Source organism: Gymnodraco acuticeps, unplaced genomic scaffold, assembly GCF_902827175.1.
Source record: "Gymnodraco acuticeps unplaced genomic scaffold, fGymAcu1.1, whole genome shotgun sequence".
Taxonomy (NCBI): Eukaryota; Metazoa; Chordata; class Actinopteri; order Perciformes; family Bathydraconidae; genus Gymnodraco; species Gymnodraco acuticeps.
In genome coordinates, this window is record NW_022989975.1 from 67,210 (window position 1) to 128,157 (window position 60,948).

General features: G+C 41.0%; 3 protein-coding genes and 1 non-coding gene across 4 annotated transcripts; 1 reads left to right on the forward strand and 3 right to left on the reverse strand.

Annotated features, from left to right (window-relative positions):
• Positions 1-16,363: 16,363 nt before the first annotated feature.
• s1pr5a (sphingosine-1-phosphate receptor 5a) lies at positions 16,364-21,090 on the forward strand. Its single transcript, XM_034211243.1, has 2 exons — positions 16,364-16,471; positions 17,850-21,090. Exon 2 carries the CDS (start codon positions 18,063-18,065, stop codon positions 19,263-19,265), a length of 1,203 nt encoding a protein of 400 aa, XP_034067134.1. The 5' UTR covers positions 16,364-16,471; positions 17,850-18,062; the 3' UTR covers positions 19,266-21,090.
• Positions 21,091-25,849: 4,759 nt separating this feature from the next.
• On the reverse strand, positions 25,850-34,383 carry spc24 (SPC24 component of NDC80 kinetochore complex). Its single transcript, XM_034211236.1, has 6 exons — positions 34,186-34,383; positions 32,881-33,063; positions 30,920-31,064; positions 28,702-28,806; positions 26,498-26,574; positions 25,850-26,058 (listed from the first exon to the last, which is right to left on the reverse strand). The coding sequence occupies exons 2-6, from the start codon at positions 33,044-33,046 to the stop codon at positions 25,952-25,954; spliced, it is 600 nt and encodes a 199-aa protein (XP_034067127.1). The 5' UTR covers positions 33,047-33,063; positions 34,186-34,383; the 3' UTR covers positions 25,850-25,951.
• An 819-nt stretch (positions 34,384-35,202) lies between these two features.
• kri1 (KRI1 homolog) lies at positions 35,203-58,152 on the reverse strand. The gene is made up of 18 exons (XM_034211240.1): positions 57,942-58,152; positions 57,048-57,115; positions 56,858-56,960; positions 56,681-56,780; positions 55,357-55,414; positions 55,216-55,265; positions 53,512-53,614; positions 51,148-51,225; positions 49,853-49,965; positions 48,219-48,447; positions 47,222-47,392; positions 44,023-44,098; positions 42,841-42,947; positions 42,579-42,741; positions 38,959-39,089; positions 37,326-37,390; positions 37,147-37,242; positions 35,203-35,990 (listed from the first exon to the last, which is right to left on the reverse strand). The coding sequence occupies exons 1-18, from the start codon at positions 58,024-58,026 to the stop codon at positions 35,534-35,536; spliced, it is 2,253 nt and encodes a 750-aa protein (XP_034067131.1). The 5' UTR covers positions 58,027-58,152; the 3' UTR covers positions 35,203-35,533.
• Positions 37,478-37,575, reverse strand: LOC117543152. Its single transcript, XR_004568528.1, has one exon. It is a non-coding gene; the product is annotated as a Z30 small nucleolar RNA (small nucleolar RNA).
• Positions 58,153-60,948: the final 2,796 nt, after the last annotated feature.

Consider the following 60,948-nt stretch of genomic DNA (forward strand, 5'->3'; position numbering starts at 1 on the left):
TAAGATATAATCAAGTATGCTTAAGCACTTGTTGCACTATCTGTAATGTATTTAGTCTATTATGCAATTTGATAAGATGCCAAATACATTTTATTGTCTGTAAGTTGAATCTAAGTTGATACAGGTAGTTGCAACAGGTTATTATAATCATTAAGTGTGGCTTGCAATCTTGCACTAATGTACATTTCCCAAAGATATTGAAGTGACTGTTATTTTGTATATATTGATTGTTGTGCCTTTATTTATGTATTAATGTGTGCATATGTACAAGTGTGTCGGGAGGCTGTGGCTCAGTGGTATAGTGCGCTGAACTTACTGCGCTGAACTTTGTTCCCACTGCAGTCAGCATGTCGTTGTGTCCCTGGGCAAGGCACTTCACCCCAAATTGCTCCTGTGGGGATTGTCCACAGTACTGAATGTATGTAAGTAGCTTTGGATAAAAGCGCCTAACAAGTAGGGGCGCCGCCAGGGATTTTGGGCCCCATGAAAAGATACATTGGTTACTTTTTTCTTAATGTTCTAAAATTGTTTGGGCCCCTGTCAGTCACGGGCCCTTAGAATCGTCCTCACTTTTAACCCCCTTACGGCGCCCCTGCTAACAAGTGACATGTAATGTAATGTGTCTGTTGATTGTGTATATATAGGATATATATATTTATATTCTGGATTGTGGGAAACGTTATTTCGATCTCTCTGACTGTACACACAAACTGAAAGATTGACAATAAAGTTGCCTTTGATTTTGACTTATTCAAAAGGGCTTCTTCCCTCACTGCCTGGAAACCCAGACAAATACCAAGCATCAGTCCCGGAAACAGATTTTTCCCGAGCGCTGTCATCCCACAAAGGATCTGTTAATGACTCTCTTCCCGGTGTTAGATGCCCACGCTCCCTGTGTGGAAGTCAAGGGACTCTTCCGAGAATCTGCCCCCGAAAGAGAGAGCTGGTGGGTTGTTGGCCTTGTCAGTAATTGAAGAAACTCGGATAAATCTCACAGGGGCCGGTTACTAATTCTCATGACTCACCCCAACCATACGTCCCTCCCCCGCCCACACTCACCCTCCTTTCTCCCCCAATGTGGGAATGTTCTTTCTTCCATTCTGTCCTCCAAGATGAACTCATCCCCAAAACCGTTGCTGCATGAACAAAACATGCTTTCATAAAAACTCACATCTCACCCCGCTCAACAGCTAATGTGGAAAAATGGAAATGTATTAAAGCCTGTCACGGCCAATGAATTGTAAATGGCTGTCTCTGTGGAAACCCCAAAAGTAAACCTTTCAGGACTGAGGAAAAGTTTTTAAAAATGACCATCATACACAGACTTAACCCAATGTGGTTATGTAACCGACATGGGATCCGTAATGATGTGATTCTTTGACTTGAGTTCAAACATGAACTGGTGTTTTCTACTTCACTAAGGAACCTTATTAGGAAAGAATGCCTCTTTATCAAGGTTGACCTGGTGGCTTTTTGCGGGTTTATCAGCGAATGAAGGACGCAGAGAGGGTAAAAGGTGGAAGGTTGAATGTGGGAATGTGGAGACGGAGAACAAAACGTCTGAGAAATGGAAACGAAACAAAGCCTTCATGGTTTGAGAAGGAAAAGGTCTGTAATTGTCATTCTTTACACACTGCGATCGACTTAAGTGTTACTTTAAAGCTTGTTTTTCAAGCCTTTTTCTTTGAGGATGTGCATGACAAACAGACTCTAACATGAATAGTTGGACATTTTCAGAAATACGCTAATTTAGTTTCTGGATTTGAGTTAGGCGATTAGATTGATACCACTTTTATGTCTGTTAACCAAATATGGATTTACAGCCAGAAGATTATTAGCTTAGCTTAGCACAAATACCAGAAGGAGACATGAGGAACTCTGAACTCTCTGGTTAAAGGCTTTTAAGAAGCTACCACCAACAGTTAATAACTTAGCTTAGCAGAGCTTAGCTTAGCAAAACAACAAGGAGACATGAGAAACTCTGAACTCTCTGGTTAAAGGCTTTTAAGAAAATATCACCAACAACTTAGCTTAGCAAAACGACCGGTAACAGAAGAACACAGCTCACTTTTTCTGGTTAAAGGCTTTTAAGAAGCTACCACCAACAGTTAATAACTTAGCTTAGCTTAGCAAAACGACCATTAACAGTAGAAAACAGCTAGCTTGGTATTGGTTAAAGAGGTTTTAAGATGCTACCATCAACAGTTAATAGCTTAGCAGAGCTTAGCTTAGAAAAACAACAAGGAGACATGAGAAACTCTGAACTCTCTGGTTAAAGGCTTTTAAGAAAATACCACCAACAACTTAGCTTAGCAAAACGACCGGTAACAGAAGAAAACAGCTCGCTTTTCTGGTTAAAGGATTTTAAGAAGCTACCACCAGTGCTGGAATTGGGCCGGTACTCACCGGTACGCAGTACCGGCACTTCTGGTTCTGACCCATGGAGTACCGGCACTTCTTGCTCAGTACCGGCATGCTGGCGGTACTCCGGTACTCATGCACCGTGCCAGTACTCAACACTCTCCCGCCGTTCTTATTATACATCCATATATATATATATATATATACAGCCGCCCGGTACTCAGTAGATGCGTCATGAGGTGCCGAACGGACATTCTCATCGCTCTAACCGCTGGAGTTTCACAGCGGCTGTCAGCTGTTTACTCCTGTCATTCAAACAGAACGTGCTGGAGAGGGGGCGGGGCTTATCTTCTCCATGTAAATACTGTGGTGGAAACGACTATGTCAAAATTAACCTATTTGACCGTGATTTAATAGTAATACACGTTTCAAAATAATAATAATAATAATGCCGAAGTAACAACATACTGAAAACTGTTAGTAAAACCATGTTTTAATGCTTTACAATTTACATACCTAGATGCACGTGTGTTGTGTTTATGCAGTGCAACTCCCACCCAGTGGGTGGCTATGTAGAGTGATAGAACAGAGCAGGCACGCCCCCGAGAGAAGGAAAGCAAGTCACGTCACAAATGAGCATTTCTAAAATGTTAGCGTGGATTAATAAAAGTGCAAAAAGACAGCGGTTGTCGCCGGAAGAAACTTCAAATACAGAGAATGCTGTGCCTGTGTTGGAAATTGTGTCTGATGGGGAGCTTTCTTTGGTTGATCCTCCTGCTCCAAGTTCTAGTGCATTAGCATTAGCACTAGCTCCGCCGCCTCCTCCAGAGCCTCTAACGTTAGCTGCTGCTGGCGCAACTGCCACCACCAACACCGGGCAAAGCGATGCACCTGACTGCTGGACAACGGACCAGGTGCAATATTTTTGCAAGACCAATGCATGGCTCCTTCTTAAAGATAAGAAGCTAGGATGTCGGATATGCAGAGATGTCAAATCTTTGGGAATACACACTGGACAAGGACTGAAACTGTCAACTGAATGGGGTGAGTGTGCAGTGTCTCATTTCGGTGTTGACAAGGGCAAACAACAAGCTAGCCTGAGAAAAAAAAATCAAAGAACATAAAGAATCACAAGCCCATGTAAAAGCTGCTGACATCCTTACATCTGCTTCACGTGAAACTATTCAACCTCAAGTGCAGTCTATGCATAAATCTGAATTAGACACCACTATCAGAGTTTTTCGAACGGCATATAAAATTGGCAAACATAGCCGGCCATTCACAGACATGCCAATTGATTTGAATGTACAGAAACTGAATGGGCTGAACGTGGGCAGGGTTTTGCACTCCAATAAAACCTGTGGCGAAATCATCGACCACATAGCTCATGAGCTGAAGAAAAAAATGGCAAAAGACATTACAGAAAACCAAAGAAAACTCTGTGTTTTGGTCGATGAATCTACCACTATTAGTGGTAAAACGGTGCTTGTTGTGTGTCTACGCTCAGCATTAGCTGATGCTGAGCCCGAAACGTTTTTTTGGGAGCTGATCGAGTTGGATGGAACAACGGCTGATGACATCACAAAGGCGTTAATGGAGTGTCTTGGAAGAGATTTTAACGAGGACTTTTTAGGTCAGTGTTTTGTTTCTTTTGCATGTGATGGGGCTTCAGTCATGCTAGGGAAGAGAACAGGCGTTGCTACCCAGTTGTGTAGTAAATTCCCAAGCCTGTTTGTGTGGCACTGCTCCAATCATCGTCTAGAGCTGGCAGTTGGGGATGTGGTCAAGGAGGTCTCAGGGCTCAATCATTTCCAGATCTTTTTTGACAAACTCTATTCCTTGTTCCATGCCTCCCCCAAAAATCAGAGGCAGTTAGCGCAGTGTGCGCAAGCAGTCGGACAGCGTCTCCTGGTGATAGGGCGTGTTTTGTCCATCCGCTGGGTGGCTTCAAGTGAAAGGAGCGTCAGAGCAGTCTGGGAAAACTACCGAGTGCTTCATGATCACTTCACAAATGCTGCAAACGACACGAGCAGGGATTCCAGAGACAGAGCAAAGTACAAGGGCCTGGATGATGTGCTCACATCTGCAACGTTTGTCAGCAATCTGGGACTGATGTACGATGCGCTCACAGAGCTCAGCGACCTCTCTCGGCAACTCCAAAAAAGAGAGATGACACTGCCTACAGCAGATATGCTCTTAACTCGAGAAATACGAGTTTTTGAATCCATGGTCACCATGCCTGGCCCACACATGACTACAGTTCATACAGCTCTAGCTGAGAAGTCCTTCAAGGGTGTTGCCCTGCGTGAGAATGGCAGGCTTGTACAGATTCATGCAGGTCAGTTTTTCCGCAGTATGGTAGATAATCTGAGACACAGAATGACTTCCACAACCTCCTCTCATGTCAGCACAAGAGAAATCCCATTACATGGCCGGGAGGCCCGGGACAATCAGCTAATCCAGGACATGAAAGTTATCCATCCTGGAAGTTGGCCTGAAGAGGAGTTAGACGTACAGTATGGGGACGTAGAAGTGCTACGTTTGTGCGAAGTGCTGAAAGTGGACAGAAGAGAGACTGTTCAGGGCTTTCGCGAATACAAGGAAACCAGGGCATCCCGTACACCTGCTGTCATGGAGCCTCTACTGAAAGCAGTCCGAACCATCGCTGTCTCCACTAGTGAGTGTGAGCGGGCATTCAGCTGCATGAACGATATCCTTACTGCAAAAAGGAATGCTCTCTCTGTCAGCCGACTGTCCAGCCTGGTTTTCATTAAATGTAATGGACCATCACTAGGACAGTTCAATCCGGAACAGTATGTGAGGTCCTGGCTGGCAAAGGGAAGGAGAAGTGCTGATGAAAGAGCCTGTCCAGCTCCAGCCCCTGATACTGATGTCCCCAAGGCCTTCTGGAGCCTTTTCTAACAATGTGAAATATATTGCAAAGCAGCTCACCCAGTGAGAAGACTTTTGGCATAATGTGCCGATTTGTACAGATCCTGGAGATAGAAGGACTTCAGACCAACCAGGGAGTTATCTGATCAGCTTGGTGTTCAATGTAACTCTTTACCATGGCTCAGACTTTGTTAATTGCAGTTACAGTTTCTCATTTTAGATTGTGCAAATTTTGCATTTGTTTTTACATGTTCTTTGTTCATGCTCTTTATCATTTTTCTGAGTTTGAAAGTTAGATTGCATCATAGTTTACTTTATACATATTTGTATTCTTCAGTGGTGAAGTATATTGCAAAGCAGCTCAGCCATGCTGTGAGAAGACTTTTGGCACTTTTTCGTTTTTCGTTTTCTGAGTTGGAAAGTTAGATTGCATTCAAAATTTACAGAAATACTTAATTTTGTTAAAGCTTTTTATAAAAAATGCTTCTGACCAGAGCTTTGTTTCCTTGTCATTAATGTTGAACACCACCAGAGGGGCTCTCACCTGAAAGGTCTCTGCTTCATGTGTCTTCAGCAGAAGATCTAGACTTTGATTGCTATATTTTCAGTTAATATTGACCTTACTGAGCTTTAGCCATATCCGCTGCCTATCATAAAAAATGTTAAGTACAGTGAACCTTTCTAAAATATACAGTAGTAAAGAGACAAACCCACCAGCATTATAGTAGCCAAATTCTTGTTTGTGGGCTGTATATATAAAATTGACTTGAAAAAGTTGCTGATTTTAGAGTACTGGCACCTTTTTCATTCCAATTCAAGCACTGGCTACCACCAACATTTAGCATAGCTTAGCATAAAGAATAGAAACAGACTCCATTTGAAGAGCATGTTAACTTTGTCCACACTATATGGTCAATGCGCAGACCTGAAAACGTGCAAAGTAACTCTGCCTGTACAAGAAAATATCTGGCAAAAAGTGTAACTCAGTTTTAAGTACAAGATTTAAAGTGGTAATTGGTTAAGGGTTGGTTGGTGAACTCAGTGTAGTCCTGTTTTCAGTCTGTAAACGATGCTAATCAGCTGCTGGCTGTAGCATCATATTTAGCAAATACAGATTTTATAGTGGCACCAAGTTCCCACAATATCCAACCATTCCTTTGACGGACAGATGGTATTGATCTTTGCATGATTTCCAAACCATAAAAGTGTGTCCTTTAAAGAAAGTAAATATCCTGCAGGCCTAACAAAGAGTGACCACAAACAAAAACAAGTCTGTGTATCAGCCGTGAATGTGGCTAAAGCAATTATGTAAAAATTCTAATTATAGCAGGGGTGGTTTTTGACTAATGATGTACAGTACTTGGTGCCAAAAATGCTAAACGAGCTATCTTCCTTAATTAACAAACACAAAGCTGATTTCCTCTATCGACGAGCCAAGAGAGCTTGGTGGTCAACCTAAAACACCGCTCTGCAAAAATACCGGGATTTGATTTCAATGATGCCATCGTGGATTCTGACAAACACAGATGTAAGTGAGCTAAGAAGTAATCACGAACAAGCAGAAAAGAATGACTAAACAACCATTGATCTGCCGTATGGAAAGTGCTGGAGCCTGAGAGTGGGAACTGGAGAGAGGAAATGAGGATGTTTGTGTTTGCGTATAGACACAACTGACATCCACATATGCTGGGTTTAAAGACTAATCAAAATGGACCCAAATAGCCGCCTCTTCCTGTGTTTATTTGTACCAGAAAATCTCCACTGACTCCGGCCAACAAAGCTTTTTCCGCCTCATGACTCTTGTTTTGAAAAATATCGACTTCTGAGCAGATTCCTCTTTTCTTTGTTTGAATCTAGAGGGCATGAGTGAGTGTTTTACTGCAGAGGCTCTGGCTATTTGGCTTCGACACAAGCAACAACTTCAAGAGTGTTTTCGTTGTAAAAACATGAGGCCCGGATCAGAGCAGAAACATGTTAGCTCTGGCGAAAGACATTTTACGAACCACAGATCAAATACTTAGAGCATTTTGAATGTAGATTTCAAGATCTGAAGAAATACTCAGATCTTGGACTTGAGAAAAAGTATGAATTTTTATGTTAATGTAAATATTTTAATTTTCATATCTCATATTTAAAAAATGTTACCTTTTATGTTCATATAAATATCCATTTTTATTTTGTAAATGTGTTACTTTTCTAATAAGTAATATTGTTTTTACTTTTATTGCACAATTTTACTTAAGCTTTGTTTTTTATAATTTATATTATTGTTATTTCTTGGTTGTCTTTAATTGCAAAATGTCTAATCCTTATATTTATATAAATATGTTTATGTTTATTTTACCTTTTTTCATTGTAGAATGACATTTCAATTGTTATGGTTGAATACACTTTTGTAATCATTTAATAATAATAATAATAATAATAATAATAATAATAATAATACACTTTTATTTGTAAAGCACCTTTCATGCACAAAGCAGCCCAAAGTGCTTTACAGAAAACACAACAATCTTAAAATAATATTAAAATGAATACAGAAGAAGATAAAACATCTACGGTGATCCATTTAATGCAACGTACTTACATTTATATGTATTTATTATTCTTGTTCTTTTAAATATAAGTTATACTTAAAGGTCACCTATCATGCTATTTATAGGCAATAGCATAGGTCTCAGATATATAAAAATAAATATAAAAAACATGTCGATGAAGTGTTTTGCTCAAAATACCAAACAGGTCACCCATTCTAGCCATGCCTCATATCCCTCTATTTCACTTCCTGTTTCAAAAGTGCTGATTTGGGGATAAAGCTTAAAAAAGAAAAAAAAAGATTGATAATGCGGGACCCAGCAGCTACTGTCTAAACTAAATGCTGCCGTGATGAAACGCCATATCATGGATTATCAAGGATCTGAAACAGTTTGGAGCTCAAAGGCTTTCTCTCTTGCCGGTTATACCACAAGGTGAGTTCCTTTTTACTTCCTGCTTCTTCACACACATGCTCTCCAGTACAGGTTAGCTCTGAGTGTTAGCGATGCTAATGTAAACACCGACCATATTACGTCCATAACCGTCGGGCATTGTTTCTGATAGCAACGTTTCTGATTGGGCTGTGGGTCCACATTTCAGATATTACGTCATATCGGATGCAAATCTGGATCAGCTCCGTTGTTCCCCGTTTTTAGAGATTTGGGTACGGAGGAAAAGAGAGAGGGTTTTATTTGCTGACGCTGCGTGAGTTCCCCGACACACCGGGGACACATTGATGTATAAAATAAATCAGAAAGTGCATTTTGCATGATAGGTCCCCTTTAAGTTCTTACTATATATAATGTTTTAATTTATTTTATTATTATTTTATTCTAAATGGAGCAACAAAAACCCAAGTAGTTTCATTCTGATGAATTTTACAAGCGTTAAAAAACTGTCTCTGCTTGCATGAACACAATTAAATAAGTAATATTATATTTTAACTGTACTATGAATTATTTTATTGACCTGTACTTAAATTATGTTTTTTATTTCTTTGTGTGATAGAGATTATGCAATGTTTTAGTGTTTGTTGATTGTTATGTACCTGGAAATTAGCTCTCAAATCTGGCATAATTCATCTCTTCTCTTAAAGTATTTGTATGCATGGTCTTTGTTTAAATAAATACATAATAAGAAGAAATGGCCGAACCTGTTTGGTTTTGTTGTAATGATATAAATCTGAATGTTTTGACTTTGTGAATAACGGAGAGAAGTGGCATTCACACAAAGCATGAGGCAGGTACAGTCGTCCAGCGTGACAGAAATACCGCATGCAGTCTGGAAGCAATGGAAAAGAAACAGGTCCAACATTACCGTGTGTTCTTCCCATTTCCCCTTATTAGGAGCTCAGCCCGAGGAACAGCTTGAAACAGAAACAGAGCGTCAGGAAAGCAACAAAAGGCCGGCTATTTCTAGGATTCCCATAAATCTCTGAGAGCCACAACAGCACTGGACATCGGAGTTTCTGGGGTTTCTATTTTAAAAAGAAATGGGGTTTGGTGCAGCATTTTAGTTTCAACTACCGTGGATACACACTCTCTAACACAGAAACAAAATGCATGACCTTCACGGTTAAAACTCAACGCTTTGCAAACGACAAATAACTGGTGTAGATAATAATACTGGTGTATGTAGTGTCTCTACTTTAAAGAGTTCTCTCCTGCTGATGTTCAGGTGTATATCAGTATGAAGTGTCTCTACTTTAAAGAGTCCTCTCCTGCTGATGTTCAGGTGTATATCAGTATATAGTGTCTCTACTTTAAAGAGTCCTCTCCTGCTGATGTTCAGGTGTATATCAGTATGTAGTGTCTCTACTTTAAAGAGTCCTCTCCTGCTGATGTTCAGGTGTATTTCAGTATGTAGTGTCTCTACTTTAAAGAGTCCTCTCCTGCTGATGTTCAGGTGTATATCAGTATGTACCAGTGTCTCTACTTTAAAGAGTCCTCTCCTGCTGATGTTCAGGTGTATATCAGTATGTAGAGTCTCTACTTTAAAGAGTCCTCTGCTGCTGATGTTCAGGTGTATATCAGTATGTAGTGTCTCTACTTTAAAGAGTCCTCTCCTGCTGATGTTCAGGTGTATATCAGTATGTAGAGTCTCTACTTTAAAGAGTCCTCTCCTGCTGATGTTCAGGTGTATATCAGTATGTAGTGTCTCTACTTTAAAGAGTCCTCTCCTGCTGATGTTCAGGTGTATATCAGTATGTAGAGTCTCTACTTTAAAGAGTCCTCTCCTGCTGATGTTCAGGTGTATATCAGTATGTAGTGTCTCTACTTTAAAGAGTCCTCTCCTGCTGATGTTCAGGTGTATATCAGTATGTAGTGTCTCTTCTTTAAAGAGTCCTCTCCTGCTGATGTTCAGGTATATATCAGTATGTAGTGTCTCTACTTTAAAGAGTCCTCTCCTGCTGATGTTCAGGTGTATATCAGTATGTAGTGTCTCTACTTTAAAGAGTCCTCTCCTGCTGATGTTCAGGTATATATCAGTATGTAGTGGCTCTACTTTAAAGAGTCCTCTCCTGCTGATGTACCTGAGGCCCGTCTGAAGCAGAGTCCCACCTTAAAATGAGATTCTCACCTCTAGACACACAGCTCTCTGGTCATGTTATCTCACGGGAACAATAGACAGAAATCACACCTTTATAATTCAAACTATCACATGTTAATGCATTTTAGACTTTTAGAAATAGAGTCAGGGTCTGCTTTGAGTCAGTGGTGTAATGTCATTAAGTACATTTGCACTTATTACACGTATTTAAGTACAACGTCAAGGTAATTTAAGTGTTTTTTTATGCTGCTTTTATACATTTCAGAAGCCAGTGTTGTACTTTCTCCTCCACTGCATTTATCTGACAGCTTTTTACAGAATTATGAGCTAAATACAATGAGTACTTTAACTTTTAAGTATATGTTGATGCCTATACTTTTGTACTTTTACTTAGATTTGAATGCAGGACTTTTACTTGTAACAGAGTCTTTTTTAACTTCCGTATTACTCCTCTTACTAAAGTAATGAAGAGTTCTTTACAGTGTAGTATTAAGCCGATCTAAATACTTCAGGTTTATTTACTCCAGCATCTCATTAGTCACTGACAAACAGCAGTAAATCTGAAGCGGGCGATCCCGACAAAAGCAAGACTGACTCAACTTCCTTTCTGAAGGAGCACTAACGTCACGGGAAAATCACCAGAGCCAGGACAGACAGAAAGACCCCTACACACACACACACACACACACACACACACACACACACACACACACACACACACACACACACACACACACACACACACACACACACACACACACACACACACACACACACACACACACACACACACACACACACACACACACACACACACACACACACACACACACACACACACACACACACATACCATGTATACATCACTTCAGGGGACATTATATTGACTTACATGCATTTCCTGGAGACTTATCCTAACCTTAACCATAACCAACACATGCCTAACCCTTACCCTAACCCTTAACTGTACCCTTACCCTAACCCTTACCCTTAACTGTACCCTTACCCTAACCCTAACCAAGTCTTCACCCTAAACTTAATGATTCCCCTTATGGGGACCTCCAATTTGTCCCCATAAGGGAGGCGAGTCCCCACACGTGACTATGTAAACAGATTTAGGTCCCCACAAGTATACTGTAGTAATACTAGGCCACACACACTCACACACACACGCACACACACACACTCACACACACAGGCACACACACTCACACTCACACACACTCACACACACATGTACACACATACAGTAAGATGGCTGGGAGGGTCTCTGTGTGTTGTGGCCTGAGGGAGTGTGTGAGGAAACTAAAAGACAGAGGAGGGTCCTGCTGTCAGGTCTTTGTGTGTTAACTAACAGAGGCGTCCCACAGGGAGCCTGTCACAGCAGGGGGTCAACTGCCATGAGAGGAGAAGTGCAGTATGGGTATTTCTTGGGTGGGCTTCTGTGTTTCAAAAAATATATAAATCTTAAAAACTGTTTTTTCCACATTGTAAAATAAAAAACAGAAAGTAGAACTTGTTACATTTACTTAAGTAAAAGTAGAAATACATAGACCGTAAAAGTACAAAAGTATTGGCATCAACATACACTCAATAAACCAAAAGGAAAAGTACTTGCAGAGGTGGGAGAAGTACTCAGATCTGGTACTTGAGTAAAAGTAGAAGTACTCAGATTGTGTACTTCAGTAAAAGTAGAAGTACTCAGATATTGTACTTGAGTAAAAGTAGAAGTACTCAGATCTTGTTCTTGAGTAAAAGTAAAAGTACTCAGATCTTGTACTTGAGTAAAAGTAGAAGTACCAGAGTGTAGGAATACTCTGTTACAGTAAAAGTCCTGCATTCAAAATGTTCCTCAAGTGAAAGTAGAAAAGTATTCTCATCAAAATATAGTGAAAGTAGCGACAGTAAAAGTAGTCATTGTGCAGATTGGTCCATTTCAGAATAATATATATGATATGTTTTATAATGATTGATCATGAAAGTGTTATCAAAGCTGGTAAAGGAGCAGCTAGTTTGAATGGCTTTGTATACTGCAGGGTAGCTGGTGGATTTACTCCAGGTGGAACTAAAGTCTGATTTAACACTTGATTAGATTTCACATCATTCATCCACATCCGTAAAGTAACTAAAGGGATTAAATACATGTACAGTAGTGGAGTAATGAATTGTAGTGGGGTAGAAGTACAAAGCAGCATAGAATGGGACCTCAAAATCGTACTTACTTGAGTAAATCTACTTTACATCTCTGAGTACTTGTTATATAAAATTACAATTGGCTTCCAGTAGCGTTACATGGAAATACTACCTCAGTATAATACTTGAGTGAATGTACTTCAAAACATTCCTCTGCTGTTAGCAGGTGTGGTGAGAGGAGCTAAAATAGGATTTCAAAACAAGACTTCAGACCACCAGCGGAGCCTCTGAATGAAATGGCGTGTGGGCATTATCATTAGCTGCAGAGGAAATGAGTCAGATGTTAATTATGTGCGTGAGGGGTATTTGAACGTCACGTCTGTGTGTTAATTCCTCACGGTGACTTCATCCATGTTCTTTCTGAAGGATATCCCTCTCCTTTCGAGGCACAATGAGGCAGCTTCCTGTTTAAAGAAAGGCACTCTCTACCTGACGTAACTTCCCCCATGCTCTGCCAGGTTTCGGGCGATGTGACCTTGGTGGAAGTGCGCATTCGTTTGTGTTGGTTGTATTTTCCGTTTAATGGAAATTCCATGAGTACTATTGGTGCTATTTTGGCAGTTTCTTGAGAGTTATTAAATGTATCTTTAAGACATTAAAACCGAGGTATTTCAACATGAAATGAAATCAAAGATATAGAGCCAATTGCTGATAGACAATGGCCGGGTTATGGCTCATCGGAGTTGGTTTTATTGCCACATTTCTGGATTACCAATACATTTGAGAGGAACATTCCCTTAGAAAAGTACTAAACCACAACAATTGAAAAAATCAGGAGCTTTTTTGACTGTTTAGCTTGAAAAATGTAAGAAATTGTTGATTATCTAGACGAATTAATTTGGTTGTTTTTCTTTTTTTCTGCCAATTTTCTGGAAATGTGTGTAAGGCAAAAACTTGACGTTAGAAAAGCTGCAAATCCCCACAATTGAACAAATCTGCCACATGTTTGGTGGGTTAGCAAGAAAAATGACTCAAATGGTTTATTAATTAACATAAATGATCATGTAAAAGTAGTTATCTAAGGAGGATACACGAGGACGAAAACGGCTAAACGCATAGGATTAACGCAAACGCAATCGCAAAAAGCTTCAGTCCACACGCAATATTGGAGCCTGTACGTGGCGCTGTAACTTCCTCCACAAAAGCAGCAGAAGAAGCATGGTTGTCATGGTTGCCCTTCTGTTTATTCTCCGCGGTGGGGGCCGAGGGAACCGGGCAGAGTTTTTCGCCAGTCAACGTGTATCAAAGTTTAAATCTTCCGGACAAAATTATAAAAGTGCCGGTCAAAGGTCTTCTTTGTTATTTATTGAGCTTTAAAACAAATGAATAACGACTCTATATAATATAATAATAAAATACACGGAGCCTCTCTTTTTCCTCCCTCTCTTCGGACAGCGTCAGTCTCAGCAGCTGATCCAGTAATGAGTGACCCGGCCGACAGTAAAAATAAACATATTTATAACTAGTTTAGGTAGTTTGAGAGGTGTCTCCGTCCTGTCAGATTAGACTTCACTCGCGTTTATGTCCATATAGTGCCGTATTCGGTCGTCCTCGTGTGGCCGAACGGTCTATATGACACTAAACAGTAACGCAAACGACCGTTTTCGTCCTCGTGTGGCCGGGGCCTAAAGCTTGGCAGGTAGAGGAATTCTGGATTTGGTGATAAGGTCTTAGGCTGGGATCTCTCCAGCTGTGTTTGCTAATGAGAAGGTGAATGAAGTTAAACATTAATGAGATAAAAGGGGATTTAAACAATTAGTAATCTTAATTTGTTTAGCACTTTTCACAGCAAAGATACAAAGCACTAAGAGGAAGTCAGGCAGTAACTCAATCCAAGAGCTTTAGGTATTCAAAGCAGGATTTCCCTCACAGTAACATAACACATGTACTCAGATCAGATGTCTATAAAGTGTGGATTACTCGCAGCGTTACAAGGTTGTCAAACGACAACTCTTTAAAGTAGAGACACTACATACTGATATACATCTGAACATCAGCATGAGAGGACTCTTTAAAGTAGAGACACTACATACTGATATACACCTGAACATCAGCAGGAGAGGACTCTTTAAAGTAGAGACACTACATACTGATATACACCTGAACATCAGCAGGAGAGGACTATTTAAAGTAGAGACACTACATACTGATATACACCTGAACATCAGCAGGAGAGGACTCTTTAAAGTGGAGACACTACATACTGATATACACCTGAACATCAGCAGGAGAGGACTCTTTAAAGTAGAGACACTACATACTGATATACACCTGAACTTCAGCAGGAGAGGACTCTTTAAAGTAGAGGCACTACACACTGATATACACCTGAACATCAGCAGGAGAGGACTCTTTAAAGTAGAGACACTACATACTGATATACACCTGAACATCAGCAGGAGAGGACTCTTTAAAGTAGAGACACTACATACTGATATACACCTGAACATCAGCAGGAGAGGACTCTTTAAAGTAGAGACACTACATACTGATATACACCTGAACATCAGCAGGAGAGGACTCTTTAAAGTAGAGACACTACATACTGATATACACCTGAACATCAGCAGGAGAGGACTCTTTAAAGTAGAGACACTACATCTACACCTGAAAACGATCAGAATAGGGCCCCTTTAAGTTAAACATATCTGATTGGTTGTAATGCATTTGATAATCCAAAAGGCCCAACAGTTAACTAGTAATTGTAACGTGAACCTGCTCACCCTGATAACATTCCTCTGCCTGAGTATATCTCTCCATACAGTTTGCCCTCAGGTACAGAATCAGAGGTTATTCGTTGGAAGCATTTCCCTTCCTGATGCTCCTGACGTGTAATTAAGCTGCAGATCATCACAGCCGCTTGTCAGGTTTCTCAGATTCTCCCACAGTGCAGAACAGGGAAACGTCACATTCAGAAAAAAACTCCATACTGAAAAAACCACACGTTAATGTCAGCGTGGAAAAATAGCAGTTTCTGAGGCAGGTGCAGCTGGATCGGTTTGGCAGGCCAGAAACCCCAGAATTCAGAAAATGACATACTGGCAGAGTCTGTAATTATCTTTCTGCTCACACATTAAAAAATACAGTTTGTTGGGGCTTTCATGCCATTTATAGATATTCCCCTCCCTACTCTATGTTTGTAAGACATACAAACTCTGTGGAAGGAATCCTTTGGGCAGAAAAGTTAAATTACCCGGTCGTAAATTATTAAAATGACATTCTTGTCTCTGTCATTTATGAATTTAAAGCAATTCTTTTCACTTCAGAAGTTTAACAGCTGGACTCAAGATGTTTCCTACTTTACCAAAAAGTGAATTGTCATTATGTGCAAAAGGTGGAAGAAGTACTCAGACTTATACTTAAACTCAAAATGCATCAAAATCTTACTTTGTGCAAAAGCATTGGCATCAAAATAGTAAGTAAAAGTACTCATATGCAAATTCGCTCATTTCAGAGTGTATGAAATGACTGGTTTATGATTATAAATTAATTAAAGTGTTATCACAGCTGATAAAGGTGGTGCTAATTGTAATAACTTTATGAACTGCTGCTTGATATCTTAACCTAAATGTCAATATTGATTTAATCAGAATGAGTCAAAAGCTGTCAGATAAAGTAGTGGAGTAGTTTCTACTTTTACTTGAGTACTTTTACTTGAGTAATGGATCTATCTTCCACCTCTCTTCACATCTCACTTTCTACCTGTTCTGTTGCATAACAAACATAAACACATAATCTGTCATCGAGCTGTAATCCGTCCTGAGGGCAAATCAGAGAGTGAGGGGTCATGAAGGAGGAGGAGGAGAAGCGTTGAAGGCCAACCACACGGAGGACCAACCCACTGCATGTCGAGTCCTGCCTGCCTGCTCTGTTCCCACATCACACCAGAGCCGCTGCCTGACACAACTGCTGCTGCTACTGGATATTTACCACTCTACAGGTGCGTGGAAAACGGATTTAAAGTTTACTTTTCTGACCATTTGGACGGGTTTGTGCGTAAAGACGCGTAACATGGGTCCGTGACGTTGTTGGACGGGAGTGGTCTTTTTTTATTCTTTGGGTATCGATATTTCTTATGGTTATGACTATCGTTTTTTAAACTGTATGCATGACAACTAAAGTTGCCCGAGGCAGTGTCCTCTTTCTGTTGGTAAGTGGAAAAGTACATTCAAAGTTACGGTTGTTGGATAGGATGCGTAAAGACGCGAGAAATGGGTTCGCGTTGCTCTGAAATGCATTCAGTGTATGCAAGTGGTCATTCGTAACTATTACGTTATGTACTACTGGGTTTTTACGCATTTACAGGTGCGTGGGAAAGTAGCTTTACATGTTACGATTATTGGATAAGATGCGTAAAGTGGGTTCGTGCTGCTCTGAAATGTATAATGACTTACTGTTAGCAACTGGTCCTTTTGGAACAGTGTGCGTGTTTCCTAAATCCGTGTCCTCTCTGCTGCTTCTCCTGGATATTCACGCAGTAACAGGTGTGTGAAAAAGTGTTACAAAAGTTACGTTTTTAACATCCTGGATGTATAGGATGCGTGAAGATGCGTGGAATTTGAATGATGGTGACTTTACCGTAAGCAAATGGTCATTTTTTATTTCCTACCGTATCGATATTGCTGATGGTTTTGACAACACCAATCAAAGTCGCGTGAGCCCGTGTCCTCTCTCCGCTGCTACTACTGGGTATTACAAGTGATATTGTTTGGAATAGATGCGTAAAGATGAGTCAAATTGATCCGTGTTGCTCTGACATGTAACTTGTTTTTTAACTGTGTGCCCGAGTCCTCCCTCTTTGGTGCAACTTCTGGATATTAACGTTTTTACAGGCGTGGGGACTGGAGTGTTTTAAAAGTCACGTTTTTGCCATTTTTGTCGGATAAACTGCGTGAAGATGGATGTGTTGAAATGGATGTGTTGCTCTGAAAAACATTCAAAGTGACATGTAGTCAGTGACAACTGGCTGGTCCTTTTAACTCTTGTGGTATCTATCTCATGCGTTTTTTTATGATTCATATACATATGCTTCCAGTTCCTGTTTGAATGTGTATCCGTTGTTAAGCACCAGCTGGAAGCATTTATTAATCCTTTATTTTGTTTATAAAACTGTAATAATCCGTACAAGTAAAAGCATACAGGAAACTGACAGCTCAGCCATGAAAATAATCATTACTAAGTGTTATATTTTCTGTTTGTATTCTGACTCATGTTCATATTTTCTAAATTAATCCAATAATGAATTTCCTGTCATTATAAGGGATCGTGTTTATGTGTAGTCATCCTCACTGACTTTCCTCTCCTCTTGTTTACTGCAGGTTGGCTCTCATCGCCTCCTAGTGGCAGAAATTGAGACTTTGGGAGGAAAATTCTCAAAACCACAGGAAATCCTCTCTGACTGCATCAAAAGGAACACATTTCCTTCAAGCTTCTAATACCAGAGAAATATGCACAACCAGAGGACTTTATGACAGCTTTTCTGTGGATCTAACCTTCAGAAATCGTTCAAATCCTTGTGGAAATAACAAAAAATGGCGACAGAGTCTTTCCATGCCGCCTACGCTGCTGTAGCCCCGTCTGCCAACCCGATGTCGCCCTCCACTGGAAACCTGCTTCGGATGTTCCGCTCATATCAAAGTAACTCTGTCATCTTGAAGCACTACAACTTCACAGGGAAACTCGAGGGCAGATACAAGGAGGGACTCAAACCCGAGGCCATCGCTTTCCTGCTCGTCTGCGTGCTCATCGTCATAGAAAACGCCATCGTGCTTCTGGCCCTTTGGAAAAACAAGAAGTTCCACGTGCCCATGTACTACCTACTGGGCAGCCTGACCCTCTCCGACCTGCTGGCGGGCTTCACGTACATGGTGAACATTGTAACATCCGGCGCCAAGACTTTGAACATGACTCCGGTGCTTTGGTTCCTCAGAGAAGGCGGGGTTTTCATCATGTTGGCGGCGTCCGTCATCAGTCTGCTCGCCATCGCCATAGAGCGTCACGTGACGATGGTGCGAATGAAGCCGTATCAGGGCGACAAACAAGGTCGGATGTTCGCTCTGATCGGCGCCAGTTGGATGTTGTCCATTTTCCTCGGAGTGCTTCCCGTTCTGGGGTGGAACTGCATGGGTTTGTTGGACCAATGCTCCACGGTTCTCCCGCTCTACGCCAAAAGCTACATCCTGTTCTGCATCACCGTCTTCAGCGCCATCCTCATGTCCATCGTGGTGCTTTACGTGCGTATCTTCCGCATCGTGAAGTGCAACACGCAGCGTCTCGCCTCAGCACCGCAGCGAAAAGGCCTCTACCGAAAATCCCAGAAGTACATGGCGCTCCTGAAGACCGTCACCATCGTCTTGGGAGTCTTCATCATCTGTTGGCTGCCGCTCTTCATTCTCCTACTGTTGGACTTTTGCTGCCCGGCGAAAAGCTGCGATGTGCTCTTCAAGGCGGACTACTTTCTGGGTATCGCCATGTTAAACTCCCTGCTGAACCCCATCATCTACACGCTCACGAGCAAGGATATGAGGCGGGCGATTCTGAGGCTGCTGTGCCGACCTTGTCTGATGACGAAGGACGGGCAGTTGAAGAAGATCGGGATGCCCTTCCTGGAGTGCAGCACCAGTAAAACAGACGGCGTTTCCCATAGGCTGGAAGGACTGGAGACGACGGTGTCTTCTGGGAACTGTACGCCCTCGACTATCAAAGCGATTTACCCCAGGATGTCCAAAACATGACACACGGGACTCTTAGAGAAAGCACTCGGACTAAAACGTGGTCTCTAAATCTGAGCTGTGCTTCGTGTTGGACTGGAGTTTACATTTCCTGTTGCACTCTGCCGGAGTTTTTGGTATTAAAACCTCATGGACAGAATAAGCTCGATGCAACAGGAGTCCATATTGGGAGAAAGACAGTCGATATGCCTTAAGAGGAGGAGGCAAACTAGCATTACATTTATCTTTAAGACACTAAAAACACGGCCAGTATTAGTCAGAGCATCTTCCGTGTAGCCGTTTCCTTTCATCAGTGTTTGTTTTCCTCTTGAAAAGGAAATTAAAGGGCAGATGTTATAGATAAATACAGGGATTGTCATGATATCATCTCACAGTTGAAACATGAATTCATTTGGGTGGTTTGTTTGCACGTGATCTGGGAGCTGGGATTTGGGAGCTCGCCTTGACAACAGCAGCAAATCAACACTGAAAATGTAAACATGTGGAGCTTTTTTGGGCAGTTTTACTTAAAATGACTGAAATTGTTATTTATTAAATTAAGAAAACAGTTAATCAGTGAATCCTTTGAACAAATGCTCCAGAAAAGTAGTAATCTAATGTTGGCAGATAGAGAAATAATGCATTTGGTGGTTATATCTTTGGCCGTGATCTTCATTTTCCACTATAAATGAAGACGAATAGACAGCATGTCATCTCAATGGAGATGGGTGTTTCTTTTGGGCCAATTTTCTAAGAAATCCATGATATTTGAGCAAGATTTGGTTGAAAACTGGCCTTAAGAAAAGCAGAAAATCACAACAACAAAAACCACTACCATCTTTGTCCGTTTTAATTGAAAAATGACTAATTATAAATTGCAATTAATTCATCAATGACTCATTTCACAGCATTTATGTTGGTGGCTTTTCCTTTCCAATGTTTAAGGAAATCCCATCAAATGTGTCTTACATATGGATTTGAGGACAACAGCACATTCATTTTCATAATTAAACCACATTTTCTGGTAGATTTACTTGAAAAATGACTGAAATTATAAAAAAAACAAATCAATAAATCATGTCAAGTGAACTAAAGCTGTCGGGTAGAGAAACAAGTGATGTTTGGCTATGAATGACATCTCATGTGTGTTTGAATGAACACAGTGTGCAGTCGTTTCACATAAACCCATTTCATTGCGCTGATAAACCGAGGGTAAAGCTCAAAGTGTGCCCTATCTCGTCGCCCTGTGATACATTTAATGACATGTTGTTACAGGAGCATCCACACCCAGAAATCTGCAGCCAAACCCATGTAATGTCTGCCATGTGAGGCTTTTTGGTCATTCGCCCCGATGATCAGAGGCTCTTTTTTGCGCGGAGAGGCCCTGAACGCGTCATACTGTGCTTTGGAGGTCCCTTCAACACATGTAGTGACACGTGATGAATGACTCAAAGCAATAAAACCCGACAGCGGAGGTTTGTTGCCTTCTCGGGCTGCAAAATCCCATTTATGTGCTTAATTATGGAGAAAAGTTGCTCTACTTGTTGGAGAAAGTTCAATGTTTCTCGTGTTGAAATAGCAGATATCATCTGTTCCCAGAACAGGGGGTGGGCTTCTGGGGGGAATTCATTTTGTGGTTATAGTGACATAGAAAAATAAATGTCTTGCTTTGCCAACTGTGTTATTGTACATACATGTAAAGAGAAAATCTATTTACTTTGTTTTGTATACTTTGTAAATATCTATAGTCCTTTTTTTTTTGTATTGTGAAAAACCTGACTTAAATTATGATGTCACTTTTTATATGTGCACTGAATAAAAACATGTGAATGAAGTTTACCTGGAGGTGTGTGTGTGTGTGTTTATTTTAACTGGTAGAGTTTCTGTTTTCACACCAACACAACATGCTTCCTGTTTCTCACCGTGAGTCAAAACTAGAAAAGACGAATATACATGGGGAGGTGGGGGTCTTCGGATCAACAATATTGAATGTATGCAGGTTGGTTTCGGTAAACCTGTGAACCTGTAATGTCATTTAAATACAGCAAACAACGCATTTGTATTACTGAGGTAAACAAAAAAAGTTAATGTCCTCAGCAAAATGTATTTAAAGTATTAAATGTCCAAAAAATAAGAAATAATAATAATACAGAAAAAATATATATTGTAAATAATAATAAAAAATTGGCTAATTAAACTCATTTTGCAAAAATCTTAATTGCTAAAACTGACGGATAAATACGATGAAGTAGAAAGCTCAAGATGTCTCTTTAAATTGCAGTGTTTAAGTAAAAAGAAGCATAAAATAACAGCAAGTGAATCCTCAGTGATAAACGTGTCATTTATATTAGGATTAAACATTTCAAACACGATTATGATCCAGTGCAGATTAAATGATACAGATGAACAGAGCGAGGATCAGGCATGACTAACAGAGCCCCGCACCCCCGCTCACCACTTGTTAACCACTTGCTAAGAAGTGTGATGAAGCGGCAGAGACGAGATGCTGCTCTGTTTACCGTCAGGAAACCACACGCTGCGCCCAGTCATGATGAGAGCGAGGCGAGTGGCGCTATCTACCCTCCTCACCACCACGCCCTGCACCCTGTGGCATCGATTCCTCTAAACTGCTGACGAAATGTGCCACAGCTGAAATACAGATCATACTGACAATAACTTCGCCTTTCAGGGGACCCAAGGTCGCTTTACAGAAAAAACAAAACAAACAACAAATGAAGAAGAAGAATATCCTACTTTGTGTTAGCTGTGCTTTAGCCCTCTGTTACATGCAGTGGTGTGTGTGTGTGTGTGTGTGTGTGTGTGTGTGTGTGTGTGTGTGTGTGTGTATGTATGTGTGTGTGTGTGTGTGTCCTAGCATTACTATCCTTGTGGGGACCTAAATCTGTTTACATAGTCACGTGTGGGGACTCGCCTCCCTTATGGGGACAAATTGGAGGTCCCCATAAGGGGGATCATTAATTTTAGGGTGAAGACTTGGTTAGGTTTAGGCATGTGTTGGTTATGGTTAAGGTTAGGATAAGTCTCAAGGAAATGCATGTAAGTCAATGTAATGTCCCCTGAAGTGATGTATACGTGGTATGTGTGTGTGTGTGTGTGTGTGTGTGTGTGTGTGTTTGTGTATGTATGTATGTGTGTGTGTGTGTCTTTGTGTGTGTATGTATGTATGTGTGTGTGTGTCTTTGTGTATGTATGTATGTGTGTGTGTGTCTTTGTGTATGTATGTATGTGTGTGTTTGTGTATGTGTGTCTTTGTGTATGTGTGTATGTGTGTGTGTGTCTTTGTGTATGTATGTATGTGTGTGTGTGTCTTTGTGTATGTATGTATGTGTGTGTTTGTGTATGTGTGTCTTTGTGTATGTATGTATGTGTGTGTGTGTCTTTGTGTATGTGTGTATGTGTGTGTTTGTGTATGTGTGTCTTTGTGTATACAGACTTTTTGCACTACTTTTTATTTTGTATGTTATATGTTTCATTGTTGGAGGAGCTCAGGTCAGAAGAATGTCATTTCCTTTCTACACTGCAGCTTTGAGAATATGACGATAAAACCTTTGAGTCTTTTCCTGTGAGCTATCTGGACATCAGTCAATCAATGTTTATTTATAGCCCAATATCACAAATGTTACATTTGTCTCAGTGGACTTCACAGTGTGTACAGAATATCAGTATGACAATACGACACCCTCTGTCCTTAGACCCTCTGTCCTTAGACCCTCTGTCCTTAGACCCTCACATCGTAAAAGGAAACACTTCCAGAAAAGGGGAAAAAACACAGTTTAAAGGGAAAATGGGAGAAACCAGAGGTCTCAGGGGGAGATATCTAGTTTTGAGGAGTGTTTTTGTAAAGTGTCATTTTTAACGTTGCTTGTTATTGATTTCTTTTGTAGGAAAGTTATTCTAAGTTGTCCTCAGTTTGAGATGTAAATTGGCCAATCAGCGCTGCCCTTTTACCCCACTATCAGGGAACGCCCTCCAATAGCGTTTTCTTTGTTTTTGAACAGAAGGAGCTGAAACTCTCAGATGGAATCACTATGGGGGAATTCAGGTCCATCTTAAAGGACAGAGGACACCATTGGTAGATGTGAGTGCTCATATATCCTTAAATCCTTTTAAATGTTGCCAGTTTTTAATGATTTTTAATAGTTTGTTTTACTTCGCATATTGACTGGCTAATGTGACATTTTATTTGTGTTTTACAACTGTGTTTGTCTGCCTGTCATGTCTGTGTTTTATCTGTTGTACTTCGTACATGCTGCCCTTCTTGGTCAGGTCACTCTTGGAAAAGAGAATGTAATCTCAATGAGTCTTTTACCTGGTTAAATAAAGGATATATATTTGTCAGATAGTTCACAGATCTTTATCTTCACGGTCAACTTGTATATATTTCCCTCTTTTATCTGCTATTTTGAGATGTTTATATTGTATAATTGTGTATTTTCTACTATTTGTATTTCTAATTATGTGCAGTACTTTGTTTTACATGCTGCTGCAACGGAAGAGATATCCCAATGTGGGCTGAATAAAGTATTTCTTATACAATATGTGTTATAAAGGCTGATGAACAAGCTGCTTTACTTACCATCGGTTGTTACGTTGGGAGCATTTCGTTGTCCCCATTAAGTCCTTTTGGGAGAAGGAAGCCGTTAATAGAATATGTCAAAGCTTGAATTGAATAACAGGTGTTCAATGTTTCTGGACCACGAGATGATGAACTGTAGTTAGCATGAACGCTATCACTTTCTCGTGCACATAATTCAGTCATACTTGCTTTTCGATTTATTTCTGTATGTTCTTTAATATTTAAATTATATTTCACTGGGATAACTTGTAATTCTTGTAACAGGGTCTATGCAGGAATCCTGAAGTCAAATGTAAAACCTTTTTAGACCCTTTCCTACATTTTAAGACCTCATCTCCACTTGGAGTTTTAACCGGTTACCTTACACTTTACCTCACATTGACTATATACAGTATTGATTGTCCTTCCTCCTTCTCTTCCAACCATTTGGACGCAGACTTGCATTTCCCCATAACGATGTTGCTTAGCAACCGGCGTAAACGGACCTCCGCGCGCTATCAAGCAGTGAGCGCGCGATGTCCTGTTCAGATGACGTCAAATCCAACGGGATGCCATCAATAAACTACACAGAATCACACTACACACCTACGCCATGACTACATTCAGGCAGACTGTAGAATACAACCTCTTTGGACCATTTATATACTTATTGAAAACTACAAAATGTAATACCTTGGAAAATGATACTTTTTAATAGCCTTAATTTTCGCTAAATTGATTTATCAACTTTTAATACTTTTTAAGACCCCGCGGACACCCTGGTTAAATGCATCATTGTGATTCCTTATTTTATGTTTTATTAATAGCTTTTGTAAGGAGGTGCATTTGTAGATTCCTTTGCTGGAAACAATACAAACGCCTATTATTCCACCTTTTCTTAAGCTTTCATCAGCATTTCTCTCTCTTGTTCTGCAATTGGTACAAAGTATATCTAAAAAACATAAAACATAAAGCAGCTTCTCTTTGGAGAAATAAAGGCAAATGAATACCATACCAATAGTCCTCTAGCGCCCACTAGTGTTCAACTCATCCCCGTCTAACACTATAAAACATGATATATCCATGTCATGGCCATTCCTACTGTCTATTGTTGAGGTATACTAGAATAGATTTACACAAACTCACATTGGTTTCTCACAGCATCTCTGTATAGTATGTGTATTCACTCTGGCCTACACGCCTTGTTGGAGCTCCTGGTGTGGTTTCCTGGTTGCTGCGTGGGGTCTGCGAGACAGCGAGACACCGCGGAACTAAACACACACAGAGAAAAGAGAAGGCTGAGTGAGTGTGTGTGAGAGGAGCTCCACGGATTGGTCCATTTGGTCGTTGTTGTGACCAGGAAGAAAACATTTTTGAAAAAGAAAAATCTCCAACAAGACGTTCATAGTCTCACTTCTCTTATTTTTCATTTCCTCGCTCCTCGGGCTCGGTATCACCGGAAGTTGATTTGTCTGCGCCATCTTGAGTAGCGTCCCAGTGGCCTTATTTTTGCCGGAGGACCGAGGATCGATAATCGAGGAACTACCAGACCATCCTCCTGTGAAATCCTCAGACGCTCGCCCCGCCCCCTTGCTGTGTATCGCTCACTGATTGGACGATGCAGCGCATGCACTGACCTGGCTGCTGTCAGACGATCAGCTGTGCGGCGTCGTCACAAACGGACGTCGCTTCACGTGTCGCTCCGGAGGAAAGGACGTCCCATTGCTCTTAAAACTAATTTCCCTGCTTCTCGTGGTTTCCTTGCGTCTCTCCATGCTTCCCTGGTGGGAGGGACTAGTCGCAGGGAAACGACGCAAGTGAAGGACGCAAGGAATCCATTTAACCGAAGTGAGATGCAGCTAGAGACAGGTCTTCTCTGTGTTAGAGTTTTGCTCGCTACAGGGTGTACTTTGAGGGTTTTGACTCTGCAGACCGTTCACATGCAGAAAAACCCTCATAACACAAGGGGACGGGTGATAACTGGAAAAGCATGACATGGGACCTTTAAATACAATTAAAGAATAGCTACTGATTTGAAAGGAGTGAGATATTTAATGTTCATGAAACAGTGTAAACGTAGTAAAGAACATGAGAAAACAGACAACACAGATAAAGAGCACGCAGTTCCTCTCAGCTACCACTCGGTGCTGACGAAGCTCCACAGCTGGTCGCTCACATCACACGGAGATAACGAACACTTGTCCATGTTGATCGGAGTCGCCAGGTCGGGTCCGTAGTGAACTGCAAGAGGAGAAAACAAGAACGGTCACACAAAATGTCACTCGAGCTCCCTCCAATCACAAGAGCTCTTACGAAAATCCAATATTTAAAAATCTACGCAAATATACTGTGAACTTTGCTCTTTGACTTGATATTTCTCCTTAAATGCCACCATATGAATCCTGATGGCACACAGATGTTATTTTGGATTCATTACTAACCTGCAAGAGGAAAATATATGAACTCACTCAAAACAAAACCCTCAAAAGTGTCACATTCAAATCCCTGCCTTTCCCCCCCATTCACAATATCTCTTAAAGAAGGCAGTATTCAAAATGGCATACACAAATCAAGGTTTCAAGGCTTTTCAAAATGTACTACGAACTGTGTATAAATATACATCTTGATGGGGGCGTCACATCACCAGGGATTCATTAGGACAAGAGGAAGCGGACCGTACCTCCTTTTAAGACGTTGGGGGGCGTTTCGTACTCCCACTTGATCTTCGTTATCAGGTAGTACACCTGGGACACAAATCTGTAGAGGGACATGAAATGAAAATACTTTATGTAACTTATCGTGGAATTACTTTTGTGTATAAAATATCAGAAACTACGTCTAAATAAAGGCAAAGAGAAAGTCTTCAAACGTCTTGTTATGTTCCACCGACAAATGAATAAGAGCAGCACTGCGGATGTTCCACCAGTACATCTTTGTATGTGCAGTACGGCTTTAAAGTAACCCGTACTGTACATACAAGCTGCATTGTTTATATCTTAACAGTAACTACATCATTTTTTTGCTTTTACCCCTGAATCTCTAGCTAAACCTTTGTGCTGTGTTCCAAAGCTGTTACCGGTCGCGGGTCATGATTGATCTCAGTGCAAAACACTCCAAAATAATGACTATCATCCAATATAGTTTTAACTACATCATAACTAGGGATGGGTACCGAGCCCCGGTATTAAACGGGCCCCGGGCTGAATTATTAAAGACCGTGGTGCCGTTAAGCTCCGACGTTATCGGTCTTTTTATCGGTACAGGAGACAAGTAAAAATATATGTCATGTGTATTGTTGCTACACAAACATTATATTGCACACACACACACACACACACACACCACACACACACACACACACATCACCACACACACACACACACACACACACACACACACACACACACACACACACACACACACACACACACACACACACACACACACACACACACACACACACACACACACACACACACACACACACACACACACACACACCACAACACACACACACACACACACCAACACCCACACACACACCCCACACACACACACGAACACACACACCACACACTACCACACACACACAACACACACACACACCAACACACACACACACCACACAAACACACACACACACACACCACCACACACACACACACACACACACCACACACACACACACACACACACACACAACACACACACACACACCACACACTACACACACCACGATGGCGGAGAGAACGCGCTCCGAGGGTGGTTCGGTGGTTAAACTTTCCCGTCTCGATGCCTCGTTACCTTAAAGTGGAATAAGCAGTTTAGCCATTGAGGGCGTGCTGTTGGTTAACACGAGCAATGTGTCTAAACACTTAATAAAAGTGCTCCACATGCAGACGGAGGAATGCACCGGGTTCCACTGTCTTTCTAGCAGCTCTGTAGCCCCATCCACGAGGAACGTTTCCACGTCAGGTGTTATGTATGCTAGCAGCAACACACCGAGTTAACTACATTATACAAACATGGGTTAATGATTAGAGGAAACTGAGTTATTTATTTTGTTAAAGTTTCAGCTATTCTGTTCACAGTTCTGTCATCACATTATTTAATACGATTTGTTAAAACGTTGTTTCTTTTGATGTGAAATATTATTTATTTTATTTAAATAAAAAGCAATGTTAGTTTTGTTCACAATTTTTTCTCTCCAAAAGAACCGATAAGAGAACCGTTAAAAGACCGGACCGATAAGCGGTATCGATAAAAGTAGTAGTACCGTTAAAACCTTAACGATACCCATCCCTAATCATAACTTATAATGCATTCATAACCGTACAGTCCTGTCTAAAGTCAAAGATGAATCTTGACTGGGCTAAATGTGACCCCGAGTGACCCACAACACGCTGCAGGGTCTCCCCAGACCCCAACACCAAATTATACACTTTTTTTTTTATGGGAACTTCAGACTTGGCAAAAATGGTCAAAATCAGTTTGGTAGTGTTTGTATAGCTGCTGTGGAGGATATCATGAGGCCTCGTTCTGATACAAAAAACTAGAGCGTAGTTATTATATCATTTGAACTTGAAACGGGTCACCCGAACACGACATGAGGGTTAAACAAGTTTGGATTCATGTTTTTAAAGTGTGTGGCTATTCCCAATCATTCTGCTATAATGCAAATAATCGTTAGATAAACATAAATTATAATTAGAAATAAAAACATGGACATGAAATAGTTTCATTGTAGCTCAAATTGGCACTAAAATATATATTTGATCTTTGAGAAATATTGCTCTTACTGCAATTCATATATTGCACTAGTCGCTATCGCAAATTCAATAAAATATACACAATACACTTTACAGCTGGATCTGCGGGACTCACACAGCTGAAGGGATGATCTCGGTGGTGTCTTCGTCCACTTCACTGCGGAGAACGTCCAGCTCGTGTTCATCGACTCTCAGACTCTCCAACTCCCTCTGCAGAAATCTGGAGGAAAGTTAAGGACTCTAACAAAGACAGGATTACAAAGGACACTGAAAACTGTTCTGACTCACAGTATTAAAAAAGAACAGGAACAAGATGTTGTGAAAATACTGAATGTCCTCTTCCAGTCTGAGAGTAACATGATAACAAAGGTATCCCAACTGTAGCTGTGAACATGACAGGATGTGTGATTACCTAGAAGAGCATCAGGACTGTTTGAGGCAGATGATAGCTATGTGATTAACATGATGATTCAGCCTCTATGGAGACAGACATCAAGCATGCTCATTTCTGACGTGGAGCTAATCTGAAGTAAACATTGAATACTGCTTTCTATTCCTCCATCTTGTGACTGTGTAACTCCCTCTCTTGGATATCAGCATGTGAAGGACACTGTTCAGGAACTAGTTGATGCTCTGTATGTGATGACTCCTTCCATTCTGGAGAGGATCACAAACACATGGATCCTGAGACTGAAGATCAAGCCGGGGAACAGTGATTATTAACATTTTAAGTATTCAGAAAAATACATAATTTTGAGAAAAAAAGCCAGGATTTTGAGAAAAAGTAATACTTTTTAGAGAAAGTGCGAATTTTGAGATTGAGAAAAAGTCCAGATTTTAAGATTTTGAGAAAAAGTCCAGATTTTAAGATTTTGAGAAAAAGTCTGAATTTTGAGATTTTGAGAAAAAGTCAGAATTTTGAGAAAGTGCTCTGTATGTGATGACCAGGGTGGGATTTTCACGGCGGCCATGACGGCCATGGCCCCTCGGTCTGGCCATTATACCCCACAAATAACTGTACGTCCTACGGCCACCATGGCCTTCGGGCCCCTGCACTGTTAACAGTTGCTTTAAAAGCTTCAGAACAGTTTCTGACCTGCATTATGCTGCGTTCACAACGGACGCGATGCGAATACTCGCATTGCTCTAACCGCTGGAGTTTCACCGCGGCTGTCAATGACTCCTGTCATTCAAACAGGACGCGCTGGAGCGGGGGCGGGGCTTATATCCATGTAAATACTGTGGTGGAAACCAACTACGACCAAATTAACCTATTTTACCGTGATTTAATTTGTACTACACGTTTCGAAATGATGCCAAAGCAACTAAACTGGTAACGATTAGTAAAAACCAAGCTTTAATGCTTTGACAAGTGTGCAGACAAGACGGCATGCAAACCTTTTAAAATGCGTGTTTTGTGAATGGAGATTGGATCGATCAGGCTAAACAAACGTTGTAGCTGCTCCGTCCAAACTCACAACAACGTCCTAAAGACAGAATTAAAGCAGCGACTGTATTCGTCATGACACAGTCTGTGGTTTGTACATCTTTAACTTTTGTCCAGTTTCTGAACAGATGTGAGGAGTTGATTAAAGAGACGCATGCACACACACACTTTTGCATTTCAAAGTATTGCTTGTTCATACAGTGGGATGTTGGAGCTTCACTGTGCTGAATGATGTGTGTGCAGAGTTTGACCCTTGAAGGCTGTTTCTTCTGCTCTGAAATTGAATATATTTGTTACATATTAATAGAATTTTTGATTTCATTTTGGATTTGTGAATGGGAGTAGTAGTAGATGGAAAACATACCAAACACTAATTATTCAAAGTAAAGTATTTCATTTTAGATACGTTAATACTAAGGAGGCATATATGATGATACGATTATTGATATTAAAAAAGTGATTTGTTTTTTGTCATTAGAAAGTGAAGTTATTTATTTTTAAGCTCCAAATCCTAATGTTTCCCTCAATGGCCTTTCCGCCCTGAAAGAATGTGTGACACCAAAGGCCAAATGGCCTTGCCCCTAAAATGACGAAAATCCAAGCCTGATGATGACTACTTCCATTCTTGAGAGGATCACAAATACATGGATCCCGAGATTGAAGCTCAAGCCGGTGACGAGGGATTATTAACATTTAAAGTATTCAGAAAAAGTTAGAATTTGGAGAAAAAGTGTCAGGATTTTTAGATTTTCAGAAAAAGTTTGAATTTCCATTCATACTTTCATTCATACTTCCATTCTTGAGAGGATCATAAATACATGGATCCTGAGATTGAAGCTCAAGCCGGGGACCCGTGATATTTTTCATGTTGTTTATGAAAGGATACTGCAGCTCAGAGTCGGTCATCTGGCTCTTGGCGCTGCTCTTCCTCAGCTGATCCTCCAGAATCTGAAGCTCCTCCTCCCTCCGGTTCTTCTCCTCCTCCATGTCCATCAGCCTCTGACCTGCAGCCTCCTCCACCTGAGACACATCTGGGAGGGGGGGCGGCAACAAAGACAACATTTAGGATGAAGATCAGAGGGACTGGTGGAGTATTCCTGCTTAATGTCACCTCTCACATGTACAGTGAAATATGGCCCACAAATTAAACTTGTCTTCTATTGTACGACACACTAGTCATGTTCCAGTAAGCACCGTTTTTAAAGTTGAAAACATTTTCTAACAAATGTAAGTTGATAAGAAAAAAGCCAAATAACTTATTCACATATCAATCTTGAAAGATACCCTTCATATTTCCTCTTCTGATCAGCAATCTGAAGCTTCTGTTTTAAGGAAGGAGCTGCCAACACAATACATGAAGCCCTCTGGAGAGCTGATGGACAGCATTTTCAAGTATCAAGAATCATTGACCCACATTTGATTGAGTTGGCTGACTCATAACTGAACTTATGAGGCAATATACGTCCTTAGTGAGCGGCCCAGCCCTTCGTATGTTTCTGTACGTGGCCCTCAGTGAAAAACGTTTGGACTGTTTATTGCATGACATGTGACTTGGTAGACGCTTTTATCCAAAGCGACTTACATACTCAATACTGTGGGAAATCTCAGGGACACAACGACATGCTGACTGCAGTGGGACTTGAACTTGCAATCGAAGTCCATCACACTATCCACTGAGCCACAGCCTCCTTGCACTATTTCTATCCCATTTTATTTGTATTACTTGCACTATTTGAACTATTGTATCCGTGTTATTGTGTTGCTCTGTTGGAGGAGCCTGTGACCTAAGGTTTTCATTGATATATCTACACTGTAGCCGTTTCTCAATCTCGAGGATGCTGGCTTCCAAGCCAATATTTCAAGGATGCTACGTCATCGAGTGCCGCCGAAGGACTGTTCCAATCTCCAGCATACTTGGAATTCCACCGAGGCCGCGTCCTTGGTTTGGGGGAAATTTCGAGGCTACACATGGGTAGACTTCGCGTCCTTAAAATCCCCACAATGCTTTGCGCACGGACCAATTTCAAAAACCCTTGCGGAGAATGGCTGAACCGACGCAGCACACATTTAAATGTAAGTAGTGGCGTAGAACATGTTTTGGTAAATATGTTACTTTGTTACATTTGTTATCACCAAACATGTGTTCCGTGAAAGTAAAGCAAGTTCATAATTAGATAGACATCGTGAGGTATTTATTTTCGGTCCAGTTTATGTTGAAACCGTTAGAGAGAGTGGCACACTTGTTAGCCTGTTCCATTATTCTTCGTTTTCCGAAGCCGTGGCTTGGAAGCATACTTGCTTCATTTCTGAAGGAAGTGACTTGGAAGTACGCGACTACCAAGCCTGCATCCTCGCGATTGAGAAACGGCCTGAAGCTATGTACACATTGTGGGGGAAACGTCTGTGTAGCAATGCAGGAGGAGTCACCGACTCAAAGGAGACACGGGGAGAGCTGGAGCTTTGATGTCAAACACTGACAGGTTTTTTTGGAGCTTCGGCCGGAGAATTCACAAAACAAGTCCAAGAGCCAGAGGCTCTGACTTCACGGTAGAGTTGCCACGTGTATTCTGAAGAACTCTACCCAAGAGCCGTGTATCTAGCTAGTTCAGAGAGCATCATCAACATGCTGCATAACAAGATAGAACGATAACACCTCTATCAGCTGACGCCATCAGGCAGGAACAGGGAGACAGAACACTGAGAGCACAGCAGCCAAGGCTACGAGGTGCGTGTGCTCAGTCAGGACAGAACTGATCAACTGGGTCAAAGTTATGGGCCTTGGAAAATATTTCCCCAACACACGACAATAAAAGCCTTGAATCTTGAAACTAACTCGTGGTGACTTGCCTTTTAGAATCTGCGTTACCAGCCTCTTGGTCTCCATGTGTTTGTCGAACAGAGCCTGGTGTGCCTCCTTCACTTGGATCAGTTTCTCGGGCTGGCTGCTGTTGATGAAGGACACCAGAACGTCCCCCATCTCCTCCAGATCCTGGAACTTATGACTCTGAGCCATCGTGGGGACAATGCTTCCTGGAAAACACAGCGGAAAAGACGGTGATTAGTCATCGAGGCTGGCTAATCAGGAGGCGTGTGGCGCAGTGGATAGAGCCTTGGTGTTGGGGTCAGGGGGTCACAGGTTCAAACCCCACTGCAGTCAGCATGTCGTTGTGTCCCTGAGACACTGACTTCACCCCAACCCTGTGAGGATTGCCCACAGGGTTGAGTATGTAAGTCGCTTTGGATATAAGCGTCTAACAAGTGACATGTAATGTAATCATCAACAACAACAACAACAATAAAACAAATCAAACATAAGTAATCCCCAGCGATGGAAGAATTATTCAGGTGCAAAGTTATTTCAGAAGGAGAGGAAACACACAGTGGTGTAGAAATACCACATATCAACATGTTAACTAATATAACAGCATATTGTTTGTTGTAGTTGGAAAGTGTGGTGACAAGGATGTATATAATGAACCAGAAATATATCAGTACATTTCAATGAATAAATAACATGTCCTGTAACTTTAACACTACATTGTAGTAGGAAAAGTATGTTGACTTCTATAGATTCAGTTATATTGTCAGAGGCACAATAGCTACAGCGTGGTCGTTGACAATGAAAATATATCGTCTTCTTAAGAGTCCTACAATGCAACACAAAAGTAAAAGAGAAAATGAATCAAGTAAGTTGCAGGACTAACACAAATATGTAACAGCATGTACAAATACATACGGTTCATTGTCGCGGCCTTAAGACAAATTAAGTAACGTTAGAACAATACATGACATTTTTCTGTTGTGACACGAAGAGAAAACCCTGAAATACCAACCATTTACCACCAAACTGGACTTAAACTCATGTTATTTAATGTACATTACTTTCCAAACACTGACCCTTTAGCTGACATGCTAATGTAACGGAAAGCAACATCAAAAAGGTACATAAAGTGTCTAAAAAGCCTCGAACTCTCGCTGTGTTTTGTATATTGTTTACAACGGATGTTCCAACGGATAGCTAAACTATGATTTAATGACACAGACACGCAACATAATGCTACAATAGTATCATCGACTGTTTAACTAACTTGTTATACCAATGTTTAAGGAAAATATGAGCTATTTATTGTTCAAATAAAGCAGAAAACTTGCCGTTAATTCCTGAGATTCAAACTGACAGTGAGCGCGCCTCTTCTGCTGATTCTTCTTCGTTGGTTATTGGGCGGAAATACAGCAGCTTTTGACGTGCACGTGCACAGCGCCCTCTACGGTACAACAGGAGTTATTAAATACTCACTGAAAACAGGTGGGAGAAGTACTCAGATCTTGTACTTGAGTAAAAGTAGAAGTACTCAGATCTTGTACTTGAGTAAAAGTAGAAGTACTCAGATCTTGTACTTGAGTAAAAGTAGAAGTACTCAGATCTTGTACTTGAGTAAAAGTAAAAGTACTCAGATCTTGTACTTGAGTAATAGTAGAAGTACTCAGATCTTGTACTTGAGTAAAATTAGAAGTACCAGAGTGTAGGAATACTCTGTTCCAGTAAAAGTCCTGCATTCAAAATGTTCCTCAAGTGAAAGTAGAAAAGTATTCTCATCAAAATATAGTGAAAGTAGCGACAGTAAAAGTAGTCGTTGTGCAGATTGGTCCATTTCAGAATAATATATATGATATGTTTTATAATGATTGATCATGAAAGTGTTCTCAAAGCTGGTAAAGGTGCAGCTAGTTTGAAGGACTTTGTATACTGCAGGGTAGCTGGTGGATTTACTCTAGGTGGAACTAAAGTCTGATTTAACACTTGGTTATATTTCACATCATTCATCCAGATCTGTGAAGTCACTAAAGGGATTAAATACATGTAGTGGAGTAAAAGTACACCATGTACCTCTGACTTGTAGTGGAGTCGAAGTACAAAGTAGCACAACATGGAAATACTGAAGTACAAGTACCTCAAAAATGTACTTATGTAAATCTACTTAGTTAACTCCACTGCTTTGAAAAAGGTGCCATGATTATTTAGTCAGTTTATTTTAGCACAAAACCTGGGGAGGATCAAGAGGAGTTTTATACCTGAAGGATTTAACAACATTCATCTTGTTTACACATCATAGAGGTATAAAAGTGAATAGCTTCCGTCCACCTGGTTCAAAGCATGTAGAAATACAATGATGGATCACACATCTGCTTTAATCAGCTATAAGAAGACACAACAGCCAGGGAGTTGTTGGGAAAAAGATACATAAGTCTCATATCTTTTCAAACCAAGTTGTGTCATTTCCAGAAACAAAATGTCACTGCAAACGTTATCTGCAGGTATCTAAACACAATGCAGCGAGAGGAATCACTTTAAATTGTTTATTTAACTGTAAGCCTAAACAAACGGTTATGTCAAAAGATGTAGTAATTTTTTTTACGATTCGGACATTTTGAGGGTGTGAAATGTCTTCAACGCTGAGAGCACAAGACTGTACTGTTGGGATATTTCTAAGATGGCGTCTCACTCCTTGTTTTTCTGCTTGTCCATCTTCTCCTGGTCTTTGCGTCTCTGCCGGCCGAGCTGTCTGAAGAACAGTCTCTTGGGGTTCAGGCCGTACGCCTTCAGTCTCTGTTGGCTGAACTCTCGTCCTCCGATCCTCACCCCGGCTAATCCTCCCGATGAGGGGCGCCGTCCTGCGGAGGATTTCAGCTTCGCCTTCGGCCATTTTGTCCTCTCAGTCCTGTTCCTCACCTCCACAGGTTTCTCTGCAGCGGCGACCTCACTCTCCTCGTCCTGCTTCATCTTGGGGATCAGAACCTCCTCTTCTTCTTCGTTGTTGTCTCCTGCTTCTTTGAGAGTTACAAGAGTCTCCTCGGTGGAGTCCATGATGGAGGTGGACTCTCCATTTTGGTTCTTCAGATGATCCGTTCTCTTCTTCCCGACCTTGTTTTTAGCGTCCTCCAGCTCTTTAGCGTCCCTGTAGATCAAATGAAGAGACATATTGTTAGATAGTGCTCCAAATTGTAGATTCATTATCCAAAAACCTGGACATTAGTCAGCTTTCTTTCACTTCCTGTTGCCTCATCTGGAAGGCAATGTTTCTTTGAATGCGTAATTTTGTTTGTTAGCCTGAAATAAGGTCTTTGATTAACACAAGCTGAAGAGATTTTATAATTTGGTTCTACAACAAAATATGTAAGAAAATACCCCACTGGTGAATTTTAAAACAGCGGTTGCTAACAAGTGTCTAAATGAGACAACTAAACGTCATCACGCCCAACATTAGCCACCTTTAGCTTAGCGGTGGTGACGTGAAGTCATGTGACCGTGCTGTAGTTCCTTTATAGCCCAACATTAGCCACCTTTAGCTTAGCAGTTCTGCCGTGAAGTCATGTGACCGTGCTGTAGTTCCTTTATAGCCCAACATTAGCCACCTTCAGCTTAGCGCTGGTGACGTGAAGTCATGTGACCGTGCTGTAGTTCCTTTATAGCCCAACATTAGCCACCTTCAGCTTAGCGCTGGTGACGTGAAGTCATGTGACCGTGCTGTAGTTCCTTTATAGCCAAACATTAGCCACCTTCAGCTTAGCGCTGGTGACGTGAAGTCATGTGACCGTGCTGTAGTTCCTTTATAGCCCAACATTAGCCACCTTTAGGTTAGCGGTGGTGACGTGAAGTCATGTGACCGTGCTGTAGTTCCTTTATAGCCCAACATTAGCCACCTTTAGCTTAGCAGTGGTGACGTGAAGTCATGTGACCGTGCTGTAGTTCCTTTATAGCCCAACATTAGCCACCTTTAGCTTAGCGGTGGTGACGTGAAGTCATGTGACCGTGCTGTAGTTCCTTTATAGCCCAACATTAGCCCCCTTTAGCTTAGCGGTGGTGACGTGAAGTCAAGTGACCGTGCTGTAGTTCCTTTATAGCCCAACATTAGCTTTTAACTTCAGAAATCATAAAGTGGTGTTAAAATGTGGAGATCATCATGCTGAACTGAACGTGTAAGTATCATAAACGTTTGTTTAACACAGATTATTTTCTCCAAAAATGTCCTCCATGTTGAAGGGACCAGGGAGATGCTAACTTCCAGTCGGCCATCAAATCTACGTCACAGTTGTAATATAAAATACACTTACTCAGAATAGATGGAGCTCAGGATTTCTTTTTTCCTCTTCACATTCTTGGCCTTGATCTTATAGTTATGTAAATCACTCGACTCCTCCTTGTCAGACCTAATAAACAAAGAGAGAATGAGTAAAGGGCATCATCTGAGACAACAGAACATGTGTGAATTTAAAATGAACAGCGGTCGTACCTGAACATGCACGTCTTCTTCAGAGACGCCCACTGGTTCAGCTCCGTATCGTCAGCATGTAGAATCTGAGGGAGGAAACGGAGACTTTGAGACACATTTTTTAAACACTTGTCTGGACTCCTGTAGAGTTTTGAGATGTGCTGCTGTTTGGTCTGCTCAGCGAGAAGATTAAGTGCAGATCATTCCCTGGTCAGAGCTGCTCCCGGAGGAACACAATACCAGATCAGTCACTTGTAACTCATCATAGCAGCGCCTTCAACCAGCAGACAGTGAGAATTTATTATATCAAGTGTTTCATTCACCTCTTTTCAACGAAAGCTGTTCCAGGGTTTGAATCAGTTGCTCTATCGCAAACCATTAGCTTAGCTTATTGGCTCCAATTCTTGCTATCGATTAGCCAGAATTGCTTCGATGGCTACTGTGGTGGAAACTCCACACTTTAATCCTCTTCTGGTAAGAAATGAACAAATACAAGTTTAAACCAAAGTCCATTTCCAGCTGGAAGGACAGATAACCTGCACCACTGATGTAGTACAAGGATCTGACCCCATTACAACAGAAAAACAAGCCCTTTATACAGGACAAGACAAAGAAAGGGGAAGGTCTTCAGCTAGAATTTACATTACAGGCTATTGAAATGTTGGCCTGATGGGCGAAACTTGCATACATGCTAATTACCAACCTAACATCCATATGATGATTGCCTGACAATGGTCAAGGCGACACCCTGAGAACATTTAGTAGGAGTGAATTTAAACTGTTAGAAAATCAACCACAGATATACCTATATATATATATATATATCGACTTATGATACATCTCCATGATAGCTAATAGAGAAACCTCACATCACGTAATCCTTTATTTATGGCGCTGTGTTGCTAAACATTTTTGGAAACTGCATGGAGTTGTTTCACAAGAGGGGAATGATGTTTAACTCCAATTGGCTGATAAAAAGCTAAGACCAAAATATGTAATTTCTTCTCTAGGGTTCCTAGTAGGAAGAAGATTAATAACCCTTAAGGAGTTCCTAGGTACATTTTTCAGCCATTCGGGTTTTTATTTTCAAGCCATTTTGGCTGTGTTGAATGAATATAGCTCAAACTTGTCAGAGGATATCATTTTAGAGTTGTATTTTGAATTGTTGTATCAGTTCCTTAAATTAGCCTAAAATGGCTAAGCTACACAAAAACCGACACATTTATTCCAAGCGGCAAAAAATGCCCCATTGAAAATGCTTTTTTTGACCCCACATTTATCTTATCATAAACAAATGAATTCCTTTATGTTAAGTTTTCATTTTGGATTACTAGCTTTCAATTTTTACATTTGTCTACAAGATGGCGATCATTTTAACTCTTTGAAGCATGTAGCAACATTTCTTACTGTTTTCTGCAAGTGCGCATTTTAAAAAGGGTTCAAATCCCCAAAATAGAATTCATATTTGAAATGTATGTGTCAGGCTGGAGTAGTTTTAAAAGATTGACTCTTTTAAAGTGGAAAAAAATATCACATTTTTACAGAAGTTTTTGTGAAGGTGGCATTTTTTGGCCTTAGGAACAAATACGTTTTTTTTTAAGGAACTCTTAAGGGTCAAGTAAACATCATTTTTCTGTAGTGCTGATGGTCTCACCTCCTCCGTGCTCAGGCCGAAGTCGTTGGGCAGCACCTGTCTGTAGCGGAACCTGCAGGGGAGGTCGTCGATGATGTCCTCGTAGTCCAGCTTATAGTATTCATCCAGGTACTGCTCGAAGCTCTTAGACTCTGAAACACAAGCAGCTGTCAGTCAGAGAACTACAGGAGGACGGTTTGTTTTAAAGGTCGCCTATTATACTGTTCTTCATCAATATATCACAGGTCTCAGATATATACAGAGCCTGTCTCTGATTGGCTGAAACTCCAAACAGATCATTGCAGCATTACCCATAATCCCCTCTGTTTCAGCCCTGTTTCAAAAGTGATGATTGTCTGTTACTTTAGATGACAATAAGGAGCCCCTCCCCACGCCCCTCTGAGAGAGATTTGGTTACAAAGAACTCAATGGTGCTCTAGGAGGAGATTCAGGTGATAAGGGGGGGGGGGTTACCTTGGTTGCTGATTGGCTAATGGTTACACAAGACAACACATCGTTATGACATCATAAAGTGGCCAAAATCTGATCAGCTCATTTTCAGACAGGTTTTTATAGAAATGGATCAAAAAGAGAGAGAATCTTTGTTCCTGAAACTTTCAGAGTCTCTTTCCACAGAGGGGACACATGTTGATGTAGAAGAGACATGAAGAAGAGGGGACACATGTTGATGTAGAAGAGACATGAAGAAGAGGGGTCACATGTTGATGAAGAAGAGGGGACACATGTTGTTGTAGAAGAGACATGAAGAAGAGGGGACACATGTTGATGAAGAAGAGGGGACACATGTTGATGTAGAAGAGACATGAAGAAGAGGGGACACATGTTGATGTAGAAGAGACATGAAGAAGAGGGGACACATGTTGATGTAGAAGAGACATGAAGAAGAGGGGACACATGTTGAAGTAGAAGAGACATGAAGAAGAGGGGACACATGTTGATGTAGAAGAGACATGAAGAAGAGGGGACACATGTTGATGAAGAAGAGACATGAAGAAGAGGGGACACATGTTGATGTAGAAGAGACATGAAGAAGAGGGGACACATGTTGATGTAGAAGAGACATGAAGAAGAGGGGACACATGTTGATGTAGAAGAGACATGAAGAAGAGGGGACACATGTTGATGTAGAAGAGACATGAAGAAGAGGGGACACATGTTGATGTAGAAGAGACATGAAGAAGAGGGGACACATGTTGATGTAGAAGAGACGTGAAGAAGAGGGGACACATGTTGATGTAGAAGAGACGTGAAGAAGAGGGGACACATGTTGATGTAGAAGAGACATGAAGAAGAGGGGACACATGTTGATGTAGAAGAGACATGAAGAAGAGGGGACACATGTTGATGTAGAAGAGACATGAAGAAGAGGGGGCACATGTTGATGTAGAAGAGACATGAAGAAGAGGGGACACATGTTGATGAAGAAGAGACATGAAGAAGAGGGGACACATGTTGATGTAGAAGAGACATGAAGAAGAGGGGACACATGTTGATGTAGAAGAGACATGGAGAAGAGGGGACACATGTTGATGTAGAAGAGACATGAAGAAGAGGGGACACATGTTGATGTAGAAGAGACATGAAGAAGAGGGGACACATGTTGATGTAGAAGAGACATGAAGAAGAGGGGACACATGTTGATGTAGAAGAGACATGGAGAAGAGGGGACACATGTTGATGTAGAAGAGACATGAAGAAGAGGGGACACATGTTGATGTAGAAGAGACATGAAGAAGAGGGGACACATGTTGATGTAGAAGAGACATGAAGAAGAGGGGACACATGTTGATGTAGAAGAGACATGAAGAAGAGGGGACACATGTTGATGTAGAAGAGACATGAAGAAGAGGGGACACATGTTGATGTAGAAGAGACATGAAGAAGAGGGGACACATGTTGATGTAGAAGAGAAGAGACATGAAGAAGAGGGGACACGTGTTGATGTAGAAGAGACATGGAGAAGAGGGGACACGTGTTGATGTAGAAGAGACATGGAGAAGAGGGGACACATGTTGATGTAGAAGAGACATGAAGAAGAGGGGACACATGTTGATGTAGAAGAGACATGAAGAAGAGGGGACACATGTTGATGTAGAAGAGACATGGAGAAGAGGGGACACATGTTGATGTAGAAGAGACATGGAGAAGAGGGGACACATGTTGATGTAGAAGAGACATGAAGAAGAGGGGACACATGTTGATGTAGAAGAGACATGAAGAAGAGGGGACACATGTTGATGTAGAAGAGACATGAAGAAGAGGGGACACATGTTGATATAGAAGAGACATGAAGAAGAGGAGACACATGTTGATGTAGAAGAGACATGGAGAAGCGGGGACACATGTCGATGTAGAAGAGGGGACACATGTCGATGTAGAAGAGACATGAAGAAGCGGGGACACATGTTGATGTAGAAGAGACATGAAGAAGAGGGGACACATGTTGATGTAGAAGAGACATGAAGAAGAGGGGACACATGTTGATGTAGAAGAGACATGAAGAAGAGGGGACACATGTTGATGTAGAAGAGACATGAAGAAGAGGGGACACATGTTGATATAGAAGAGACATGAAGAAGAGGAGACACATGTTGATGTAGAAGAGACATGGAGAAGCGGGGACACATGTCGATGTAGAAGAGGGGACACATGTCGATGTAGAAGAGACATGAAGAAGAGGGGGACACATGTTGATGTAGAAGAGACATGAAGAAGAGGGGACACATGTTGATGTAGAAGAGACATGAAGAAGAGGGGACACATGTTGATGTAGAAGAGACATGAAGAAGAGGGGACACATGTTGATGTAGAAGAGACATGAAGAAGAGGGGACACATGTTGATGTAGAAGAGACATGAAGAAGAGGGGACACATGTTGATGTAGAAGAGACATGAAGAAGAGGAGACACATGTTGATGTAGAAGAGACATGAAGAAGAGGGGACACATGTTGATGTAGAAGAGACATGAAGAAGAGGGGACACATGTTGATGTAGAAGAGACATGGAGAAGAGGGGACACATGTCGATGTAGAAGAGACATGAAGAAGAGGGGACACATGTTGATGTAGAAGAGACATGAAGAAGAGGGGACACATGTTGATGTAGAAGAGACATGAAGAAGAGGAGACACATGTTGATGTAGAAGAGACATGAAGAAGAGGGGACACATGTTGATGTAGAAGAGACATGAAGAAGAGGGGACACATGTTGATGTAGAAGAGACATGGAGAAGAGGGGACACATGTTGATGTAGAAGAGACATGAAGAAGAGGGGACACATGTTGATGTAGAAGAGACATGAAGAAGAGGGGACACATGTTGATGTAGAAGAGACATAAAGAAGAGGGGACACATGTTGATGTAGAAGAGACATGAAGAAGAGGGGACACATGTTGATGTAGAAGAGACATGAAGAAGAGGGGACACATGTTGATGAAGAAGAGACATGAAGAAGAGGGGACACATGTTGATGTAGAAGAGACATGAAGAAGAGGGGACACATGTTGATGTAGAAGAGACATGAAGAAGAGGGGACACATGTTGATGTAGAAGAGACATGAAGAAGAGGATTTTTCACAATAGGTGTCCTTTAAGTGTCAGGATGTTTAGAGACACTCACGAGGGTCAAACACCGGCTTGTTCTGCGTGATGACTTCTGCAAAGTGAGACTTTCTCCTCTTTTTGCCCGATTGTGGCAAATCCTCTTTCTTCATCGTCTTCCTCTCCTTCTTCTTTTTCTTCTTGGAGGCCGTCTGCTGGCTGGGGTCGTAGTCTGCATCCATCTGGTTTAACACAGGAAGGATGTAAGAGTTTCTCTCAGATCACACACACGTTTGTAATATCCCAGGATGAAGGTTATATTGAAAGTTCAGTTTACTCACAATGAAGTTGTCATCGTCGCAGTGCGGCCCAGAGGCGTTATACTCTCCTTCCTCTTCACCATCCTTTTCTCTTTCCTCCCCAGTCCATGTGTCCCAGTTCCAGTGTTCTGCACACACAACAAGCTATGGGTTACATCTCCAAACTGCATATCAGGCTATATGCAGGAATCCTGAAGTCAAATGTAAAACCTTTAAAGACCCTTTCCATACATTTTAAGACCTCATCGCCACTTGGAGTTGTAACCGGTAACCTTGGCGACACACTTTACCTCACATTGACTATATACAGTATTGATCGTCCTTCCTCCTTATCTTCCAACCATTTGGACGCTAACTTGCATTTCCCCATAACGATGTTGTTTAACAACCGGCGTAAACGGACCTCCGCGCTATCAAGCAGTGAGCGTTGCACGGTGTACCGATACTTGAAAGGTACTGCGATACCCTGCCGTTAAAAACGTTACGATTCCTCCGTTTCGGAAGTTGGAAGTATTTTAGCTATATCTCTGACAGTGAGGGCAAGCCTACGGACACCACGAGACCTGTCTGTAAGAAATGTATTCATTTTATTAATACGAATTCTTGTATTTATTGTTTCAAAGTTTGTGTTCTGGTGTGAAATAAAGCACAATAATTACATTTAAGACCGTTTCCCTTTTTTTAAGAAAAGTATCGAAAAATAATCGGAATTCTTGACTTGGTATCGAAACCAAAATGTTGGTATCGTGACAACACTAGTTCAGATGACGTCAAACCCAACGGGATGCCATAAATAAATACACAGAATCACACAACACACCTACGCCATGATTACATTCAGGCACACTGTAGAACACAACCTCTTTGGACCATTTATATACTTATTGAAAACTACAAAATGTAATACCTTGGAAAATGCCGTTTAATAGCCTTAATTTTCGCTAAATTGATTCATCAACTTTTAATACTTTTTAAGACCCTGCCGACACCCTGCATAGATCAAACACAGTTGATTAATGCAAAGAATGAATAGGAAATTAAACATGCAGAATTTCTGACATGTGTTTCTGGCTGCTTCATTCAAATCCAAGCAATCCCTTCTGGTTCCTTTCAAACATAACAGGATTAACTTTACATTTTGAGTCAATAGAAGCACTAACGCATTGAAATAAAGCACGCGGTTTTAACAAAAGAAAGACTTACCCTCAAGTTCCTCATCGGCTTCAAACTGAGGCTTCTCGTCCTCTGCTCCTCCGTAGTACTCATCCCCGAAGAACTTCTAAAAATGGAAAGAAAATGTAATATATTTGAGTTGAAATGTCTTAAACCGGATAAGTTGAGTAGCATGCAGCAGACAAGTTGGCTGCTTTAAAGCTCTGCACTGACACACAGCTGCTCACTGACTTCTTGTAGCACAGTCTGATTAGATTAACTCAACACACCTGTGTGAGCGAGTCAGAGCTCAGGTGTTACTGATCACACTAACGAGATCCAGAGACCCAGCAGGAGGCAGCCTTCTCTACTGGGACAGGTCCAAATGTCTTTCTCTTAAAAAGTCCATTTGAATAATTGCTAAGCCCCGCCTCCTCTGTTACTGTCGACATGCCAGTCAAGGGCTGCAGTCGAATAGTCGCTTAGGAACCTTCCTAACGGAGTGAAATGACCCGGAAGTCCCTCACTGGCAGCCATGATAAGAGCCGTTCCAATTCTCCAGATGAAAGGAAAGGAGGTTTCAAACTTCCTTTATAACCTCCTTTAGCTTAGGAACCACTGGACCTCCCTCACCGAAAGGAGAGGAGAAAATGCTGCCCCACAATGCATTGCAGCCGCAGCATTTGCCGTCACTCAACAGTCGGCCGTTCACGGAAACAACCGATTATGACGGAGAAATGATATCATGAAAGTTACGGTGCTTATTAAGCTTTTTAAAACGTATGTGGTAAGTTGCCAAAGTGCTTTGTTTTGAACGTTCATCAGTATTATAATCAAAGAGAGAAATATGAACGTTAGTTTTTACTGAAATGATCGGATTCTCTAAAGTACCCGCAGTCTCTTCTCCTAAATCCTTTTGAATTCTCCTATCCACTATCCCTTAACCCCGTGACCTTTCACTCAGAGGTCAAGGAATAGACGATAGGGTTAGACGTTAGGAGCTGATTTTTGGATTATCCGACCGCAGCCATGCTCTCCATTCTCATCCCATATATTCACAACGACAGATTGTGGCTCTCCCCAAAGTGTTGAATGAACCCTGATTGGTCAGAGGATGCTTCCCTCTCCCAGGATGGACAGACGTGCAATAGATGTCTTTACACATTTTAACAAAACGCAAGTAAAGAATGAGCGTTGTTATTGTATTCAAGTGTGGAGCTACGTAAGAGAAGTGTCTGACATTTCTTTTAAACATTTCAGATTTGACAATAACCTGCTAAACCGTAAAGCTTATTGTCCTTATAGTAGGACAAGCAAGAGAAGCAGTTGGATTTATATTCCGCTACGTGTTTTGTAAGCATGTTTCCCTTGCTTTATCAAGGCTTTTTAGGACAAAAACTAATATTTTTGGCAAACCTAAAACGTGTTCAGGTAACACTGGAATGGGGTTGGTTGATCGTGAAAATGTACATAAGCTCAAAGTAAGATGTGCTTAATTCATCCCAATTTAGGATATGTTTGATTTTGACATGAGAGCAGGACAGAACAAGTCAATATAGTCCTCTGGGCTTTTGAAGTAATGCTTGTTTACTGCAAGTAGCTAACTAGATGTGCGTGCTAACACTGGCAACTTATGTCGGGGCAGAAAACTCACAACATTTGAAACTTTCCTCACACTATTCATATCTTACACTGTAACATCTATTTCTTCTTTTAATGTATATTTTATTATCTGGCTCCAAACTGGTGGAATGTTGGAGCCCATATTAACATACAGGCTAATTGGTAATCAAATAAAGAAGATACGTCCCCAGCTGACTCAGAAAGCGACTCAGGTTCTGGTCCAGGCTCTCGTCATCTCACGCCTAGACTACTGCAACTCCCTCCTGGCTGGTCTACCTGCATGTGCCATCCGACCTCTGCAGCTCATCCAGAATGCAGCGGCTCGTCTGGTCTTCAACCTTCCTAAATGTTCCCACACCACTCCGCTCCTCCGCTCCCTTCACTGGCTTCCGGTAACTGCTAGAATCCACTTCAAGACACTGGTACTTGCGTACCATGCTGCGAATGGATCTGGCCCTTCCTACATCCAGGACATGGTTAAACCGTACACCCCAGCGCGTGCACTCCGCTCTGCATCAACCAAACGGCTCGCTGCACCCTCGCTGCGAGGGGGACCCAAGTTCCCATCAGCAAAAACACGTGGGTTTGCTATCCTGGCTCCAAAATGGTGGAATGAGCTCCCCATTGACATCAGGACGGCAGATAGCTTACACACCTTCCGGCGCAGACTGAAAACTCGTCTCTTTCGACTCCACTTCGAGCGATAGAACTATTAACAAAGCACTTATATACTAATAAAGGACTGGCTTATCTAAAGCCAGTTGAGTAGCACTTGAAATGTTTTGGCTCTGTCGTGGCTTCCTTCCTTGTTTTTCCACCAAGCCACTAGACGCCTTAAACAGACAGTTCTAACTTGTTTCTTTCCTTAAAGTACTCGCAGTTTGAAGTGTTGCTTGGCCTCCAAATAAAACAAACAACTTAGGAATTCTTTCTTTCGTGATAATGCTTATAACTTCACAACTTAAAGGGTACTTGTACGAGTACGGTTAAAAACTGTTCCTCGACGGCGTCTCTCAACAGGTTGCCCATCACTGTGGCGTTAGCACAGGCGCCGTGGGAATTGTAGTCCTTTATAGTGCGTTGACTACAGACGTCACAATTAGGTGGCCTTTCTTATCAAATCAAAATACTGGCTCTAACAGGCGCTCTATGAAACCTGATGTACTTATATGATTCTTCAAGTTTGTATCTTGTTGGTCGAACGCACTTATCGAAGTCGCTTTGGATAAAAGCGTCAGCTAAATGTAATGTACTGTAATCTTTGCTTTTTAAACGCCTTTTTCTGAATGTCTTTCATTTTTGTAAAGTACTTTGAATGCCTTGTGTTGAAAGGTGTTTTCTAAATGGGGGTTTTCTATTGTGTTTCCAAATGTTTTTACATCGTGTATGAGGGGTTTCAGTCTGTGGCTATAAGTATGGTTTTATTGTCTCGTGCTTTTACATTAGTTTCTTTTCGGTTTTGTCTAAATGTATTCATGCTGCTTTTTATATATGTATTGATGTACAGCACTTTGGTCAACTGTTGTTTTAAAAAGTGCTATATAAATAAAGTCGGATTGGATTGGTTAAACTTGCCTTACTTACTTTGTATTCTTTGCACACTCAAACCTCTCGTGTTTACACTCACCTGCATGAGCTGGTCGTGCTGCCCCGGATCAAAGTCCCCCTTCAGGTCGTTGTGACTGAAGGCCAGCTGCTCGTTGCCCGTCAGCTCCTGCAGCTTCTTCAGCTTCTCCATGATCTCACTGCGCTTCAGGTTCTTCAGCTGCTTCAGCTGCTCCTGCTTCTGCTCCTTCTCCTGAGGAGGGGTGCACCGAGGGAGCAAAGGAAGAGCAGAGAGAGAGGGGGGGGGGGGGGGTATTAGATTCAAGGTTCAAGGCTTTTATTGCCATGTGTACACAGCTACAGTGTAGTTCTCATTATTTACTCAAGTCAAGGTAAAGAGGTCTTTGAAGTGTACTTCAGTAAAAAGTACCCATAACTAGCAGCTGCTTTAAAGAGTACCTGACCTCCCTTTATATTAATAGAACAATAATGTCATTGTTAGCTAATGAATGTTTCCATGCTGAACAACGGCAACATGACAACGTTTCCATTGGTCCCTCTTCTTTAGAGAAGACCAGGAAATGATGGATACACGGATCGTGTTCAAATCAATAGGCACGCAATGACTCTAAAGAATAATGATCACGCACCAAACACACATTCAGACTAAAGGAACCAGCTGTTTGGAAAATGAGAGAAATAGAAAGTACAGGTATTTGAGTTCAACATGTGAGAAGTAGAAAGTACAGGTATTTGTGTTCAACATGTAAGAAGTAGAAAGTACAAGTATTTGAGTTCAATATGTAAGAAGTAGAAAGTACAGGTATTTGAGTTCAACATGTAAGAAGTAGAAAGTACAAGTATTTGAGTTCAATATGTAAGAAGTAGAAAGTACAGGTATTTGAGTTCAACATGTAAGAAGTCAAGGTAAAAAGTCGTCAGAAAAATAAGTCGTGGAGTAAAGTACTGATAACAGAAACATGTACTTAAGTACAGTAACGAAGTATTTGTCCTCCACTACTTCCCACCTCTGTATATATGTAATAAGAGTCATACTGGAGAGATCAAGGGATTTTAACCTTTTGCTTCCTCTCCTTCACTTCGTCCCTTTTGAGTTTCCTGCTGTCGTCCTTGGTCCTCACGGAGGTGGCGATGCTTCGCGGGTACGTTTTGACCCGCGCTGCGTCCGGCTCTTCGTAGCGGAAGTTGTATTTCCTCTCAAAGTCCTCCTGACGCTCCAGGAAAGATTCGCCTTCCTCCTCAGAGTCCTCCACGTCATCCTGCAACACCTCCTCGTAGGTCGGGATCCTGAACGCATCAGAAGAGATTGTATATTAATAGAGTGGTGCAGGAATGAGTCCTTAAAGGTCACCTATTATGCAAAATCCCCTTCTTCATGTCTCTTCTACATCAACATGTGTCCCCTCTTCTTCATGTCTCTTCTACATCAACATGTGTCCCCTCTTCTTCATGTCTCTTCTACATCAACATGTGTCCCCTCTTCTTCATGTCTCTTCTACATCAACATGTGTCCCCTCTTCTTCATGTCTCTTCTACATCAACATGTGTCCCCTCTTCTTCATGTCTCTTCTACATCAACATGTGTCCCCTCTTCTTCATGTCTCTTCTACATCAACATGTGTCCCCTCTTCTTCATGTCTCTTCTACATCAACATGTGTCCCCTCTTCTTCATGTCTCTTCTACATCAACATGTGTCCCCTCTTCTTCATGTCTCTTCTACATCAACATGTGTCCCCTCTTCTTCATGTCTCTTCTACATCAACATGTGTCCCCTCTTCTTCATGTCTCTTCTACATCAACATGTGTCCTCTCTTCTTCATGTCTCTTCTACATCAACATGTGTCCCCTCTTCTTCATGTCTCTTCTACATCAACATGTGTCCCCTCTTCTTCATGTCTCTTCTACATCAACATGTGTCCCCTCTTCTTCATGTCTCTTCTACATCAACATGTGTCCCCTCTTCTTCATGTCTCTTCTACATCAACATGTGTCCCCTCTTCTTCATGTCTCTTCTACCTCAACATGTGTCCCCTCTTCTTCATGTCTCTTCTACATCAACATGTGTCCCCTCTTCTTCATGTCTCTTCTACATCAACATGTGTCCCCTCTTCTTCATGTCTCTTCTACATCAACATGTGTCCCCCTCTTCTTCATGTCTCTTCTACATCAACATGTGTCCCCTCTTCTTCATGTCTCTTCTACATCAACATGTGTCCCCTCTGTGGAAAGAGACTCTGAAAGTTTCAGGAACAAAGATTCTCTCTCGTTTTGATCCATTTCTATAAAAACCTGTCTGAAAATGAGCTGATCAGATTTTGACCACTTTATGATGTCATAACGATGTGTTGTCTTGTGTAACCATTAGCCAATCAGCAACCAAGGTAACCCCCCCCCCCCCCTTATCACCTGAATCTCCTCTAGAGCTCCATTGAGTTCTTTGTAACCAAAGCTCTCTCAGAGGGGCGTGGGGAGGGGCTCCTTATTTTCATCTAATGTAACAGACAGAGAATCAGCACTTTGGAAACAGGGCTGAAACAGAGGGGATTATGGGTAATGCTGCACTGATCTGTTTGGTGTTTCAGCCAATCAGAGACAGGCTCTGGATATATCTGAGACCTGTGATATATTGATGAAGAACAGTATAATAGGGGACCTTTAAACCGAGAAATTAGTCAGCATCTGATCACATACCGCTCATCATCGCCCTCATCTTCCTCCTTGTAGCCCTTGTTGAGGACGTAGTCTCTCAGGAAACATTCCTTATCGTCCAACTCCGGGTCATTCCAGTAGTCCCTTAAGTATTTCTGTCCCAACACAAACGTCTCATTACTGAGCAATCCTCAAAGATTCAACAGTCAAGGCTTTATCATCATGTGCTCAGCAGCTACAGTGAATGAAAAACTGAAGTCACAGGCTCCTCCAGCAGAGCAACGTGAATATAGGACATAGAACAACAGTGCAAGAGAATGTGTTGAGATGTGCACGTCTATATACAAGTGAATGGAATATGATATATAGATACATAATTAGCAAGATTCAAACAGTTGTTAAGAAAAAGAAAAAGATGGACCACTCTGTAAAACTATTTAACTACATGGTACACTGAAGTTGAAATGTGAGCCAAAATAAAAAGTGAATGTGTCTTATGGCCTGTGGGATAAGGCTGCTCAATTAATCGTATTTTTAATCGCGATTACGGCTTGCAACGATTACGAAAACAACGTAAATCGAAATAAAACGATTTTTTTTTTTATTATTACTTTTTTTTCTTTTCAGTTCAATTACATTACATTACATTGCATTTAGCTGACGCTTTTGTCCAAAGCGACTTACAATAAGTACATTCGACCAGGAAGACACAACCTTGAAGAAAACAGAATCATAAAGTACATCAGGTTTCATAGAGCCAAACATTTCAAGTGCTACTCAACTGGCTTTAGGTAAGCCAGTCCTTTGTTAGTATATAAGTGCTTCGTTAATCGTTCTAACGCTCGAAGTGGAGTCGAAAGAGATGAGTTTTCAGTTTGCGCCGGAAGATGTGTAAGCTATCTGCCGTCCTGATGTCAATGGGGAGCTCATTCCACCATCTTGGAGCCAGGATAGCAAACCCACGTGTTTTCGCCGATGGGAACTTGGGTCCCCCTCGCAGCGAGGGCGCAACGAGTCGTTTGGCTGATGCAGAGCGTAGTGCACGCGCTGGGGTGTACGGTTTAACCATGTCCTGGATGTAGGAAGGGCCAGATCCATTCGCAGCACGGTAAGCAAGTACCAGTGTCTTGGTTTATATTATACTTAAAGTTCAGGGTAATCAACTGTTAAAAACATACTGTTCACATTTTTTTCTCCAATAAATGGATGTTTTCAAAGTCAAGGAATAATCGCATTTACAATTATTGACCCAAATAATCGAGATTATGATTTTTGCCATTTACTGTGGAATGTAACAAACATGTGTATCTTACAGTTGTCTGATATGTCACACTCACCAAGTCCTTCACCTCCTCCGGTCCCTCGAGGTCAGTCTTGTCTTTCAGCCACTCCACAAAGTCTTTCTCCTCTTTCTCCTAAACACAGAAGCAGAGAGGTGATCCTGATCTGTGGGGCTCTTAGGTCGCATTCACACCTAATACTCCGCTTCCCACCAGACGACAGTGTGTTACATTCTTTCATTTTTCAGAAGGTTCGGTTTGCGTTCACACTAGGGCTGTCCCGGATACCATTTTTCGGGCTCCGGATATTCGGTAGTAATCAGCAGCGAATATTCGGCCCGCCCGCTTCAACTCGTGTTGAAGCAAACCGCTTCAACACGTGTATTTCGGTTTATTCACGGCATTCATTTTTTTATTCTACAGTATTGTTGTTTTATAGTTATTAACCCAATTTGTGTTCTTTGAAATTGAAAAGGATATCGCATTGTGTTTGTTACTTTCGTTGCAGTTGTATGTCTTAAGTGTAATTTGGCTTGGCTTCCTATTTATGGACATGCTTTTATTTTGAAGGAGAGTTAGCGCAGTTGACAGGAAGTTGTTGTTGCTATGGAAACAACGTGACGGAGATTAACGGAGAAAAGTAATATCTACATATAAAGACGGAGAAAGTAAACGATAACGTTTATGGTTAAGTGTTAGCACCCCCCGAAGAGGCACAAGCTCTTACGTTGATATTGGAGTTTTCAATAAATTCAATTTGAAAAAAACACACAAAACGAATATCCGAATAACAAAATTGACACCCGAATAGTACTCCAACGAACGAATATTCGGATATTCTGATATTCGGGTACAGCCCTAGTTCACACGGGCACAGACTATAAACTTTAAACACAAGTCATGTGCAAGGAAATGCTGTTCAACCATTGGTCAGACATTAAGGGGGTAAAAACGCAAATCCCGGCAATTTCTACCGTAGCCTCCGCCATGGAGCATCGGCAGGTGACATGCTGCTGTTAACCTGGAGAGCATATCAACAGAATCTAGCAGACGTCACATATGATTATATAATCAGCCGACGTGCGATAAAAAACATTTTATAAAACGGACAAGTCAAATCAAGCAATCTGATTGGTTCTTAGCCGTGATATAATGAGCGTATACCACGGGTAGAATTGTAGTTACTTTTCACAAGTCAGTATCCCTCCGCGTCTGAGAAAAAGCTACAACCGTTACAGCTGTTACATTACGTCCGTTACGAAACTAACTAACTAACAAAGCTTAAGATGGAAACATTTAAGGTTAACTTCGACCTCCGGGGGGGTCTTACGATGGAGGAGTGGATTGAGGAGTGCCTATCTCCAGAAAAAAAAAGCACCTAAACGACGACATGCAGAGCTACGTGAAGAGCAGGTAGACCAACTGGAAAAGTAGCACCATTCAAAAGCTTTCTGATGCGGCTCTTGAAACAAAGCAGAGACATTATGACCGTTAGTGGCCACAAGCCGAATCTCGGGGACCGGAGACAGTGGAGCAATATTCTCGCCAAGCAAAAGCCTAGAACAACCTCAACCTATACAAGTAACCTCGTAAGCCGGGTTTCAATTTTGCTATTCGGATATTTGTTTTGTTTGTTTTTTCCCTGTTTTTTTTCTTCAAATTGAATTTATTGAAATCTCCAATATCAACGTAAGAGCTTGTGCCTCTTCGGGGGATGCTAACTCTTAACCATAAACGTTATCGTTTACTTTCTCCGTCTTTATATGTAGATATTGTTTTTTCTCCGTTAATCTCCGCCACGTTGTTTCCATAGCAACAACAACTTCCTGTCAACAGCGCTAACTCTCCTTCAAAATAAAAGCATGTCTATAAATAGGAAGCCAAGAAAAATTACACTTAAGACATATACAACTGCAACGAAAGTAACAAACACAATGCGATATCCTTTTCCATTTCAAAGAACACAAATTGGGTTACATTAACAAATAACTATAAAACAACAATACTGTAGAATAACAAAATGAATGCCGTGAATACACGTGTTGAAGCGTTTCGCTGCTGATTACCGAATATTCGCCCCCCGCGCGGGCCGAATATTCGCTGCTGATTACTACCGAATATCCGGAGGCCGAATAATGGTATTCGGGACAGCCCTAGTGTAAATACTACGCTTCCTGTGTTTTGGACTGTGTTCACACCAGTGATGATCCGCTCCAGAGTTCACTTGCAAGCGGTCCGAAACCACCTGTTTTAGGTTGTTTAGTTCACTTCAGAGGTCTCGGACTGCGTTCACACCGACCCCAAACGAACCGCACCGAGGGTTAAACGCACCAGAGTTCGATTCAACCGGACTAAACAAGGCTGGTGTGAATGTGACCTTCAAAGTCTCTCTTCACTATTTGAAGTAAAGCACTTCCTCACCTCCTCGTCCTGAGATTTGATCCTCCGGGTCAGCAGCTCTGATCCTCCCTCTCTCTCGGGGACCTCCTCCTCTTCATCGCTGTCCTGGATGAACTTACGGAAGCTGAGGAGAGGTTTTACACTCTGTTAACCTTTGTGTAGTCTTTGTTTAAAGCACATTATTATCCACATGTATATATATATATATATATATATTTTTTTTTAACTTTTTAATGCTATTTTATTTCAGAAATATTTTGGAATATTTATTTCTAGTGTCTTTATTTCTCTTATGTACATTGCCTTGTTTTTAATGCTGCTGCAACGCAAACATTTCCCAAATTGGGATCCATCCATTTATCCATCCATCTATCTATCTACCTACCTACCTACCTACCTACCTATCCACCCATCCATCTATCTACCTATCCATCCATCTATCTACCTATCCATCCATCTATCTACCTATCCATCCATCTATCTATCTACCTACCTACCTATCCACCCATCCATCTATCTATCCATCCATCTATCCACCCATCCATCTACCTATCCACCCATCCATCCATCTATCCATCCATCCATCCATCTATCTACCTATCCATCCATCCATCTATCTCCCTATCTATCTATCCATCCATCCATCCATCTATCTATCTACCTATCGATCCATCAATCTATCTCCCTATCTACCTATCGATCCATCAATCTATCTCCCTATCTACCTATCCATCCATCCATCCATCTATCCATCCATCCATCCATCTATCTATCCATCCATCCATCCATCTATCTACCTATCCATCCATCCATCTATCTCCCTATCTACCTATCCATCCATCCATCCATCTATCTACCTATCCATCCATCCATCTATCTATCTACCTATCCATCCATCCATCCATCTATCTATCTACCTATCCATCCATCCATCTATCTACCTACCTATCCATCTATCTATCTACCTATCCATCCATCCATCCATCTACCTATCCATCCATCCATCCATCTACCTATCCATCCATCCATCTATCCATCCATCCATCCATCTATCTATCTATCTACCTATCCATCCATCCATCTATCTACCTATCCATCCATCCATCCATCTACCTATCCATCCATCCATCTATCCATCCATCCATCCATCTATCTATCTACCTATCCATCCATCCATCTATCTACCTACCTATCCATCTATCTATCTACCTATCCATCCATCCATCCATCCATCCATCTACCTATCCATCCATCTATCCATCCATCCATCCATCCATCTATCTATCTATCTACCTATCCATCCATCCATCCATCCATCTACCTATCTATCTACCTACCTATCTATCCATCCATCCATCCATCTACCTATCTATCTACCTACCTATCTATCCATCCATCCATCTATCTATCTATCTACCTATCCATCCATCCATCCATCCATCCATCCATCTATCTACCTATCTATCTACCTACCTATCTATCCATCCATCCATCTATCTACCTACCTATCCATCTATCTATCTACCTATCCATCCATCCATCCATCTACCTATCCATCCATCTATCCATCCATCCATCCATCTATCTATCTATCTACCTATCCATCCATCCATCCATCCATCCATCTATCTACCTATCTATCTACCTACCTATCTATCCATCCATCCATCCATCTATCTCTCCATCCATCAATCCATCCATATATATATATTTGTTAGATCTCACCTGTCTCTGAGCTGCCGCTGCTCCTGGATGTAGCTCGGAGAGGACGCTCTCTTTGGAAGAAAAATAATGAGTTAATAAATCATTGGTGTGTATTTGCATAATAATGAGGGGTCAGAAATATGTGTTAACCGGGTCTAATACCTCGTCCATTCTCCTTGCAGCCTCTTCATCATCACTGTCGTCATCGTCCTCGTATTTGCTGTAAAGTAAAAATACAAAGATCAGTGTTTCAAGTTTGAGACAGTAGTTAAATTAGAAATGTGGAAAAAGACAATGCAACTAAATAAATGAGTAGCTTTTATCTCATGATATGAAAAAGGGCTGCATGATTTGGGACAAAAAACAAATTGCCTGATATTTTGACTGATACTGCAATTCCAATATGGTTCGTAGTATTGGAGACAATTTTCACGTTAACATTGAAGTCTATTAAAATGATAATAGTGTGATTTTCTAAGAGGATCTGTCCCAAAAAGGTAGAATAATCTCTGCAGTTCCACAATACTTCATTCAGATATTTGCACATATATTTTGCCTTTATCATTTATTGTGCGTACTTGTAATAATCGTTGCAGCCCTTATAACTTGATTATAACTACAGATTGTAAGTAAAAACTGATGAGGATACACACAGGGATTTTGAGGTACACTATCCCCTGGACCAATAGAGTGGTGCAGTGACGCGTCCTAAAACCCGGAAGTGAGTTAGCATTTTATCCCTTCCTGTTCCCTCGTCTCAGAGCCAATGGGATCTCTCCATAAGAGTTTGGAAAATATCTAGAACTAAGGTCTGTGGTTGAGACACATTGAAGAGACGGATCACGTTTTGTTCTACGACATTAAACACATCAGCAGTGACCCCGCTGGTGATTTCTGAAGAGTTGACGTGTCTGAGAAACGATGGTTGTTACCAAGTGGCTGAATAGGACTACAGAAGTCGTGGAGGCCGTTGTACGTCATTACGCCGAACACGTAAACACTCCTCTAAGTTAGTTTCTGTTCTGCTTGAGAGCAAGTTCCTGCCTCCTGCAAAGTGTTCAAACAAACGCTTCAACTCGTTCCATTTAGAATCTGTGTGTTTGAATATGGATCTTAAGTTGGCGTGACGTTGAAGTCGTGCTGCTGAACTCGCCTGTAGTTCGTTTATAGCATAACGTTAGCATTTTGCTTCTGGCGATTAGATTTATGATTAGAAAATAATAAAAGTAGGGTAGACATGTGGAGATTATCCGGCTGAACAAAACGTGCTTTATCAAACAGGTTCGTTTTCCACTGACCTTATTTCGAGCTATTTTCCAAAATCCTATGGAGAAATCCCATCGCTTTTTTGTCGAGGGAACAAGCAGCTTACTTACCGGAGAAAATACGTCATCCCTGCACCACTCTATACGGCATCTCTCTGAAGATGTGATGGCGGTGCGTTCAAACACTGTTTTTATTAATCAAATATCAGTCTGTGACTCACCCCTCCTTCTCCAGTATGACTTTACGCTCGTAGTCCTTCAGGAACATCGGCTTCACGGCTTTCTTTGATGTGGAAGCCTTCTCATCACTGATGGATGGACCTGAAAGATTTAAGAGATTAACACATTAGAATGAAGATGTCCTACAGACCCTGAACGCAACACCGAATACACTTTACCCTCAGAGTAGAACGTGGCGTCTTCCTGGTAGATTTTGGGGTCTTTCTTCTTCAGCAGGGACAATGTTCTGTAAAAGTCCCGCTCCACTGCAGGGTCCAGCTCCTGGGAAGACAGATATATAAGTCAGTCATTAAAATAAACAAGTTATTGAGCTGTGTGTTGTCTAGAAAGAGAAGAAGAGAGGCTCACCACTTCACTGTCATCAGAGCTGGACTCAGACTCAGAGTCATCCGCTTGGTCTCCATATTTGTCCTTTACTGCACAAGAGTTATTATACAGTTATTATAATATGTGAGGTACATGATTATGTTTCTCACATGATGTTACTTTGTACTTTTACCCCACTACATGATACAGGCAAGTATTGTAATCTTTACTCCACTACTTTGGAGATTAAGGTCAAATACAACATTTTAAAAGGCTAATAGATTACAATATTAGTTATAAAGTGTCTTGTTGTAGATTACCCTACCCAGCAGAGTATTTCATTCGTATCAGAATACTTTATTTAACCCAAGGGGAAATTTGGTTTTAGTGACATTAGCTTCATTTCAGAATACATTTAAATATGTATATAAAATAAGAAATTAAGTATGCAATAAAATATCAACTAAAAATACATTTATATATATTTGGAAACACAATTTAAAGAACTATACATAGGTTATACAACAATACTTATGTACACATGTCATTATTACAATATTTGCAGTAGCTAAACATGGTGTAAAATGATATTCAATAAAACAATATTTGCATTGGTTAATAACAAGTTAAAGTAGCAGCATTTAATTGACAATTATTACTATTAATAATAATACAATTATTAATATATATATGAGTCTGAAATTGGACATAAAAGTACTTTAATTATTGATGATGCTTTTAGTTTTTACTTTAGAGTACACTTTTAAATAATGACTTTTACTTGTAACTGAGTATGTTAACACTGCAGTATTGCTTATTGTACTACATTAGATATCTGTTCAAACCCAGTGTATAAGAATAACAACATAAATCTGCTGCTGGTCCCCACGTTGTGTTGTTAGCTTGTCAGTTAGCATCGTTAGCTGAAACACTCACGTCTCTGCAGCTCCTCTTTCTGTCGGTATTTGTCATACTTCTGAGCAAACCCGGAGTTTATCTTCAACTCCGGTCTGCCTGCCATGGTTCTTTTTAATTAGGAAGTTATCTTTAAGCTCGAATAAAAACGACACGCTGGTAACCGGAAGTCATTTCAAGCCGCTGCATGTGTGTGGAAAACGTAAACCACGTGGGTTCCGTTGTACACGTCATAGATCACGTGCATTACGTACAGTGTCCAGCAGAGGGCGCACTAATGCATTAGGAACTGCATACATACAAGATGAGGAGAAGTTGAGGAAAAATTGTATTTACATATTTAACACATTTATTATGGAGATTAAAATAATGTTTGTATGCGTGTTTTATGTGTGTATTTTTGTACAATTAAATATATTTTTATTTTGTTATAAAAACTAAATCTTGTTTACTTTTATTATTTGTTATTGTTTATTAATTTATATATACTTATTTCGGGGGGGTTTTCCGTACATTTTTCTTAATGAAAATATTATTCTATTATTTATTCAATTTCTTCCAAACAATTCAATGTGTAAAATAAAAAAAAACTACCTAAATTATGTCTATAAAAACTACTACTAAAAGATATCCTGCAAAGAAGCAATTGAAATATTTGATTGATATAAACATGCATTTTTTTTAATAAGCACTACAACCAATAAAATAATGAATAAAACGTTTTTACTGTCAGGAAAAAGCCTTTGTTTTTCCCTATAAAAAGCTGTTATTTTGAACAGGGTTACACATTTCTATTGCATTTATTAAAAGTCTAATGTCTACAGAGCAATGGTGAACCAGTGTTTATCAGCTAGTCACCTATTTGTCCAAAAAGCCCACAAAGGGTAAATAATAAAAGTGATTTTTATGTGACAAAGTGAGTGTTTGTTTAATAACGGATCGTCCAGAACACTGTGGCTTCACTATTTGATGTTTACTCGATGCATGGAGAGTAGAGGGGGCAAGGATGTGTGACAGTTTACACTCAACACAACGTCAGAAAAGTGTGCACAATCAGGAGTAAACCTGAGTTGAGTGACTCAGATACAACATAGATCTAGATCAAGATATGAAGAACATCCCCTGTAACAGAAACATATAACTAGATCATTAGAAGTTACATCATTGTAAAAATAATGATATAGCTTTATTTTTAAAGAACTTTTTATACACAGGATGCAGCTCAAAATGCTTGGCACACAACAGAAGGGTACAAATATAAAATGTTACTTAATTTTCAGGTGTATATCAGTATGTAGAGTCTCTACTTTAAAGAGTCCTCTCCTGCTGATGTTCAGGTGTATATCAGTATGTAGTGTCTCTACTTTAAAGAGTCCTCTCCTGCTGATGTTCAGGTGTATATCAGTATGTAGTGTCTCTACTTTAAAGAGTCCTCTCCTGCTGATGTTCAGGTGTATATCAGTATGTAGTGTCTCTACTTTAAAGAGTCCTCTCCTGCTGATGTGCAGGTGTATATCAGTATGTAGTGTCTCTACTTTAAAGAGTCCTCTCCTGCTGATGTTCAGGTGTATATCAGTATGTAGTGTCTCTACTTTAAAGAGTCCTCTCCTGCTGATGTGCAGGTGTATATCAGTATGTAGTGTCTCTACTTTAAAGAGTCCTCTCCTGCTGATGTTCAGGTGTATATCAGTATGTAGTGTCTCTACTTTAAAGAGTCCTCTCCTGCTGATGTTCAGGTGTATATCAGTATGTAGTGTCTCTACTTTAAAGAGTCCTCTCCTGCTGATGTTCAGGTGTATATCAGTATGTAGTGTCTCTACTTTAAAGAGTCCTCTCCTGCTGATGTGCAGGTGTATATCAGTATGTAGTGTCTCTACTTTAAAGAGTCCTCTCCTGCTGATGTTCAGGTGTATATCAGTATGTAGTGTCTCTACTTTAAAGAGTCCTCTCCTGCTGATGTGCAGGTGTATATCAGTATGTAGTGTCTCTACTTTAAAGAGTCCTCTCCTGCTGATGTTCAGGTGTATATCAGTATGTAGTGTCTCTACTTTAAAGAGTCCTCTCCTGCTGATGTTCAGGTGTATATCAGTATGTAGTGTCTCTACTTTAAAGAGTCCTCTCCTGCTGATGTTCAGGTGTATATCAGTATGTAGTGTCTCTACTTTAAAGAGTCCTCTCCTGCTGATGTGCAGGTGTATATCAGTATGTAGTGTCTCTACTTTAAAGAGTCCTCTCCTGCTGATGTTCAGGTGTATATCAGTATGTAGTGTCTCTACTTTAAAGAGTCCTCTCCTGCTGATGTTCAGGTGTATATCAGTATGTAGTGTCTCTACTTTAAAGAGTCCTCTCATGCTGATGATGAGGGTTAGGCTAAGAGGTCCTCTATGACCATTAGCAGCACTATTGGTTAACCTCCATCTCCATAAACAGTCTGAGCAAAGGTCAGTGACGTCTGATTGGTTGGTTTTGTTTATTCAGAATCTGGTGAGAGTTATTTGGAACCTGCTGATACATTTCATCAGAATATATTCAAATGATTGTAAAACAACACATTGGCATAAATTGTGAAACTGCTAACATAATGTGATGCAATCAGAAAACAATGTCCTCAGTGAAGTTAAGCCTTTCTATAAAAAATGATAAACACAGGCAGTGAGGAGGAAACGCTGTAATCGAGCAGTTATTTATATCATAAATCAAGTGAAATGCTGCAGCCTGCCGTACGTGACCTTTGTGGATAAATGAATGATTAATGGCGTCGAGGGATCAGATGAAACTTTTCTTTGAAAAACAGATGTGTTTCTCAACAAAAAACAAGTTGTACCACAAACATCTCCATTACTGCTTTCACTGTGTTCCCTCCAGGGAGTTCCTCTCCCACACACTGAACATCAGCAGGAGAGGACTCTTTAAAGTAGAGACACTACATACTGATATACACCTAAACATCAGCAGGAGAGGACTCTTTAAAGTAGAGACACTACATACTGATATACACCTGAACATCAGCAGGAGAGGACTCTTTAAA

Coding starts and splice junctions, on each gene's coding strand:
- spc24 (XM_034211236.1), bottom strand. CDS start 33,046: ATGGCTCAGAGTCATAAGTTCCAGGATCTGGAGGAGATGGGGGACGTT. Junction 28,807..30,919: donor ATGACCGACTCTGAGCTGCA/GTATCCTTTCAT, acceptor ACTTTCCTCCAG/ATTTCTGCAGAGGGAGTTGG. Junction 26,059..26,497: donor CCCCAACGTCTTAAAAGGAG/GTACGGTCCGCT, acceptor CTCCTCTTGCAG/TTCACTACGGACCCGACCTG.
- s1pr5a (XM_034211243.1), top strand. CDS start 18,063: ATGGCGACAGAGTCTTTCCATGCCGCCTACGCTGCTGTAGCCCCGTCT.
- kri1 (XM_034211240.1), bottom strand. CDS start 58,026: ATGGCAGGCAGACCGGAGTTGAAGATAAACTCCGGGTTTGCTCAGAAG. Junction 47,393..48,218: donor TGAAGGAGAGGAAGCAAAAG/GTTAAAATCCCT, acceptor ACCCCTCCTCAG/GAGAAGGAGCAGAAGCAGGA. Junction 42,948..44,022: donor AGCCGATGAGGAACTTGAGG/GTAAGTCTTTCT, acceptor TTGTGTGTGCAG/AACACTGGAACTGGGACACA.